Raw genomic sequence first — 72,089 nt, 5'->3', positions numbered from 1 at the left:
TCTTAAGGCTACTCAATATATTTTTTTCTATTTCTTTTTTTTAATTTGGTCTTTTTATAAGTACCAACAAACAATTATGATGAGAGCTCTCACATGTTTTTTCCCAATTTAGAAGTTTTTCCAATTTAATAGATCCATCATCTGGGCACATGGACGAGTAGGATTTTTTTTTTTTTAAGGATTGGCACCTGGGCTAACAACTGTTGCCAATCTTTTTTTTTTTCTGCTTTATCTCCCCAAACCCCCCCTGTACACAGTTGTATATCTTAGTTGCATGTCCTTCTAGTTGTGAGATGTGGGACGCCACCTCAACGTGGCCTGATGAGCGGTGCCATGTCCACGCCCAGGATCTGAACCCTGGGCCACCGCAGCGGAGTGTGTGAACTTAACCAGTTGACCACGGAGCTGGCCCTGAGTAGGATCTTAATAGCAACTCATACCAATAAGCTTAACCATGGATGCAAGAGACATCCACAAAAGAGATCCAGAAAATTTACTCCCAAAAATAGTGAAAGAAAACAAAGGCCGTCATTGCACAATAAGCAGCAAAGGTTGAGACAACAAAGGGCCTTTTATGAAAGCAATTGGGACCGCTTATGACAAACTTTTCTGAAAGCTGACAGAGCTGGACAAAAAGAGTGTGCCCCAGAACCCCAGTCTACTTGGCTGGGCACCAAGATGTTTGCTGGTACGTGCATCCTCTGGATGGCAGAGACCAGAGAGGTCACAAAGCCAAGCTCCCAAGACACAGAGCAAGACAAAAGGAGAAACCTCATCTAACATGCACATTAACAGGTTCAGCTAAGCCTTGGATCTCTCGGAGCCAAATTAGTACCTGGGAGGGAGGTGCTGTGGGTTTGGGGAATGTTGTTACTGAAACCAAACTGGATTTGCCTCCTGGTGAGTTAAGTCAGACTCTCCACCAGAAGTAAAGTTGTCTCGCAAAGTAAGGTATATTTGCAGCAAATATGAGACCATGATGAATCATTTCCAAAGTTATGGCATCCCTAAGCAAAGGGAAGCAGATACCTTTCATTTAGGATGGGGGATGAATATTCAAAAGGGAGAGGTGGGTATTCACTTGTGCAGGCTCAGCTGGAAAACATGCTTCCACATACACAGCAGGTTATGTACTAGGGCCTAAGCTCCTCCCCAAGAGACTTTAGCATTAAAAGTGAGGCAAAGGTCATAGGCATAGCTCTTGTAGTAAGACTTGGTCTGCTTCAGGGTGGTTGGTGATTTCATCCGCTTAACATAGAAAAAGGGAGAAGAACTATTTGGAAAAACAGTTCAATGCTTCTAAACCCAGCATTGGGTTCCTTGGGGAAACTAATCAGTGACAATGTGTGTGGTTTTACAGAGTACCTCGTCATTGCACGGATATTTTCTTGACATTGATGGGGGACCTGTGGCATCTATCTAGTTCCATGAGCCAGCTTATCCTTTCACGGGAGACTTCTTGAGGTGGCAAGCACCCTAATGGCTCTTAACTACTCTACCCATGCCCACCAAATTTGCAGCCTTTTTGGTTTCTAAGATTCCCTCAGCAATAGCTCTCACCTCATGTGCATATTCCCAGAAAACAGGCTTATAGACAAAATAAGGCGGAGACAAGGAAAAATAGTGACTATTTCTGGCAGGAAAAGGATCAATAGCCAATGAGTACTGAAACCAGATCCTAGAGTCACTGAGTCCAAGAAGCTAGCTTCACCAATATTTTCTCCTGCTAATCTAAATTTAGAAAAGGAAACAAACTCAAAACTCTTGTTTCCATTGGACCCTGCAGGCAGAGATCTGGGAGACAGACATGGTAAGAACTCATCTCCTGCCACTCTTGTCAGAGGTCCAGGATCTCTTGGCTGCAGTAGTCCAGGAGTGAGCAGCGACCAGCCAGTGAAATTTTTTCCTGTCCAAGTCTCCAAACTGTAGGAGAGGAAGACAATTCCTCTATACACTCTAGGTTCTTCTGTGTGGGCTACAAATTAAATCAACAGGAGACAGAATAACAGGAGAAAAATCAAACAAGTTTAATAGCATGTATACATGGGAGAAACCCAGGACAACTGGGTAACTCAGCCAGAATGGCTGGCTGTCACCTTAAATATCATCTTCAGCTAAAGACAAAGGAGGACATTGGGGTCGTGGGAGTCAGTTATAGGAGATTACTAGAAAAGCACAGTAAACAAGAGTAAAGTTATCATGCAGATTTAAGTCCTTGCCTTCTGCATTGATAAAAGTTTCTAGAGATAAGTTCATTAGCCTTCTTCGTGGTACAGAAAGGGAGATATCTTTACAAATGGAGATTTCCCTTACAAATCCAAGTGTCTCTTACAAGGGGTAACTTCTACTTGATTTTCAGAGCTTTTCCTATGTCTTCAGTTTTTAAAAAGAATAACAGGCCAAAAATAATCCTTATGCCAAAGAGAAACATTTTGGGGTGGTGAATTCTGATCCCCCATAGTGCGACACAGTAGGCAGAAACGGTTAACTCCAATCTAGGAACAGAGTGTTCCAAAAACTGAATTTCAGTTGACATCCTATAATAAATTAAATATCTTTCACTGTGTTTTGGAATGAGATTTGGTAGAAGTGATTTGGACACCAAGGTGATTCTAAAAAGCACTGCTCACATGTGCCTCTAAAGTTTTTTTTAAGCAGCTCTATTGTGTTTTCCATTCAGTTTCTGTTCTATCATTGGTTCCCTTTATAAGGTTTTCCACTTTCATTTATATTGATCACAATGTGCTTTCCACTTCCGTAAAAGTAGTTAATTCAGTTCTATATGAGGTTAAATGCAACTAACACATCATATCCTTCTGAAGATAGACTGACCTTGACATCAGATTGAACATGGTATACCAGAAAAGCTACAGAGATGCCACTGAATAAAAGATCCAATGTCCTATTTCTAGTCAATGCATTTTTTATGACATCCTAGCCTTCTCTCACACATGGCTAATAACATCGTCTGTGCCTTTGTTCCAATGTGGGTAGTTCTTGCTAAGAATTCTTGCAATGAACCTTGTTTTTTTCTTTTCTTTTTTATTTTAAAAAAATTAACCAGGGGGCTGGCTTGTAGCATAGTGTTTAAGTTTACGTGCTCCACTTTGGTGGCCCAAGTTTCGCAGGTTCGGTTCCTGGGCGCTAACCAGCACCATTCATCAGGCCACACTGTGGTGGCATCCCACATAAAATACAGGAAGTTTGGCATAGATTTTAGCTCAGCAACAATCTTCCTCAAGCAAAAAGAGTGAGCTTGACAACAGATGTTAGCTCAGGGACAGTCTTCCTCCCCAAAAAGAAAAAAAATGGTTCACAAGCTGCAGTTTGAAAAGTGTCAGTTTACAGAGTTATCACCAAGCAAATACTTGGGCACCCACCACTGGTGTAAGAAACAGAACCTATGAAGCCACCATGGGCGCCTCCCCAATCCCAGCCCCCAGTTGGAACCTCTATCTTGGTCTTGTGTTTACCATTCTCTTGAATCTCTCTAACGATTTTACAGTAAATGTATATATTCCCAAACCAAATAGTGTTTAGTTTTGCCTGTTTTTGATCTTCCTGTATGGTCAACTTGTACTGCATGGATTCTTCATGACTCAGATTTATGTAGGAAAGTTATCCTGCATGTGTGAGCCTGTCGTTCCTTCATTTTTATTGCTGAAGTCTTACATTTTATGATTATACCACAATTTTATTTTGCTATTGATACATATGTAGTTATTCTAGTTTTCACTGTGAACACTAGTGTACTTCTCTCCTGGGGCACATAGGCAAGAAATTCCCCAGAGCGTATGATCAGGAGTGGGATTGCTGGGTTATATCGGGTGTGTACTTTAACCATAATAGATAATGCTAGTTTGATTTCCACAGTGCTTGCTCCAATTTAAACTTTTACCAGGAATATGTAAGAGTTCGTGTTACTGAGTTGTTTGTTCTGAGACAAAAAGCCCAGCTCAAGGGAAGAAATTAAGAGTTGAAAGCCACTGCCTTGGCTGCAGAATCACCCGGGCATTTTTTTTCAGATTCTGTTAATAACTTCATTTACTTTTATTCCGTGTACGTTGCCATTATACTTTTAGCATATAGGTCCAAATAATGCTTCCTTTCAGCATAACCACATAAGTGTCATTTTATATGTTTGGATTCTTCCATAAGAAAAAGGAAGAAGGGAGGAGGGAAGGAGAGAGGGAGGCAAAGAAGGAGAAAAGACAAAAGAAAATAAAAGAGAGAACAGGAGAGGAATTGGAAACAGTGAGGAGGCAGAATATTGCCAAGTGCCAGGAAATACAGGAAAGCTAGACTAATAGAAACTTAAGAGAGAGTTATTAGTTATCTATTGCTGGGTAACAAACTACCCCAGAATTTAGTGGCTTAAAACAAGAATTGTCTATTAACTCAAAGAACTAATACAAGCACAAGCTAAACCCAGCAGATGCTGGTCGGAGAAGTTGGGTAAAGAGAAGGATTTTACAAGATGGAATATGTAACAGGTCGTTGGTATACAGATGAAAATGATTTTGTTAGTCCGAGTCCTCCAAGATGCAGACACCAAGATGGGATTAAACTCAGTAATATTTTATTAGAGGAAACACCCATCACAGGATATGGAGACAGAGCCAGAAAACACTGGAAGAGGCAGCAGACTGAGATAGAAGTCTGACCCCAAGGGATGGTCAGAAAAAGGGAAGGTCCATTACAGGTATCTTGGACCACCAGGCAACCTCAGTGAAGTTAAGCAAGGGTGTAGGGAGTCCTTAAGTCACATTCAGCCATCAGAGGAGCCCCACATCTCCCAGGAATGGCCTGCCTTAGTTTCCCTGCTGTGACCAGTCATTCTGTGAACAGCCCATGGGAAGCATGGTCTCTGCACAAATGCTGCCATGGATTTCAGAGCACAGGAGTGGGGGTGCTTGTGGCTTACCTGGGGGATGTGACCTAATATGACTCTTCATACTTGAGGGGTCTGGTCCCTTGGAATCCAAACCCTTCTCAGACTGGGTTGCTGCACATGTCCAGTCATAGTTATAGTGGAGCAAGGGGGAAATATGAGGTGCCTAAATCTATCACCCGGGTTCCACATGTAATCCTCCTGCCCCGATATGTGACACAGTCCCACCTGCTCCTGCAGATGAGGGTCAATTACTTCTCTCTTGAGGAGTGGTCTCCAGGCACATAAAGTCTAAACTTCCCTAGTGACAATCATAATATATAGTTCAATGGGACCTTTGTCATCTCCCCTTGTAAGAGTGCCCCCTTCTGGGAACCAGGACCTCCTACCCAACAGAGCTCAGAATTGTGAAGACAGGAAGTACAAAATCCCCCAGTAGATGATTGGAAGTGATGGTAAATGAGGCAACACTTGCTTCCACCCCTTGATCCTGGACCCACATTCTACTCCTGTTGAAAACACAGTCTCTGATTTAAAAAATACACCCTGTCCTAAAAGATGTAACCTCAACCCTTCAGAGCATTTCCTCAAAGCTGATGCATCAGATGTGCCTTCAGAAGTCTTGTCCAGAGTTCTGTGTGGCTGGCAGACCCTGGATGGTGCAGTGGATCCCATGGTCATGGCCCATCCTGCACCTCCTTCACTGTGAGGTAAGTCCCTCTGTTCGATACCGTGCTAGAGCAATTCCAAGCCTGTGGATCTGACATTTAAATAGCCCCTATAGTGGTGCTGGCTGAAGTTCTGAGGACAGGGAAGGTAGCCACATGTGGAATAGCTGTCTACCCTGTGGTGATGAACCTCTGGCCCTCCCAGGATGGAAGAAGCTTGCTCTAGTCAACTTGTCATTTCGTGGCTACTTGGTCACCTAAAGAAATAATGCTACATTAGGACCCAGTGTTGGTCTAATGCTGACAAGATGGACATTCAGAGGTGGCAGTAGCCAGAACAGCCTTGGTAAGTGGCAGTCAATGCTGCTGGACCCATATGGAGTCTCATCTCTGCCATCTTGGTCACTCCATTCATGTGCCAGTCCTGGGTTGACCAGTGATAGAGGCTGGCTAAGGTCCATTTATCTTCTTGGGTGTTCAGTGCCTCTTCAAGGGTAAATGTTTTCTAGTGGGTGTGAACATGTGATTCAGGCTTAACCACAGATTTATCATTTTCATCTTAGGATGCACTGCTTTGACCTGTCCAATTGATCACAGTGAATTATGCAGAACCCAGTGCACATGGTCATTTTTAATCACATGGGTGCTTGGTGTCCCATGGTCAAGGATTCTCTCTTAATAAGCCTCAGAAACTCACCTAAAGTTTCCTCCAAAATGGGGTATATTTCTCTGCTGTGGATGGCATGGCCTTCTTTCAGAATCCCAGAGGACAGGGGCCTGCCCGGTGGTGTAGCAGTTGAGCCCATGTGCTCCACTTCGGAGGCCCGGGGTTCGCCGGTTTGGATCCCAGGCGCGGAAATATTTACCACTTATCAAGCCATGCTGTGGCAGGTGTCCCACATATAAAAGGGAGGAAGATAGGCACAGATGTTAGCTCAGGGCCAATTTTCCTCAGCAAAAAGAGGAAGATTGGCAGTGGATGCTAGCTCAGGGATAATCTTCCTCAAAAAAATAAAGAAGGAATTCCAGGTGTTTGTATGTGAATCTCCCACTGGTATTTGCCTTTAGCATCACATGGCATCTTTTCCCACCACTGACATCTCCAACACCATTGAGTTTGATGGATAGTGTCTTATTGCAACATGGCCTGGATCTACTGCAGTGTCCTTTCATGTCCAAGCCCCACTCAGAGCTAGCATCCTTCTATGTCACCCAGAATGTGGTGAAAACAATGTACCTAGGGGTGGAGTGTGTTGTCAGAATCCAAAAAGGCCTGCCAGGCAGTGTGATTCCTTCTTTGCAGCCAGGGATGCAAGATGCACAGTTTATCTCTTACTTTGGAGGGGACATCCCTGCATGCCCCTAACCACTGGACCTCTAGAACCAAGTGAAGCGGCCACTCTCTGAATCTCCGTCAGGTTTATCTTCCACCCTCTGGAGTGCACGTGTTTTACCAAGGCCTCCAGCACACTCATCCATCCCAATCAACATGAGGTTGTCAATTAAATGAACTAATGTGATATTCTACTGGATGTCCAGGAGGTCCAGTTCTCTTAAGATTATATTACAGAGGGCAGGAGAGTTAAAAGTGGCCTGAGAGAGAAACTATAAATAAATGTTGCTTCTCACGTGTGCATGCTAAAAATCCCACCGCCACTTTTCTAACAGGAATAAAACAGAATGCACTCACCAAATCTACAGCCACGTACCATGTGCCTGAGGCCTTACTAACCTGCTCTGGCAGTGACATAACATCCAGCACAGCAGCTGCATCAGGACCACTACTTGGTTGAGTCTGAAGTAGCTCATGCATCCTTTAGACCACATCAGGCTCCTGCAGGGACAGATTGCTGAATTAACTGGAGATAATAGGCAACACCACCACGGCCCCTGCATCTGTCAGGTCTCTAATGGTGGTGCTAACTCCTACAATACCTGCAAAACCTCCACAATACCTGCCCATGGGACACAGTATCATTTCTCATTTGACAAAAATGGGGCCAGTTTCAGAGGTTTCCTTTGGCCTTCAGCACAAAGAGAGACCTTATTCCACAGACCAGGGACCCCGTGTGGAGGTTACTCCAACTGCCAAGCATATCAATGCCAGTTATGCACTCGTGGAAGGGGGATGATTGCCGGGTGGGTCCACAGACACAGGGGTCCCATTCTGAGCCACACTTTGTCCAGGACTCCATTTATTACCTGCCCTCTATAGGCCCCACTGTAATGGGGGACATTATTGATGCTGTGGGTATCAATGCAATTTCTGGGGCAATATATGATAAATATATGATAAAATAATAGTATCAGTGTTTCCAGAGCTTTGGCCACCCTGCAAGGAGATGAGTAGGAGAGATGGAGGACAGACAGTAGGAAGCTGAAATGGAGACCATGGAAGGGCTGGGTTATTGGCAATGACAAGGTCTAGGGTTGTGAGGGCGTGGGGGCCCAGGGAGAGCAGAGTAGAAGGTCATGGAGAAGAAGAGCTCAGGGAAGCGAGAGGCAGGGAGTGAGAGCGTCCTCTCTGCTGTGTGGTTTCTATCGCTGCCATAAAGATTCCCACAGACCTAGTGGCTTTAAACAACACCCATTTATTATCTCACGGTTATTCAGGTTATAAGTCCAACGTGTTCTCACTGGGCTGAGATCAAGGTGTTGACAGGTCCGTATTCTTTACTAGGGGCTCTGGCAGAACCCACCTCCAAGCTCATTCAGGTTGTTGTTAGAATTCAGTTTTTTGCAGATGTAGGGCTGAGGTCCCCACTTCCTTGCTGGCTTTCAGCTGGAGCCACTCTGAGTTCCTAGAGGATTCTCTCTGGTCCTCAAGCATGGCCCCCTACAACACACCAACCCTTCTCCTACCTGGAACCTCTCTGATTCTGCTCTGCCTCATCTCTTTTGCAGCATCTCTTGATTTCAGGATGAAAAAATTCTGTTTTTAATGATTCATGTTGCTTGCTTGAGCCCACCCAGATAATCCAAGATAACCTCCTTATTTTAAGGTCCTTAACCTTAATTTGTTGTTGTTAGTGCCAGTGAGTGGATCGAACTGCTAGTGACCCTGTACAGCAGAGAAGAACCCCGCCCGTCTTTTTGCGCCATCGTCTCACTTTCCGGTGCTATCTCAGAAAATGCTCTGCTGCTATTCATAGGGTTTTCATGGCTAATTTTTTCAAAAGTGGATGGCCAGTTCCTTCTTCCTAGTCTGTCTTAATCTGGAAGCTCTGCTGAAACCTGTCCAATACGGGTGACCCTGGTGGTATTTGAAATACTGGTGGCATAGCTTTCAGTGTCACAGCAACATGCAGCCGCCACAGTATAACAATAACGGATGGGTGGTGTGGGTCCATGACCTAGAAACAAGCCCAGGCACAGTGGTGAGAGCACCGAATCTTAACCACTAGACCACTAGGGCTGGCTTAACTTTACTTACATCACCAAAGTCCCTTTTGCCATGTAAAGGAACTTATTTGTAAATTCCAAGGATTAGGGCATGGACATCTTTAGGGACCACTGTTCGGCCTACCACTTCTTATGTTGAAATCACCAAGGATCAAGGCAATAGCTCTGCTGGAGACAGTGATAGTGATCTGGGAGCTAAAAGAATTGAGGAATGAGGGGCATGGCTGGGGGTCCATAGGGAATACATACAGTGAGGGAAGTGTGGACCCTAATGTGATGACAGCTCAGGGGATGTTAGAAAGGTGGGAGGAACAAAGGTCTGAGAGCTGCCAGACTCCAGAGGGAGCCATGTCCTCAGTGAGACCCAGGTTTCTGTCAGAGCTGCGACGTGAAGGGAACATTGTGAGAGGTCTTCAGAGATTTTGCTGATCATGGGCGGAGAACTGCAGGGGGCACAGTGGAAAGGTTTCAGGAGCTGGGGATGGGGTGTGAGAGCAGACAGAATAGGGGTGTGCAGAGCCTTGTGGAGGTGAGAGTGCAGGATATTTGGGGACCAGGGGTGAGTGAGACAAACAGGGTAAAGGACGTAATGAGATTAGTCCTGGCGGATTCAAGGCAGATAATGGTGGTGAGTCTGTGAGGGATGAAGGTGGGGAGGAGCAGGGGTTTGGGGTTCTCAAGTGGGCTCTGCAGATGGATACGAGGTGGTTCAGTGTGGCTGGGTCTTAGCTCTAGTCTGTGAACCATTTCTTGACCCCCTGATTATGGGATGGAGCGCCTGAAGAGGAGGAGGGGCCTAGAGGATATACACATGTTCACTCTTCACACTGAGGGAGGAGAGGGTGCTCACACCTGGTCTCAGGTCTGCCTGACCCCTGCTGTTGGAAGTGTGACTTCTGGGTCACCACATGTGACTCCTGGCACAAGGGCCCCTCTTCTGCTCTATTAAGGGGGAGAGAAAGCCTAGGGCAGCTGTGCTTGTAGTCTCAATAGTCCCAATATGCATATCCACACTATGGAATATTATGTAGACATTGAGATGTTGTTCCCAAATAAGAGATGATTTTATTCTCAAAACTGAGAAATAGGCAGCAGAAGAAAATGTTTCCACTTTCCAATTTCCTGGGGTGTTGGTTGTCATCAGGGGCTGGAGAGACAGGGTGCAGGGAGGAGATGGCACAGGCAACCCTGAGCTCTCGTCCTCTCCAAATGAAAGACCTTTGGAAGAAAATTAAGAGAATTTTATATTACTTTGACATTTTATAATATTAGGGAATTAGTTATTTTCCTCAGTGTAAAAGTAATATTGTTTGAAGAAAAGTTTATTCCTTAAGAGATGAATGCTGAACTATTTAGGGATGAGGGTCATGATATTGGCAAGTGATGTTCAAATGTTTCAGCAAAAGTTATAGCAATATTATTTATTACATAATAAAGAAAATATGGCAAAATAGTAAAACGATTAAATCTAGGGTAACCATTGTACTGTTCTTTCAAACTTGAAGTATCTTTGAAATTTTTGACAATAATTTAGAGAAAATGTTTAAAATAATAGTGTATAATGACATGGGAAATGTTCACAAAATAATATTGAATGAAAATTAGGGTTCAAGAGTATGTATGTGTCAGAATGTGTGTTTGTGTCTATGTGAGTGTGTTCTGTGTGAATATGTTTCAGTATCTGTGTGTTGGTGTGTGGCAGTGTGTGTGTATGTGTGAGTCATTCTGTGCGTGGAATATTCATTCATTCACTCAACAAATGTTTTAAAATCACCAACCAGGCACATCCAGGGCAGTGGAAACACAGCTGTGACCAATCAAAATCCCTCTCCTTGTCCTCATGAAGCTCATATTCTAGAGGAGGGACAGACGATAAACAATACATAAATACATGTCAAATGTGTGTTAGTGAACAGCATGCGAACAAAGACAAAGCAGGGCGGGGGTGGAGGGGAGGCTGAAGGTGCCACGTGCAGGGGTGGTGCAGGGAGGGCCTCTCAGTGAGGACGTTTGGAGAGAATGTCAGGGAGGAAAGAGCTGCCTGGGAGACACGTTTTCAGGCCAGGGAACAGCAATGAAGGCTCTGAGGTGTGGACACGCTGGGCGTGCTGGAGGGAGCACACAGTGGAGGGCCCCGCACAAGGCCACACCTGAGTGAACTGGACGTGAAGTGGGAAGGGTTAGAAGTGAAAGAGATTTTTAATGTAACATATTTTGAAAAGATCATTCAAGACATTCCAAAGGGTTTAAGTTGGGAAATTTTCCTCCCTCTCCAGGCCCCCCTCAGGTACCCTGACAGAGATGAGCATGTTACCAATTTCTCATGTTTCCTTCCTGAGAAAAACTTATACAAATGTTGTTATAGTTGCTACATCAAGGAGGAGTACTGAAAAGAAATAGAGAGTGGAAGAAAATGTTTCTTCTTTAGTTTCCCGGTGTTGTCATTAAGGGGCTGGGAGAGGGGTGGCAGGGAGGAGATGGGAACCTCAGAGCCGGCACAGGGCTCCTGAGCTCTCTTTTCCTTCAGTCCCTGTTCCACCCCTGACCTTGACACCTGTGGAGTCCAGGGCTGCTCAGAAGCTTCTTCCCCGCATTGATGCCCAGCCTCCAGGTCAGCCATGTCTGACCAACTTACAGCCCAGACCCTCCCAGGCAGGTCAGTCACAATCAGAAAGCAGAGCAGTGGTGCCCCCATGTGGCCACAGTGCTGAGGACAGAAGACACAGCTCCCCTTTCTCCTACTCAGCCAGAACCTCCCCAGGGTCTCCCTGAGCCCCCAGTAGCAGGAAAGGGGATGGCACACAAGAGGGTGGCCCTGTCCCGTGTCAGGTTCAGGGTGTGAAGTATTTCCCAAATTCACACTGACATAGATGCTCCTCCCCATTGAGTCACTGTAGACTCTGCCTCAGGGCACAGGGAGGTCTCCAGACCTTAACAGCTGGTTCCCAGGTCCCGAATGGACCCCACACACAAACTGGGTGCCCTCGGTCTCCTGGAATAGGACCTAGGACTCCTGAGTCCTTATCACTTGTTCCTGCTGCTGCCTTGGGACTGGACTCCGTCCAGTCAGTCTCAAAAAATGGGATGGGGAAGGGGGAGAGGAGCCCCCCGGGCGTTAGGCCCAGGAAGAAGGGGATAGGGCAGAAATAAAGACATCAGAGGGGTAGAGTTTACAAGGAGGAGAGGGGAAGAAGCCACGGGAGGGAGGGGCGTGGGAAGGGCTGGCCTAGGGGACACCTGGAGGATGTGTTTGGAGAGGGTTTTCTGGGTCCTGGGCCATAGAGAGCAAAAGACAGGGACTGCACCACTCTTGTAGGGACCAGGGTTTCCTGGGCTTTCCTGGCTCCCAAATCATGACCATGTCTGAGACCAGCTCAGAGCAGCCGGTTGTTACAGCCTTCAGGTGTCCTTCCCCTCCTACGACAACCAGAGCCTCTGCACCCGGCCAAAGGGCCCCTGAGGACCACATGTGGAAATGTAGTTGGGCTGGACATCCTTGAGGGCTACAAGGGCCTCAGCAATAGGACCCAGGCCACAAACTACCCATTTCCTGGTAGCAGTCCCTGCACCCTCTACAGCTCGCTGCCCAGGAACTCTAGGATCCCGTCCCTCTCCTCTCTGGTGACCCAAACACCTGGATCCTCAGACTGGACTCCTCCGGCCCCACTGTCTGCTACTCCAAACCCTGAACTTAGAAGCTCTGCAGCCCCAGCCCCAAATCTCATTTCTACCCTGATGACTAACACAGGACATTGCAGGTGCTGTAGAGTGAATGTGTTTCCCCTAAAGCTCATATGTTGAAACTTTCCCCAACGGTCATGGTATTTGGGGCCTTTGGAAGGTGATTAGATTATGAATGGAGCCCTCATGAGGGGGATTAGCGTCCTTATAAAAGAGACCCCACAGCACTCCCCAGCCTCTTCCACCATGTGAGGACACAGTGAGAAGATGGCCATCTATGAACCAAGAAAAGGGTTCTCACCAGACACCCAATCTGCTGGTCCCTTGATCGTTGTCTTCTCAGTTGTCAGAACTGTGAGAAACAAATTTCTGTTGTTTCTAAGCTACTCAATTTATGGTATTCTGTTACAGCAGCCTGAACAGATAGGGGTTCCACAAGCCAGGGGAGGGATCCCCAGAGCCCCACGTGCCGCAGCTGAGCCATAGCTGCGATCTGGGTAGCAGTCGCCCATGACCCCACAACCTAGACAGACCCCTTTCGATGTCCCGAGTCATCAGGGGCAATTGGTGGCCAGGCGTAGCCTGTTTGCTGTGGGTCCCAGGAGGGAGTGCTTCAAGTGGACAAGTCAGAAACCACAAAGCATCTTATGTCAGAACCTCAGAAGTCAAGCAGTATCACCTTCTCATGTGCTATTATCAAAGCTCATCACACATCAAAAAGGAGGGGACTAAGCCTCCACCTCTTAGGAGATGACGAGGTCACATTGCAAAAGAGTATGGGGGTGGGGGATATTCTTGAGTCCATCCCTGGAAAAAAGAAGCCTTCATACTATGTTAGAAAGTGATAAGAGATATAGAGAAAAAACAATGAAAGTCGGGGGCTGGCCCCGTGGCCGAGTGGTTAAGTTCGCCCGCTCCGCTGCAGGTGGCCCAGTGTTTCGTTGGTTCGAATCCTGGGCGCGGACATGGCACTGCTCATCAAACCATGCCGAGGCAGCATCCCACATGCCACAACTAGAAGGACCCACAACGAAGAATATACAACTATGTACCGGGGGGCTTTGGGGAGAAAAAGGAAAAAAATAAACTCTTAAAAAAAAAAAAATGAAAGTCGACAGTCAATGAAGGTGATGGGAGAGGTGGCACTTTTAAATAGGGTGTTCAGGACGGGCCTCACTGAAGCAACAGCTGAGCAGACTTGAAGCAGGTGAGGAACTGAGCCACGCAGATATTTGAAGGAAGAACATTCCTGCATCGCCTTCTGTGAGTACCTGGGGCTCTGCACGGAGCAGGCCCTACAACTGCAGTGGGAGTGGAAGTGCGCACACTGTGGAGAGACTCCTGGCACAGAAGTGGGCTTCCCCCCTCCCTGCCTGGGCTTTCAGAAGTCCTGGGGCTGGGGGAGGGAGGAGGCGCTGCTGTGGAGGAAGACTAGGAGAGGAGGGAGGAAGCTAAGGTGGGGCCCCACCCTCACTCCATCTCTCTACTGTCTCTCACCAGTGTCCTCCAAGGTCGTGGTGACTGACAAGGAAGATTCTGAGGGCCATCACACTGTGGAGGCTGAGCATGTGACTCTTTACCTGCCAACACCATGCTGACCTGGCTGCAGGAAGGGAAGGAACTGATTGTGGACTCAGGACTCAGGGGGACCCAACCTGGGTGGGACAAGACACACCAAGGCTGGGCAGCAGTGGAGGTCATCCCTGGAGAAGAGCCAAGATACAGGTACCTGATAGAGCACCTGGGACTGAAAGGCACCCTTGGTGTGACCTGGGGTGTTGTCAGAGACAGGCTTGAGAGTAGGGGTGAATCTCATCCAGACCCTGCCTGTGCTCTCTGTCCCTGTTCCCAAGGCCCTCCCTTTCCTCCAAATGGAGATGCCAGCTATGTGTTCAGTCCCCCTCTGATCACTCACATCTCACCCTCATGCAGAAGTCCTTCTCTCTCTAACCTCCTTCTTTCCTGCTGTTCCTTCTCCCACAGTCCCAGGCTCTGACCTCTCCCTCTCCTCCTCTGCCCTCCTGTGGCAGGAATGGCTCACTTCCACTAAGGGGCAGCTCTAGGGGAGAGGCTGGGCTCTAGGTGGGGCTGAAGGCAGGAAGGGCTCCTGGGCCAGGGGTGGGGGAGGAGGATGGGCACAGCCAGAGGAGAAGCTGAAGAGCTGGGGGAGGCAATGAAGGAACATGTTTCCAAATCATTTTTCTCTCATGGTCCAAGACATCCTTCCCCCAGGCCCAGGGACATGGAAACAGGAGCAGGAATGGGAAAATATTCCGCATGAAAGAAAAATACAAGAGATTTCTCCAGATGCTGTTTTTTTTCTCTTGCCTATTCTAGTCAATTTTGTAAGATCAAAGTTTTTCTTTTAGGAAAGTCTTCAAATATTAAGGAATTAAATTTTAATGTCTAAACCCTGCAGAGAGGAAAAACAGAAGCTTTAACAAAGAAAGGCATCTATGGAGAACTGGCCATAGTGCGTTGGGTCCTAAAGGCTGCACTGAACAAACTCGAATGTGGTGCTGAAGTGAGAGCCACCTATTTGCCTGTGTGAGCTTGGACGGCTCTAGAACCTCTGTGTCCTCTTTAGAAAGTGAAATGAGCACCCAGTGCCCAGATCTTAGTCTCTAAATATCATTCTCCAATAAAAGGAACTAGGGATCCTTAGACAAATAGCTGATTCTAGAGCTGAGACAGAAGCAATACAAGATGAGCCTGGAACATCTTGTAAAGCCAGAAGAGAAGTGCAACTCCACAAAATCGTGCATGTCAAAGGGTCACAGGAACCAACCTGAAAGAGCTCCCTAGGAACAAAGCTGGAACAATTTGAGCAGCAAAATAACAAGAGTCATGGATTATGACCCAAAATATAAAATAAATATTGAGTTCATATTGAAATATATAAATGATTGAAGATTTTTAAATGAGGGAGAAGGGACAAATCTTCCTTACAGAAGAATTCCAAGTAATGTCTCTCATGAACATAGATGCAAGAGGATCCCCCTGCCAGGAGGTGGAGCTTACCTTCTCTCCCCTTGAAAGTGGGCTGGACATGGCGACTCACTTTTCAAGAATAGAATATGGAGAGGGAAAAGTTACAGAAACTTGGCAGACGTAATTTAATCAGAGGTAAATGTCATGTTGACATCATGCTCCCCCTGACATGAGGTGATGAGAAGGGCAGTTCACTTCTATGGTATTCTTCCCCAAACCCATAACCCCAGTCTAATGATGAGAAAACATCAGACAAACCCAAACTGAGTGACAGTCTACAAATTATCTCCCCAATAATCTTCAAAACTTTCAAGGTCATGAAAACAGGTAAAGACTGAGAACTCAACAGATCTGGGGAGACCAAGGAGACATAATAACTTAACACATTAAGGTACCCTGGTTTGGACCCTGGAACAGAAAAAGGACATTAGTGGAAAAATTGGTGAAATCTAAATAAAGTCTACCCCCCACCTGTCAAGCCATGCTGTGGCAAGCGTCCCACATACAAAGCAGAGGATGCTGGGTGCAGATGTTAGCTCAGGACCAGTCTTCCTCAGCAAAAAAGAGGCGTATTGATGGCAAATGTCAGCTCAGAGCTAATCGTCCTCAAAAACAAACCAAAAACAAAAAACAGGAAAAAAAGGTGGCCGGCCTGACGGTGCAGTGGTTAAGTTGGCACATTCCCCTTCAGTGGCCCAGGGTTCACCAGTTCAGATGCCAGGTGAAGACCCACACACCACATGTCAAGCCATGCTCTGGCAGGTGTCCCACATATAAAGTAGTGGAACATGGGCACAGATGTTAGCTCAGGGCCAGTCTTCCTCAGCAAAAAGAGGAGAATTGGCTGCCAATGTTAGTTCAGGGCTAATCTTCCTCAAAACAAAATAAATGAAATAAATAAATAAATAAAGTCTATAATTTAGCTAACAGGATTGTACCAATTTCTTAGTTTCTTAGTCTTAACATAGTTTTGTTAGATGTTAACATTAGGGGAAGCTGAGCATAAGGTATATAAGAACTCTGTGTTCTAGCTTTGCAACTTTACTGCAAACTAATATTATTCAAAAAATAATTTTAAAAAGTAAAATAAAATAAATAACCCAAATACACCTATATCTATACAAGAAGTTGAATCAGTAATTAATAACAGTCCAAAACAGAAAACACTAGGCCCAAATAGGTTCCCTGGTGAATTCTACCAAACATTTAGTGAATAAATTATGCCAAATCTCTACAATCTCTTCCAGCAGACAGAGGCAAAGGGAATACTTCTTAACTCATTCTATGAGGCCAACATTACCCTAAGACCAAACCCAGACAAAGATATTACAAGAAAAGAAACCTACAGACTAATATCTCTCATGAACATAGATGCAAAAATTCCTCAAAAAAATATTAGCAAGTTGAGTTCACAATGCATGAAAAGAACTATATACCATAACCAAGTGGGATTTATCCCAAGTATACAAGTCTAGTTCAACATTTGAAAATCAATGAATATAATCCATCACATCAACAGCCTAATGAGGAAAAACGACAGGATCATATAAATAGATGCAGAAAAAGTATTTGACAAAATCCAACACTCATTCATGATAAAAACTCTTAGGAAGCTAGGAATAGAGGGAAACTTCTCAACTTGATAAAGAGTATCTACAAAAAACCCACAGCTAACAACATACTTGATAGTGAGAAGTAAGAGGCTTCCCTGCTGAGATCAGGAACAAGGCAAGGATATGTCCTCTCACTACTCATTCTCACTATCATACTGGAAGTCCTGGCTAACACAATAATACAAAAAAAAACAAAAACAAAAACAAGATATAAAGTTGGGAAGGAAGAAATAAAACTTTGTCAGCAGATGACATGGTTGTCTATACAGAAAATCCAAAGAATCAACAACTACAATGAAAAACTCCTGGAACTAACAACTAACAAGAAATTGTAGCAAGGTTAATATACAAAAGTCAATCACTTGTCTATATACTAGCAATGAACAAGTGGAAGTTGAAATTAAAAACACAATACCGTTTACATTAGAATTCCCCAAAATTGAAATACTTTGGTATAAATCTAACAAAATGTGTACAATATTTATATGAGGAAAATTACAAAACTCTGATGAAAGAACTCAAAGAAGTAAATAAATGGAGAGATATTCCATGTTCATGGATAGGAAGACTCAATATCGTCCAGATGTCAGTCCTTCACAGTTTGATCTATAGATTCAATGTAATACCAATCAAAATCCCAACAACTTATTTTGCGGATATTGAAAACTGATTCTAAAGTTACATGGAGAGGCAAAAGAGCCAGCACACCATAGGAGAACAAAATCAGAGGACTGAAACACCCTGACTTCAAGACTTACTATAAATCTACAGCAATCAACACAATGTGGTATTGGCAGAAGAATACATATGTAGATAAATGGAACAGAACAGAGAACCGAGAAACAGACCCACAAAAATACAGCTAACTGATTTTTGACAAGGAAGCAAAGGCCATACAATGGAGAAACAATAGTCTTTTCAACAAATGGTGCTTGAACAACTGGACATCCACATGGAAAAAAAGGGAAATGAGAAACTCTCTTGAAAGGTTACCATGAAGTTCACCTGTGACAGGAAAAAAAGTGTCTAGAAGGGTCTTTGACACTTAGTAAGCCCTCACATTAATATAACAAATAGACTTCAATATTCCTAAATGTCCATCTCCACAAAAGTTTTACATGAAGGGTGTAATGATTCATGTCAGTTATCCCCGTCCTGCCAATCCCCTAGGTATGATGCAATATTGAAAGTGCCATCAGCACACTAGCTTCAGGGAGCTCTGCATCCCCTCGACTTTGTGGATGATGCTTTCCATAATCCTCTGCTTGTCCCTGGCTGAACACAGGCCCCTCCTGCAGTGACCAGGCCAGAACTCTTATTTGATTAAGATTCTATTAGACGTAAATAAAGCTTTTTAACATAAAGAAAAAAAGACTTTATTAGATACTCAGGAATGAAATAAATATACACGGTAACATCAAACTAGGTCATCAGTTTACATATATTTATCTTCATTCCTTCATTTCCATGATTGTGAGACCCACACCTTATCCAATAGATTTGAATTTACCCAAATACCAGCCCCTTCTTTAGTTCTCTTACATGAGCAAAGCCAAAATCCACAGACTCTATTTTAACTTATGGCTTAGAACTACTACTATGAATTATTGGAGGTTAGTCCATTTTAGAGTTCATACCTGACGTCAAAACTCAGATGGTTGAAATGTTGAGTTTTCAGGAAGGATACTTTGCTCTTAATATATCATTTAGATGGTCTTTCAGAAGTTCCATTTGCTTTATTTTCTTAATATCTGCTAATCTCACTTTTAATTTATAAATGTGGTTGGTTTACCTTCAATGTTAGCTGCTTGTGGGTCGTTTAACCCTATGCTGGATGGTTTCACTTATCTTTAACAGTAGTTTACATAAGTAGTTTAACAACTCATATGTTCCAGTAATTAAGACTTCAAGCCATGCACACATTGCAATTCAAATATGAATCATGCATAACCTTATCACTAAAAGACATGAGGGAAAGCTTCTCTTTCCCAAAACCTTACAGAGATTCTTGGTTCTTTTTCCACTGAAAAGTAGGAACATGTCAGCTAATGAGGAAAATCCTTGGCCTTATCTAAAAGTGCTTCAACCTCCCAAGTTTAAGAACCACTGACCTCTAGGAAGCTCTCGCTCCCTACACCATGGCAGAGGCCATCTTTCCTCTGAATTCAGTATGATGTCCCAAAGATTGCAAGCTTGGTTAGCAGCTGTCCACTCCCCAGCAATCTTGCCTTCTGAGGCATGGCTTTCTGTCTGAAGACCTACCTTTTCCCAAATGATCAAAACTGGAACCATCCACTCCCTCTGAAAGATCTCTGCCCACAGGTGGGTGGTTGTTCCCTCCGGCAACAACAGGAGAACATTGCAGAACACACTGCAGGAAGCTCAACATGTATGCTCAGGCTCACATGCACACAGTGTGTACATAGGACTTTTGTCCTAATACAGATTTGAATGGAGGGCTCACTGGTTCAACAAAGCTTGAAACCTGTACCAATGTTATGCTTTCTCAGGAGCCCAGAGTACAAGTGATACAACAGTGCCCGGACCTACCAAAGAAGGCAAACCTTGCAGTGCATATCAGGGACAAGAAAAAAGAGTTATCCTGGGCCAGTAAGAAGAAAAAGGAGAAATCAATACTTCAGCCAGGTCAATGGGTATGATCTTTCAAGTCAGGTAGACTTGAAACTGAGTCCTCCAGGCTTTTCCACCAACCAGCTGTGGAGCTTGGGCACATCTCGCCAGAGCAGGCCCCAACAGATACTCGCTGAATGAAACCCTATGAGAAAATGGCAGCATAGTTGGACTCTGAACTCACCTCTGCCCAAGGGTACAACAAATTTACAGGTACTCTAGGAACAATTACCCCTGAGAGAGAACTAAAATAGGATAAAAAGAACACCCACAACAAGGGAAAGCCCTGCCTGATGTGGAAGAGGCAGAAATTCCTTTCTGGAGAGAAATAAAGCTATCTTCACAAGCTGTGACACCTCATGGATGGCCTGGAGCAATCCTAAGGTACACAGCCTTCCCTGGAGGAGTGGGGGACCTGAGCAGCAGACTGTTACCGCTATAAGCATCCTTTGGACTCAGTACAACTGAGACACATGTCATAATATCTGGCTTTGCTGGCTATTAACTACAGTAGGGAATACCCCCAGAAAAGCTGTCAGACATAAGGGAAAAAAGCCAGCTCTTAAAGGGCCCATGCACAAATTCACCCATTTCAGAAAGCAATCTAAAATCACAAGAAAGAAAGGTACACAGTCCTTTGGTGAAAAAACACTCACTTGATGGTCTCTCGGTGCATTTCAGTGAGAGGTGAGACCTCTCCCGGGACTGAGACATTGGCAGCAGCCATTATTGTGAGCTACTATAGGCATACTGACACAGACACTGACAGATACCATTGGAGCTCTTCCCTTGGCCTGTTAGCCCTGGGTCTCCACAACGCACTAGAGCACTGATTTAATCTAGCTCAGCCAGGGCAAGCAGCTTGCCTTAGGGACCAACCCCACCTGACAGCAAGCCCTCAGGCAACTTGTGGGCCTGCATAGGTGGCATGTGTGGATCCTCTGTAGCCAGGAAAATGGGTCTGCCTCTGCTGGGCAGGGTGTGCATGAGGAGAGTGTGGAGGTGAACGGTGTTGGTGGAGTGTGTGGGGCCTCCGCAGTGGGGTGACAGGGTCCATTTCAGATGGTTGGGATGTGCACACAGGTCAGGACTATGTTGACAGTGTGTGTGACCCTGTGGGCCGTGGAGCACGTCAGTTGCAGCAGACTTGTGCTTCTCAAACAGCCACGTAGGGGATCAGCCCCATCTTCAAAAGCCTAAAGCAGCTGGGTACTCCCATGCCTGTGGGAAGCCCCATTCAGCTACAATGCTGAGATAGCTGACAAGAGTCTTGCAGGCCAGAGCCCTACAGCAACTGTAAGCCCCTGAGCCAAACAACCAGCCACACTGGGGACCTACTCACCTAACAGAAAAACTGAAACAGTAATGTGCTATTAGACCTTGCAGCCAAGTGTGCTGGGGCTCCCCATGTCCAATAAAATGACTGAAGTGTCCATAGCAGCCACATGCAGCTGAGCATTACAACCAGCCAGCCAGGGGGACAGCCTACCCTCCCCAGGCACCTGCAGCAACAACAACCCTGCCACAACAGAAGGACACACATAGCCCACACAGGGGTCACTCCTGGAACATTTGGAACTGGTGATGAGGCGGAAGCACACTGCTGGGCCTCATAAGGCATCTCTTACATAAGGCCACCTCTCCCAAATCGGTAGATGTAGTTGACCCACGTAATACATAGATTTAATCGCAGATAAAGAGGCAAAATGAGGAGGCAAAGAAATACATCCCAAGTAAAGGAACAGGATAAAACCCCAGAAAAAGAACTAAATGAAACAGAAATAAACAATCCACCTGATAAAGAGTTCAAACAAAATGTCATGAGGATGCTCACTGATCTTGGGAGGAGAATGGATGAACTCAGTGAGAACATCAACAAAGAACTGGAAAATACAAAAAAGAACCAATCAGAAACGAGGAATACAATACTGGAAATGAAAAGTTCACTAGAGGGACTCAATAGGAGAGTAGATGATACAGAAGAACGGATCAGTGAGCCAGATGAATGACTACAGGAGATCACTCAAGCTGAACAGAAGAAAGAAAAATGAATTACAAAGAATGAGGACAGTCTAAGGGATCTCTGGGACAACATCAATTGCACTAACATTCCTTTTTTTTTTTTTTTAAGATTGGCCCTGAGCTAACATCTGTTGCCAGTCTTTTTTTTTTCTTCTTCACCCCAAAGTCCCCCTGAGTACATAGTTGTATATTGTAGTTGTAGTCCTTTTGGTTCTGCTATATGTGACGTTGCCTTAGCATGGCCTGATGAGCAGTGCCAGGTCTGAGCCCAGGATTTGAACCAGGGAAACCCTAAGCTGTCAAAGCAGAGAACATGAACTTAACCACTCAGCCACAGGGCCTGCCTCTGCACTAACATTCTTACTATAGGTGTCCCGGAAAGAGAAGGGAAAGACAAAGGGGCAGAGAATCTATTTGAAGAAATAATAGCTGAAAGCTTTCCTAACCTAAGGAAGGAAACAGACATCCACGTACAGGAAGCACAGAGAGCACCAAACAAGATAAACCCAAAGAGACCCACATCAAGATACATTATAATTAAGATTCCAAAATTAAAGATAAAGAGAGAATCCTTAAGGCTGCAAGAGAAAGACAAGTGACATGCAAAGGAAACTTCATAAGGCTATCAGCTGACTTCTCAGCAGAAACCTTACAGGCTAGAAGGAAGTGGCATGATATATTTAAAGTGCTGAAAGGAAAAAAACCTACAGCCAAGCATACTCTACCTGGCAAGGCTATCATTCAGAATGGAAGGAGAGATAAAGACTTTCCCAGACAAGCAAAAATTAAAGGAGTTTATCACCAAGAAACCAGTCTTACAAGAAATGCTAAAGGGACTTATTTAAGTGGGAAAGAAAACCACCACAAATAGGAATAAGAAAATTATCAAGAAAACAAGGCAATAAAATCATTGGTAAAGGCAAAAAATACAGTAAAGGTAGCAGATCAACCACCTATGAAGAGAATATGAAGGTCAAAAGACAAAAGTACTAAAATTACCTATTTCCATGATAAGAGGGTAATGGATACACACATTGAAAAAGAAGTTGGACGTGATATAAAAACACAAAATGTGGGAGGAGAGGAGTAAAACAGCTTTTAGCAAGAAGTAAAACTAAAGAGACCATCAACTTAATATAGATTGCTATATATGTAACTAATTATATATGAACCTCATGGTAATCACAAACCAGAAACCTATAATAAATACACAAAAAATTAAGAGAAAGGAACCCAAACATAATACTAAAGAAAGTCATCGAACCACAAGCAAAGAGAGCAAGAGAAGAAGAAAATAACAAAGAACTATTAAAACACCCAGAAAAAAAGTAACAAAATGACAATAAGTACATACTTATCAATAGCTACTTTAAATGGGAGTGACATCAGCATAATGGCAGAGTGCACTTGCCCGGGACTCTCTCCCCTCCAACATACAACAAAAAGTGGCAGCCATACTCCATCAGAAGATATCCTGACAACACAGAGACCTCAGAGAGACACACAGCCACATGATGGAGGGCAGAGAGGGTTGAGCCCCTCTAAGAGAAGCTGGAATCGTGTAAGAGAAAACTGCGCTGCCTCCCCTAAAGACTGCTATCACTGCTACAGGAGGATCTGTGAGGGAAGGAGTGGGGGAGGGGTCGTGCATCCACAGGATCACCAAGGAATCCCTAGGGCCCTTGCAGCCTAAAGGGAAGCCCTCTAATGGGGCAAGAGCTTTCGTGCAGGGTGACCTCATCAACCCAAGACCTCAAGAGACCAAATAGCAAGAGCTGATCCACAAATAGCAGACTGCACACTGCAGAAAATGCCCCTGCCTCCCCCTCACCCTACCCACACCACGCCATCTGGGCTGAAGGTGGAGGACTCATAATATGTGGCTCTCGACCCCCACCCAGTGGTGATAGGCTGTAACTGCAACCGAATAACAGAGTGTGAAAGAGCTGACCTTCCAACATCAGACACTACATCAAATTTCCAGACTACGGGGTAATCAACAAGCACCCAGAACTCAGTCCTGAGGACACAGAAATATGTAAGCTAAATGACAATGAATTCAAAATAGCTATCATCCAAAAACTCAACGAAGTAAAAGAGAATATAGACAAACAATTCAACAAGTTCAGGAGCTACTTCACAAAAGAGATTGAAACTATAAAGAAGAATCAACCAGAAATAGTAGAGATGAGGGGCTGGCCCAGTGGCCGAGTGGTTAAGTTCACGCACTCCACTGCAGGCAGCCCAGTGTTTCATTGGTTCGAATCCTGGGCGCAGACATGGCACTGCTCATCAAACCACGCTGAGGCAGCATCCCACATGCCACAAGTAGAAGGATCCACAATGAAGAATATACAACTATGTACCAGGGGGCTTTGGGGAGAAAAAGGAAAAAAAATAAAATCTTAAAAAAAAAAGAAATATTAGAGATGAAAAACACAATGGAAGAGATAAAACAAAATACATATTCCCTTAATGCTCAAGTGTACATCATAGAGGAGCAAATCAACATAATCAAAGATAGACGAGTTGAAATGCTCCAGACAGAGGAGGAGAAAGAAACGAGACTAAAAAGAAATGAAGAAAATCTCCCAGAAATATCCGACTCAATGAGGAAATGCAACATAAGAATTATAGGTATCCAAGAAGGTGAAGAGAAGGAGAATGGAGCAGAAAGCATGTTCAAAGAAATAATAGCAGAGAACTTCCCAAATCTAGGGAAAGAGAGGGAAATATGTGTGGAAGAAGCTTCCAGATCTCCTAGATTTGTCAATGTAAAAAGACCTACTGCAAGGCATATAGTAGTAAAACTGGCAAAAATGAATAACAAAGAAAGACTGCTCAGGGCAGCAAGGCAGAAGAAAATAACCTACAAAGAAACCCCTATCAGGCTTTCAGACTTTTCTCTGCAGAAACCTTACAACCTAGGAGAGAATGGAATGACATATTCAAAACTTTAAGAGACAAGAATCTTCAGCCAAGAATACTCTATCCAGCAAAAATATCCTTCAGATATGAGGGAGAAATTAAATCTTTCCCAGACAAACAAAAGCTAAGGGACGTTGTTGCCATGAGACTCCCCCCTACAAGAAATCCTCAAGAAGGCCCTCATACCTGAAAAAAGAAGAAAATGGAGAAAGGGGCCACAAAACACACAGTAAGGAGATAAATAGGTAGACAGAATCAGAATAGGATAGCAAATATTCAACTGTAGCATTAGGCTAAAGAAGGAAAACACCAAAAACAAAGACAATTTTGTGACTTTAACCACAAACTCACAACACAAGTTGGAATAAGATATGAGAAAAACAACTTAGGAGGGGAGGAGGAAAGGGACTGAATTGGCTTAGATTAAGGAAATAAGAGGCCATCAGAAAATGGACTATCTTATACAAGAGATCCTGAATATAAACTTCAGGGTAGCCACTAAACTTAAAAGCAGAACAGAGACACAAAAAATAAATAAGGAAAAAACAAAGAAAAACATCATTAAAAAATTGCATAATTCAATGGGTAGACCAAAACACACGGGACGAGAAACAAGGGAAATGCAGGAAAACCATAAAACAAGTGATATAATGACAGCATTAAGCCCTCATACTTCAATAATCACCCTAAAGATAAATGGATTGAACTCTCCAATAAAAAGACACAGAGCAGCAAGATAGATTAAAGAACAAGATCCAACAATTTGCTGCCTCCAGGAAACACATCTCAGCTCCAATGACAAACGCAGGCTCAGAGTGAAGGGGTGGAAGACAATACTCCAAGCTAATGGCAAACAAAAGAAAGCAGGTGTCACAACACTTATAGCAGACAAAGTAGACTTCAAGATAAGGCAGGTAAAGAGAGACAAAGAGGGACAGTATATAATGATCAAAGGGACACTACACCAAGAAGACATAACTCTTATAAATATCTATGCACCCAACACAGGAGCACCAACATTCATAAAGCAACTATTAACAAACTTAAAAGAAGATATTAAAAATAACACAATAATAGTAGGGGACCTCAGCACCCCACTCACATCAATGCATAGATCATCCAGACAGAAAATCAACAAGGAAACAGTGGAATTAAACAAAAAGCTAAACCATCTGGACTTAACAGACATATATAGAACACTCCATTCAAAAACAGCAGAATACATATTCTTCTCAAGTATGCATGGAACATTCTCAAAGATAGACCATATGTTGGGAAACAAGGCAAGCCTCTAAAAATTTTTAAAAATTGAAATAATAACAAGCATCTTTTCCAATCATAATGCTATAAAGTTAGAAATTAACTGCAAGAAAAGAATTGAGAAAGAGACAAAGAAGTGGAGACTAAACAGCATGCTACTGAACAAGCAATGAATCATTGAAGAAATTAAAGGAGAAATCAAAAAATTCCGGGAGACCAATGAAAATGATAACATATCATACCAACTCATATGGGATACAGCAAAAGCTGTATTGAGTGAAATTCACTACAATACAGGCACATCTTAACAAACGAGAAAAATCCCAAATAAGCAATCTCAAGTTACACCTAACTGATAAGAAAAATAAGAACAAACAAAGCCCAAAGTCAGTAGAAGGAGAGAAATAATAAAAATCAGAGCAGAAATAAACGCTATTGAAACAAAAAAGGTAGGAGAAAGGATCAATGAAACAAAGAGCTGATTCAGAAGATAAATAAAATTGACCAACCCCTAGCCAGATGTACAAAGAAAAAAAGAGAGAAAGCTCAAATAAACAAAATCAGAAATGAAAGAGGAGAAATAACAACAGACTCCACAGAAATACAACAGATTATAAGAGAAGACTACAAAAAACTATATGCCAACAAAATGGATAACTGAGAGGAAATGGATAAATTCTTAGACTCTTACAACCTCCCAAAGCTGAGTCAAGAAGAAACAGACAATCTGAATAGACCAATCACAAGGAAAGAGATTGAAACAGCAATCAAAAGCATCCCAAAGAATAAAACCCCAGGACCAGATGGCTTTCTTGGGGAATTTTACCAAACTTTCAGAGAGGATTTAATACCTATCCTTCTCAAGCTATTCCAAACAAATATGGAGATGGAACACTTCCTAACACATTCTATGAGGCCAACATCACTCTGATACCAAAGCCTGACAAGGACAGCACAAAAAAGGAGAACTACAGGCCAATATCGCTGATGAACATAGATGTACAAATCCTCAACAAAATTTTTGCAACCCAAATACAGCAATACATCAAAAAGATCATACATCATGATCAAGTGGGATTCATACCAGGGACACAGGGATGGTTCAACATCCACAAATCAATCTATGTTGATACAACACATCAACAAACTGAGGAATAAAAACCACATGATCATCTCAATAGATGCAGAGAAAGAATTTGACAAGATCCAACAGCCATTTATGATAAAAACTCTGAACAAAATGTGGATGGAAGGAAACTACCTCAACATAATAAAGACCATATATGACAAACCCACAGCCCACATCATGAGTACTAGTTACATAGGACATTAAGTTTGTGAAAAGTCACGAGCTATGAACTTTTCTGTATGTGTAGTACCATAAAAAGTTTACCAAGAAATAATAATAATAATAAAGTTCAAAAATCATAAGTAAAAAAAGTAGAAACAGTTTATACAGGATCATTCTACTTGGGGAAGGCAGGGAGGCTACTCGCATGAGCAGGGAGCCTCTATCCTCCTAGGACTGACTTTGGAACTGCATGAGGAGCTGCTGGATTCTATCATCACTTGAACAGTGTCTATAAACAGCTGTCATGACCTGCAAAGAGCTGCTTCATTTATGGACAGCAGTTCCAAGGCGAAGGGACAACATCGTGTTTGGAAGGCCACTGCTCTGATCAAGGAAGGTAAAAACAGATCAGTTTGATGAGCTGAGTTGCATGTGGTTTTCCTGGCAATGATGGAAGAATTGAAAAATGATGAAATGGTTTAGTATGGTTTAGTTTTTCCAACTCATGGGCAGTGGCCAACAGCTAGGCCATATAGTCAGGCAGAGGGCAGTGGAAACCTGGTCTGTAGAAGGAATGCCCATAGTGGGCACAGATCTGTGGGAACTTGAGGGGTGCCTTAAAGTAGAACACATCGATGCCCATCACAAGAACCCCCTTCCAGGTTTGGAAGGCCTTGGAATTGATGAGTGGATAACCTGGTGTCCTCCTTCAGGTGGCTACCTGGGCCCATGGAATAAGTGAACATTGGGGGGCTGCAGCAATGCAGAGATGGCCTGCGTCTAGACAGTTTCCTCTTGCATCCTCTGAGGCACAAGATACCAAAAAGAACTGTTCTTTCTAGGAACCTGAGACTACAGACAGCTATCTGGCAGATTCCCTGATGGCAAGGCCTTGAACATAGCTGGCAAATCAGACCAATGCTGGTCACCCAGGGGGGCTACAAATGGGTCTTGACAGGAGTAGATGTTGACTCTGGATTGAGCTTTACTTACCCAGTGGTAGATGCAAATGCTCAGAGTCCTAGAAAAGAACCAGAACAGAAGATATTGCACAAATTTGCACTGCGGAGTCACATTCTTCAGGCCAAAGAACATACTTTACAGCCCATACAGTCCAACAATGTGCAGAGGGATAACCTCCTCAGAGCAATAGTGTGATAGAGAATTGGAATGTGCTATTGAAACTCTCTCTGGTTGTCTAAAATGGGGTGGGGGTGGGGTTGTTCACAGGCATGAAGGGCTGGCTTACACATCTTCACAAATGTGTGCTCACACTCAACATGAGTGGGACTACAGGATTGTCTCCACTAGAGAGTTTCCTCTCTTTTTTCTGGAGGATTTGGGGAGGGGGGTGGGGTAGAATGCTGGTATGACTAGAAAATTCTTCCCAAGCGGGGAGGAAGTTGGCATGACTACATTTCACCCCAACTTCCTCTCTTCCTACCTGACGCAGTGGTCTCAGGACAGAGGTGCAACTACAAGTGCCAGAAACAGGAATGATTCTTAAGTAAGAAACTGTGACTAATTTTTAAACTTTTATGTCAGTATTCCTAAGGGTTGTGCCTTCACCCCATCTGATCGTGAATACAGCTATACTGCCTCCTGATCAGCCCACTAGCTCTATGCGTATGTGCCCCTCCCCTCTATGAAAGGGAGTAGGCTGAGCGGGAGGGACTGCTAGATTATATGCTGCCTGCAGTCTAGACCAGCACAGCGGTCAAATCTAACGTCCCTTCCAAAGGTGGAAGTTTGGTATAAACGGACATAAGGAGAAATAGTAGCTGAGGGTAAAGGAATGAATAAATGGGTTATGTAATGAGGGAAATCCAATATTACATTAACATCTCAGAAGTCTGAGCAAGAGATGACATTGTCTCTTGGCTCAATTATCCAGAAGCCTGAAAGGGTGAAGCCACATATTGCTGAGACCATTTCTGCTTCTGGAACCTGACAAGATCAAATGGAAGCCTGCAAACCTGAGCAACTTCACCCTGGGAGACATTCTCATCCAACAGGATGATGGACTGGACTAATTGTTAATGACTGAATGTAATGTGCCAGCATCTTTTAACTGTTATGATCCCTTGCTATAAGGGATCTGCGGTCAAAGACGAGAGGGTTGCCTGTGGTACAATAAAAAATATCTAGTCTTTCTCCCTGGTTCCTGGCATAGAGCTCCTAAAACACTTGGATCCTCCTGAGTGATGAGTGACTTTGGTGTGTGAATGAGATGGCTGAAGACTCCTAGACAGCTTCAGGATGGGGGCTGGTCACCAGAGCCCACTGATGAGGGCTGAGCAACAACATTGCTGTGGGGCTTCTTACAAAACAGTCAGGCCTCTCCCAGACCCACCATCTCAGAGTACTAGGCACAAGACCAAAGAATTGCTTATTTAACAAGCCCCACTCGTGAGGTTGATGCCCAGCCACGAGGCAGTCCTGGTCTACATTCTTGCTACTAAATGTGTGATCTGAAGACCAGCAGCATCAGCACCAACCTTGTTATAAAATCAGATTGTTATGCTCTATTCCAGTCTCTCTGAATCTTAGCAAGATATACAGGGGATTCCTGTGCACAGAAAAGTTGGGACTCTGGTCTCCATGCTTCTAGATGCAGTGTCAGAACTGTGCAGTCCACCTTGGGTGTGGGGTCTGATGAGATCCAGTAGCACTGGGGGGTCCAGGGTTCAGTCCTTGTTCCTTTCTCTTCTAGACCCATCACTCCCTTGGTGACCTCATCCGTTCTCAAGGCTTTGAATATTATTTATAGTGTCACATCCCAAAACTGTGTCTCTAGCCAGATATTTCTCCAAATCTCTAGACTCATCTGTCCAACTGCCGATCCGCTATCTGACTTGCTTTTCTAAAAGAAATCTCAGCTCCAACATCTCTTAAACCAAATTACTATAAATATGCGCCTTCTAGTCTTCCCCACCTCTGCTGACAGCAACATCATCTTCCTACTTGCACAGTCCAAAATTCTGGGTGTCCTTCTTGATTCCTCTTTCTCATTCCCAAATTAATCCATTAGGAAATTTACTGCAAAGTCCATGTTCAGAATGTATCCAGAATCCAGTCACTTCCCACTCTTTACACCACTCACACCAGTGAAAGCCATGGCCACCTCCAGCCTGGAATCCTGCCCTGGTTCCTGCTGCTTCCCTAGGGCCTCTCTCGCCCTTTGCCTCCCAGTTCTGCTCTCAGCACAGCAGCCACAGCGATCCTTTCAAAGTCATCCCACGTTCCTCTCCTGCCCTAAACTCTCTTTTAACTCCCCATCTCACTCAGAACAAAGGTGCAAACTCTTCTAACATCCTCCAGGCCTACACGGTGCTGGCCACACCTCTATCTCATCTCAATTGCTCTCTTCTCCAGCCACACCAGCCACCTTGCTCTTCCCAGAACACACAGACACACTCCTGCCCTACTGCATTTGCACTGGAGGCTCCCCTGCTTGGGAAGAACTTCCCCCAGACATCCTTGTGGATAATTCCTCAAGTCCTTCACATCTTTCCTCCAAGGTCACCTTCTCAGTGAGGCCTACAGTGACCAAACAAAAAAACTTATCTTCCCCACCCTCAGGATTGCCTTCCCCACTGCATTTTTTCCATAGCACTTACCACCTTCTATCATAAACACTGTCCTATTTACCAAGCTTATGGCATTAGTCTGTCTCTTCCCCCTATAACATAGGCTCCACAAGGCCAGCAACTTCTGTCTGTTTTGACTTCAATGATGTTTCCCAGATGCAAAAATATTGTATCATACATCTAGCACACAACTAATATCAGGTGAATGAATGATCAGTGTCTGGAAGGTTCTCAGGGCTTCCTTTTATTTCTTCTCTCAAATTTTAGGAATCTTCTCCTTTACTTAACCCATCAATCTCTCATGGCAAGAATGTGAAAAAACAAATTCATATCCAGATGCTTATTTTTAATAAGGAAGTAAGAAGTTACAGCTCAGCACAATGAAGTTATGACAGGGATGGAGACGGCCCAGCCCCACCTCTGCGGGAACAGGAAAGTCGATCAGGCAAGAGAACGCAGGGCAGTGTGGGGAGGGGTTGGTGGGAGACCAGTCTCCCCACCACTTCACATTATGCTAATAGGAACGCAGACACATTCAGATGCCATTTGCAGAAAAGAGGTCAAAGATTCCTGAAGTCATAATGGGGGGTGGGACGGGCAGAAATCTTGTATCACTCAGTCCCCCACAAGGCAGCTGTCTCATGCTATAGAAGAAAATAATCACCAACAAATTTAAGTCAGTTGCTATAATTGGTGACACTGTGAAAAGCCCACTGCATGCTCAAAATGTCCCAACCAAAGAATCCCCATAAGCCAGTCCTGTCCCCTCTGCCCCAACACCTCCCCAGTGCAGGTCTCCAGGGCCTCACCTGCCGTAAGACACATCAGAGTTCGGGACACTGTCACTGCCTGCGGCAGAACAAAACAGGACGCGGTCAGAGCCCACAGGAGACGAGACTAAAGAAAGACTGTGAGGTGGGTGAGTTCCCCCCATAGGATCCCATCTACACTACTATAAGGGTCTCAGGGATCACTCCCCTACTCCATCCTTACTTGAAGCCTGAGCGTAGCTCCCTCCTTTTCCACCTGTGGGAAGGAAACATCCTGTGAGAAGCCAGGGAACAGTCAGGCCCATGAGATCCTAAAGGAACTCCCAAGTCCTGTACCCGAGAGAAGTTTCCAGAACTGTGATAACAAACCCAGGGCAGGATCAGGAAACATGAGGAAAGTACACACGTGGGGACTGAACCAACCACCCTCCTGGAGGTCTGTCCTCAGCAGGGAGCTCCCCTCAGTCCTGTGACTGCTGGGAATCAGGTCTCCATCTCCCGATCCATCAAGGGGATAACTTTGTCCTCCATTTTCACATGTGCTTTACTAAAGAGACTAAGTGTTAGCAAATAGAACCCCAGACTAAGAAAGCACATGTGCCTGTGGATGAGACTTGCCATTAACAGGCAGCATAAACTTCTACCTGAGCTTGAAACCCCCCAGTGGGACAAGAAATCTCAGACCACACCCCTTCCCTACCTGAGCGCTTCTTCCTCCAGATCACGGCTCCAAGCACCACAGTTACAGTGACCATGAAGAGACCCAGGCCAGCAATGATGCCCACAGTGAGGATGGTGTACTACGAGGCGGCTCTGGGAAGGGAAGGGAGGGTGAGGGCCCTGCCCCCAGGCCTCAGCCCTGACCCTGCTGAAGGTCTCCAGAGGGGCTCCCGATTTCCCTGAGAAGAGGCTCTGAGCCCACGCCTCCCTCCTTACCCCATCTCAGGGTCACGGGCTCAGGCAGCCCCTCGTGCTGCACATGGCACGTGTATCTCTGTTCCTCTCCAGAAGGCACCACCACAGCTGCCCACTTCTGGAAGGTCCCGTCCCCTGCAGGCCTGGTCTCCACAAGCTCCGTGTCCTGGGTCAGGTCCTCCCCATCACGCTGCCAGGTCAGAGTGATCTCCGCAGGGTAGAAGCCCAGGGCCCAGCACCTCAGGGTGACCTCATGGTCAGAGATGGGATGGTGGGTCACATGTGCCTTTGGCGGGTCTGAGGAAAAGAATCAGAAAATTCAGGAACTCTACATCTGTCTTGGGCCACTGAAGCAGCGCTCATGTGACCATCCTGAGAATGGACAGGACAACCGGAAAAGAGAATACAAAACCCAGACACTAGCCCGGACACAGACATCCGGACTAATCGCTATTCTTTGGATATTTCTAGAATCAGGATGAGACAGCCCACGGTAGGAGGCAGGTCTCTGAGGGGGATAAAAGGGATTTCTGGTCCTCACTTGGGTGGACGCGGAGTCAGTCAGAAAAGATGGAGTCAGGCCTCAAGCACACTGGGTGTGGGGCAGAGAACTAGGCCCAAGAGAGAAAACCTCCATGGTTCCTGCAGCCGCTGCCAGAGTCAAAGGGAACAGCTCACCAGTCATTTCAGGGATGGCATCCCACTCCATCCCCGGAGAGAGTGCATCCCTTAACTGACCCTGAAAGGCAGACCTCCTGGACGAGTCACTCTCTGGTACTAGACCTGAAAACCCAGGCGAACTCAGTCTCCCCACCCACAGGCTGGGTATATTCAGGTGTCTACCCCATTTTCCTCCTCTCCTTGTAGGAGGCCCCCAGCCCGAGCCCAGATCAGGAGTCCCCGCGGCCCCGCGTGCCTGCGCGCTGCAGCGTCTCCTTCCCGTTCTCCAGGTATCTGAGGAGCCACTCCACGCACGTGCCCTCCAGGTAGTTCCTGAAGTCCTCCGCCACTCCGGCCGCCTCCCACTTGCGCCCGGTGATCCGAGCCGCCGTGTCCGCCGCGGTCCAGGAGCGCAGGTCCTCGTTCAGGGCGATGTAATCGGCGCCGTCGTAGGCGTACTGACTGTACCCGCGGAGGAGGCGCCCGTCCGGCCCCACGTCGCAGCCATACATGTCCTGGAGGGTGTGAGACCCTGACCCCGCCCCGAGGTCAGCCCAGACCACTCGGCCCCGTCCCCCCGCAGAGATTAAACTTAAATTGAAAATGGAACCGCGGAAAAGTCCCCGCCGGCTCTTCCCGGGTCGGGGGTCGGGCGGGTGCCGCAGCCTCAGGGTGAATCTCGGACCCGGAGACTCGGGGGGACCCCGGCCCGTCCGTGGGGATGGGGGGTGGGGACCTGGACCCGGGCTCGCGTCGCTCACCGGCCTCGCTCTGGTTGTAGTAGCCGCGCAGGATGTTCAGGTTCACTCGGAAAGTCTGTGCGTTGTCCTTGGCGGTCCGCGTCTCCCGCTCCCAATACTCCGGCCCCTCCTGCTCCACCCACGGCGCCCGCGGCTCCATCCTCGGACTCGCGGCGTCGCTGTCGAACCGCACGAACTGCGTGTCGTCCACGTAGCCGACGGCGATGAAGCGGGGCTCCCCGCGGCCGGGCCGGGACACGGCGGTGTAGAAATAACTCATGGAGTGGGAGCCTGGGGGCGGGGAGGGGCTCAGACCCGGCCGACCCTCCTCCCGGCGCGGGTCCCCGGGTCCCAGGGTGATGGGGCCTGGAGGGGCGTCGGGGCGAGGGGCCCGGGAGACGGAAAAGGGGCGACGGGAGACCCGAGTGGGTGAGAAGAGGCGGCGGGAGACTGGAGAGGGAAGGAGAGGTGTCAGGACGTGGCAGGGACGAGGTAGGGGAGGGAGTCTGAGCCGGGGCGGTGGAGACGCGCTTCCCCAGGGATCCTGCGCCCCGCCAGCCGGGTCCCCTCGCATTGGCAGTTTCCTCCCGACCCCGCACTCACCCGCCCAGGTCTCCGTCAGGGCCAGAGCCCCTGACAGGAGCAGCAGGAGGGCTCGAGTTGCCGTGACCGTCATCCTCGGGGTCTGGGAGAACCTGAGTCCTGGCTGATCCGAGCAGACTTTATAACCGGGAAACGCAGAGACGCTGATTGGCTTCTGTAGACACCGGACACGCAATGGGAGTGAGAACTGGGACCGCGTCTTGAGTCTCCAGGCAGGAGGAGCTGACACAGGTTGTGAGAGGGAGAAGTGACACTCAGGGAGACGCGGACTCCCCAGCACTGACCTGCAGACTCCGCCCTCGGACCTGAGACCAGGAGAGCCACGTCCAGGGACCTGGGACTTTGCCGTGACCCCTCTCCTCCTGCACCGAGAGCTGTCACACCGTCTCCCTGAGTCCTGCCTGGCCCGGGGGCTGTCTGAGGAAACCAGAGAGACCCCCAGGCTGGGCTCAGCCCCTTCTCCTCCTCTTACTGGCATCCCTCTCCCTGAAATGGACTCCCCGCCTCCCACCCCTGACCTCTTCCCCTGGACTCTTCTAAAAGAAAACTCAGCCCCAGGGAACTTGATGCCAGAGAGATCGCTCGCCGGGAATGGAGGTGGAGGGACAGGGGTTTTCTCTGTAAACCTGGAGAAGATGTGCCTGAAAACACCAGACAGAGGTTCTCATGGAGACCAGGTTCCTTCTTGTTCACTAACTACAATCGGTAACACAATCTTGAAAACCTCTGAACATCGGGAATCTAATCTATAAAAGAATCTAATCCATAATCGTAAAAGTGTCTAAACGACACTTTGATCAGACTCACACAGGTCCTGAGTTTTACTTTTCCAGACAGTGTATCTGTGACTCCGGGTTGTTGTATTTTAAAACCCATAAATAAATGAAAAAATAGGATATATTGCAATATATGAGGAAGCCATTTGGTTTAAAACTAATTCAGCCTGACCTTGTTTTTCCAAAAGGGCCTGACATGGCCTGTGGAGCATGCATTGTACATCTGCTTTAAACATTTACTATGTCCCAAAGGCAAGAATGACGCCCTTAAAGATAGGAATGTAGCTTCCCCCCATATTGTCATTTCCTTAAGGATGAGCATCTCTTTCTGGAAACTAGAGATTAATTACTGACCTGCTATGCTCACCTTGCGACCACTGACTGGCTGCCCACCAACCTGCTTGCCCACAAAGCATCTTGTGACTGCTGTGAAAGGGACATTCCTATCATATGTGATGTATGCTCTTTGTTCCAAGACAGTATTTAAACACTCTGTACACCCCACTTCTCTGGTGCTCTTCCTTCCTTGCAGAAGGAAGGCCATGGACTATTGTCAGCAAACCTGACTCATAATAGACTCACCCAAATTTTCATTTGTAGATTGATTATAGATTATTTACCTGAAAAAATGATCTTCATTCCATAGTCCTGAGTGTGTCTGTGTGAGTCCCTGACAAATCTTCAGTACAAAGAAGTACATGGAAGCACAGTTTGATACTGTGGATTGATCACCTCAAAGTCACAGGTTTTCAATGCAGTTAAAATGCCTTTCTCCAGTGCTCCTATATTGCCTGTTTTTATGAGTTGTTCACACCTAAGCAATGTGCATATTTTATGGAGTCACGTTATTTTTTAAACTGATTAATATAAAGAATCAATTAGTTTTTAGGCAGCCCCACAGAGTGAATTAAATACCAAATGCAAAGAATATCCTGCTAGGCTTGTAGATATATGTATTAAAGTTCCATGAAACAATATGTTTAAATCTGAGGACTCCACTGCTTTAGAATTCCTTCCCTCTGCTTCTTCTCCCCACCCCTGCTCCTCCAGCCCTTCTCTCTGTCCTCTCACCCCTCAGGCCCTCTTCTCCCCTTAGTCTCCACCACCCTCTCACTCCTGAATTGTGGCACCAGCCCCACCCTCTCACCTGCCACCCATGGGCTATTCTCCCCACAGGGGTCAGTGATCCTGCTAATTGAGTCAGGATGTGTCATTTCTTCACTAAAACACCCCAATGGCTCCGTCTCACTCTTGGGAAGCCTCTAGAATGTAAAGCACATGAGCACAGGGGCTTTGGGCTGTTTAAGTCAAAGCTGTATGCCCAGTATATACAGCCGTTCCTGGTATGTAGTAGGCATCAAATTAGATGTTGTTGATGAAGGAATGAAATTTGATTTTTTTTATTTAATTTCATTATGTAGAAACCATAAAATGAAAACACAAAAAAAGTTAGGAGTGATTTTATAACATTCAACTAGCAAGCATATCACTTCATAAATCTGTTCTCGTGAAAAAAATGCTGGATGCTTATCCGTTACACAATGAGCCCGCGGATTAGTTTTCTGTTACTGCATAACGAATTACCACGACTTAGTGACTCAAAACAACACGCATTCATTTGCTTGCATTTCCTTAGTCAGAAATCCAGGCATGGTCTCTATGGGTTCTCTGTTCAGGGTTTCACAAAGCTGCATTCTCATCTTGAGCTCAGGGTCCTCTTCTAAGCTTATACAGAGGTTGTGAGCAGAATTGGGTTTCTTGTAGTTGTAGGCCTGAGGACCCTCTTTCCTTGACAACCGTCCGTGAGGAGCCTGGGGAGGGCTGCTCCCAACACCAAGTGTCCACCAGCATTCTTTGCCATGTGGCCTCCATTTTCAAAGGCCACAATGGAGAAATTCCCTCACATTGAATCCCCCTCACGCTTTGAATCTCTTTGCTCAGAAGAACCCAGTCCTTTTAAGGGCTGACCTGATTAGGACAGTCCCACCCAGGAGAATCCCCCTGTCTTAAGGTCAACTGATTTGAGACCTTAGTTACATCTGCAAACTCCCTTCCCAGCAGCACCTACATTAGTCTTTGAATAACTGAGGGGAAGGTGAATAACCGGGGGTGGGAAGGGGGGCTGTGGACCGTCACAGAATCTGCCTAGCATGGCCTGGTTTTTCCTTTGTGTTTAATTGGGTCATGGCTAGAAACGGAATTTCAAATAAATAGATTGTTGTGAGTGGTATTAAATGCATCCTATTAGCCATGGAAATTCTTCTTAAATCTTAAAACCAAATGACATGTTTAATATCCTATACAGTAGACCCCTTTATCTGTGGGGATATGTTCCAAGATCCCCCAGTGGATGCCTGAACCAATGGATGGTACTGAATCCTATATGTACTGTGCTTTTTCCTCTACATACTCTTGCACTTTGGGGCCATTATGAAGTAAAATAAGAGTTACTTGAACATAAGCTCTCTGATACCTGGAAGCTGATCTGATAACCAAGGTGGCTACTAAGTGACTAATGGGCGGGTACCATATACAGTGTGGATACACTGGACAAAGGGATAATTCACCTCCCTGGTGGGACAGAGCAGGATGGCACCAGATTTCATCATGCTACTGAGAATAGCACTCAATTTAAAATTTATGAATTGTTGATTTCTGGAATTTTCCATTTAATATTTTCATACTGCAGTTGACCATGGGTAATTAAAACCACAGAAAGTGAAACCATGGATAAGGGAAGACTACTGTAATTAATTTACAACAAACAAAAATTAAAGTGCAATAATTTACTCTCTCTTTGGATACTGTATTAATTATATAACCACAGCATAACAGATTACCCAAAACTTAGCACAAAACGACAAACGTGTATTATCTCCCAGAGTTTCCCAGGGTCAGGAATCCAGGTTTACCTGAGTGCTCCTGGCACATAGCCTCTCTCAAGGTTGCAGTCAAGTTGTCACCCAGGGCTGCATCAACTGATGGCTTGACTGGGGCTGGAGGATGCGCAGGAAACATATGGCTGTTGCAAGAGGCCTCAGTTCCTAGCCATGTGGACTTTTCCATAAGGTGGCTAATGATTAGGTAGCTGGTTTCTCCCAAAGCAAGTGATCCAAGAGAGAAGATCAGCTGTCCGTAGATGTGCGGTTTTATTTCTGGGCTTTCAGTTCTGTTCCATTGATCTGCGTGCCTGTTTTTGAACCAGTTCCATGCTGTTTTGATTATTACTATGGCTTTGAAGTACATTTTGAAGTCAGGGATTGTGATATCTCCAGCTTTGTTCTTTTTTCTCAGGATCACTTTAGCAATTCGGGGTCTTTGGTTGCCGCATTTGAATTTTAGGATTCTTTGTTCTATTTCCATGAAGAACGTCATTGGGATTCTGATTGGGACTGCACTGAATCTGTAGATTGCTTTGGGTAGTATGGACCTTTTAACTATGTTTATTCTTCCAATCCATGTACATGGAATCTCTTTCCACCTCTTTATGTCATCATCTATTTCTTTCAATAATGTCTTATAGTTTGCATTGTATAAGTCCTTCACCTCCTTGGTTAAATTTATTCCTAGATTCTTTATTCTTTTTGTTGAGATTGTAAATGGAATTGTATTCTTGAGTTCTCTTTCTGTAAGTTCATTATTAGAGTATAGAAAAGCAACTGATTTTTGTAAGTTGATTCTGTACCCTCCAACTTTACTGTAGTTGTTAATTATTTCTAATAGTTTTCCAATGGATTTTTTGGGGGGTTTTCTATATATAAGATCATGAAGTCTGCAAACAGCAAGAGTTTCACTTCTTCACTCCCTATTTGGATTTCTTTTATTCCTTTCTCTTGCCTAATTGCTCTGGCCAAAACCTCCAGTACTATGTTGAATAAGAGTGGTGATAGTGGGCATCCTTGTCTTGTTCTGCTCTCAGAGGGATGGCGTTCAGTTTTTCCCCATTGAGTAAGATGTTGGCTGTGGGTTTGTCCTATATGGCCTTTATTATGTTGAGGTAATTTCATTTTATCCCCATTTTGTTAAGAGTGTTTATCATAAATGGCTGTTGGATCCTGTCAAATGCTTTCTCTGTATCTATTGAGATGATCATGTGGTTTTTATTCCTCATTTTGTTCATGTGGTGTATCACATTGATTGTTTTCTGGATATAGAAGCATGCTTGTGTCCCCAGTATAAATCCCACTTGATCATGATGTATGATCTTCTTGATGTACTGCTGTATTCAGGTTGCTGTTTTTGTTTTTCTTTAGAAGTTTCAAATTTAGTTTAGTAAGAAAGTCAAAAATATTGGCTAAAATACCAATTTTATTACCCAACATCATCTTCAAAAATAGTTGCCTAGGGGCCATCCCAGTGGTGTAGTGGTTAAGTTCATATGCTCTGCTTCAGCAGTGCAGGGTTCACGGGTTCAGATCCTGGGTGCAGACCTACGCACCACTCATCAAGCCATGCTATGGCAGTATCCCACATACCAAATAGGGTAAGATTGGCACAGATGTTAGCTCAGGGACAATCTTCCTCAAGCGAAAGGAGGAAGATTGGGAACAGATTTTAGCTCAGGGCCAATCTTCTTCACCCAAAAGAGAGAAAAAGTTGCCTAATGAAATTACTTTTCAGGTAGAAAAACATGAATCTCATACTTCAATTCATATACTTAGCCTAGCATTATGACAGCAATTTTGGTGGGATGCAGTAGGCAGAAATGATTAACTCTGATCTGGAACAGTTTTCCAAAAATGGCTATACTGACATCCGATAATAAATTTAACATCTTTCCTTATGTTTTAGAATGAGATACGGTAGAAGTGATTTGGACACCAACGTGATTCTAAAAAGCACTGTTAATGTGTGCCTCTAATATTTTTTTTAAGTAGCTCTATTGTGTTTTCCATTCAAATTTCTATTCTATCACTGGTTATCCCTTTATAAGGTTCTCCAGTTTCATTTATATTGATCAGCAATGTACATTTTTACTCTTTTAAAAGTAGTTAGTTCAGTTCTGTGTAAGGTTAAATATAAGTAACACATCAAATCCTTCACAAGATAGAATTACCTTGCACATCAGATTGAACATTGTATACCAGGAAATCCTAGAGATGCCAGTGAGAGAAATATCCAATGACCTATTCTTAGAAAATGCTGTTTTTTGTGGTACACAGGCCCTCACTCTCTCACATTTCTCATAACATTGGCTGTGGCTTTATTCCAATGTGGATATTTCTTGCTAAGAATTCTTGCAATGAACTTTGATATTTTCTTTTCCCTTTTATTTTTAAAAATTAACCAGGAATGGTTCACAAGCTGTAGCTTGAAAAATGCAAGCTTACAGAGTTATGATCAAGTAAATTCCTGGGCACCCAACACCAGTGTAACAGAACCTATGAAGCCATTGTGGGTGCATCCTCAGTTGCATCCCCCAGATGGAACCTCTATCCTGGTCTTATGTTTACTATTCCTTGAGTCTCTCTAAATATTTTACAATAAATGTATATACTCCCAAACCACACATTATTTAGTTTTGCCTGTTTTTTAAATTCTTTTTTTAAATTTTTTTAATTGCAGTAACATTGGATTATAACATTATATAGCTTTCAGATGTACATCGTAATATATTTCAAATTCTGTGTAGATTGCATTATGGTCACCACCCAAAAACTAGTTATGGTCCATCCCATCACAGGTAAGCCTAATCACCCCTTTTGCCCTCCCCCCCCTTCCCCTATGGTAACCACCAATCCAATCTCCATTGCTATGTCTTTGTTTGTCATTGTTTTTATCTTCTACTTGTGAGTGAGATCATATGGTATTTGACTTTCTCCCTCTGACTTATTTCACTCAGCATAATACCCTCAAGTATCGTCCATGTTGTCACAAATGGCCAGATTTCATCATTTCTTACAGCTGAGTAGTATTCCATGTGTATAAATACCACATCTTCTTTGTCCATTTGTCCCTTGGTGGGCACCTAGGTTGCCTCCAAGGCTTGGCTATTGTGCATAATGCTGCAATGAGCATAGGGGTGCATGTGTCTTTATGCCTTTGCGTTTTCAGGTTCTTTGGATAAATACTCAGCAGTGGGATAGCTGGATCACGTGGTAGATCTATTCTTAGTTTTCTGAGGATACTCCATACTGCTTTCCATAGTGGCTGCACCAGTTTGCACTGCCACCAGCAGTGTACAAGGATTCCCTTCTCTCCACATCCTCTCCAACATTTGTTTCCTGTCTTGTTAATTATAGCCACTCTGACCAGATTGAGGTGATACCTCATTGTAGTTTTGATTTGCATTTCTCTGATAGCTAATGATGTTGAGTATCTTTTCATATGCCTGTTGGCCATTTGTATATCTTCTTTGGAGAAATCTCTGTTCAGATCTTTTGCCCATTTTCTAATTGGGTTGTTGGGTTTTTTGTTGTTGAGCTGTACGAGTTCTTTGTATATTTTGGATATTAACCCCTTATCTGATATAAAGTTTGCAAATATCTTCTCCCAATTGTTAGGTTGGCTTCTCGTTTTGTTGATGGTTTCCTTTGCTGTGCAGAAGATTTTTAGTTTGATGTAGTCCCATTTGTTCATTTTTTTCTTTTGTTTCCCCTGCCTGGTCAGACATGGTACTTGAAAATATGCTGCTATGACTGATGTCAAAGAGTGTACTGCCTATGTCTTCTTCTAGAAGTTTCATGGTTTCAGGTCTTACATTCAAGTCTTTAATCCATTTTGAGTTGATTTTTGTGTATGGTGTAAGGGAATGGTCTACTTTCCTTCTTTTGCATGTGGCTGTCCAGTGTTCCCAACACCATTTATTGAAGAGACACTCCTTTGTCCATCGTATGTTCTTGGCTCCCTTGTCGAATATTAGCTGTTCATAAATGTGTGAATTTATTTCTGGGCTCTTAATTCTGTTCCATTGATCTGTGTGTGTGTGTTTTTGCCAGCACCATGCTGTTTTGGTTACTATGGGTTTGTAGAATATTTTTAAATCAGGGAGTGTGATACCTCCAGCTTTGTTCTTTTTTCTCAGGAATCCTTTGGCTATTCAGGGTCTTTTGTTGTTCCATTTAAAGTTTAGGATTCTTCTATTTCTGTGAAAAATGTAGTTAGAACTTTGATAGGGATTGCGTTGAATCTATAGATTGCTTTAGGAAGTATGGACATTTTAGCGATGTTAATTCTTCCAATCCAAGAGCATGGAATATCTTTCCATTTCTTTGTGTCTTCTTCGATTTCTTTCAACAATGTTTTATAGTTTTTGGTGTACAGATCTTTCACCTCTTTGGTGAAGTTTACTCCTAGGTATTTTATTCTTTTTGTTGCAATTGCAAATAGGATTGTATTCTTAATTTCTCTTTCTGCTACTGTGTTGTTAGTGTATAGAAATGCAACTGATTTTCGTCTGTTGATTTTGTATCCCGCAATTTGACTGTATTTGTTTATTGTTTCTAAAAGTTTTATAGTGGATTCTTTAGGGTTTTCTATATATAAAATCATGTCGTCTGCAAAGAGTGATAGTTTCACTTCTTCTTTTCCAATATGGATCCCTTTTATTTCTTTTTCTTGCCTGATTTCTCTGGCTAGGACTTCCAATACTATGTCAAATAAGAGTGGTGACAAGTGGGCATCCTTGTTCTTAGAGAGAGAGATTTCAGTTTTTCTCCGTTGAGAATGATATTTGCTGTGGGTTTGTCGTATATGGCCTTTATTATGTTGAGGTATTTTCCTTCTACATCCATTTTATTTAGAGTTTTTATTATAAATGGATGCTGTATCTTGTCAAATGCTTTCTCTGCATCTATTGAAATGATCATGTGATTTTTATTCTTCATTTTGTTAATGTGGTGTATCACGTTGGTAGATTTGTGGATGTTGAACCATCCCTGCATCCCTGGAATGAAACCCACTTGATCATGATGTATGATCTTTTTAATGTATTATTGTACTTGATTTGCTAGTATTTTGTTGAGGATTTTTGCATCGATATTCATCAGTGATATTGGCCTGTAATTTTCTTTTTGTGTGTTGTCCCTGTGCAGTTTTGGTATCAGGATAATGTTGGCTTCATAGAATGAGTTAGGAAGCCTCCCCTCCTCTTCAATTTTTTGGAAGAGTTTGAGAAGTATAGGTATTAGGTCTTCTTTGAATGTTTGGTAGAATTCACCATGGAAGCCATCTGGTCCTGGACTTTTATTTTTTGGGAGGTTTTTGATTGCTGTTTCAATCTCCTTACTGGCGATTGGTCTATTCAAATTCTCTGCTGCTTCTTGGTCCAGTTTTGGAAGGTTGTATGTTTCTAAGAATTTATCCGTTTCTTGTAGACTACCCAATTTGTTGGCAAATAGTTTTTCACAGTATTCTCTTATTATCTTTTGTATTTCTAAGGTGTCTGTTTTAATCTCTCCTCTTTCATTTCTGATTTTATTTATTTGAGCCTTCTCTCTTTTTTTCTTGGTGAGTCTAGCTAAGGGTTTGTCAATTTTGTTTATCTTTTCAAAGAACCAGCTCTTGGTTTCATTAATTTTTTCTATTGTTTTTTTAGTCTCTGTTTCGTTTATTTCTGCTCTGATTTTTATTATTTCCTTCCTTCTGCTGATTTTGGGCTTTGTTTGTTGTTCTTTTTCCAGTACCTTTAGATGCACTTTTAGATTGTCTATTTGGGATTTTTCTTCTTTGTTGAGGTAGGCCTGAATTGCTATAAACTTCCCTCTTAGAACCGCTTTTGCTGTATCCCACAGATTTTGGCATGTCATATATTCATTTTCATTTGTCTCCAGGAATTTTTTGATTTCTCCTTTGATTTCTTCATTGACCCAATCATTGTTCAGTAGCATTTTGTTTAATCTCCACATTTTTGTGGCTTTTCTGGTTTTCTTCCTGTAGTTGATTTCCAGTTTCATACTTTTGTGGTCAGAAAAGACGCATGGTATTGTTTCGATCTTCTTAAATTTATTGAGACTTGTGTTGTGGCCTAATATGTGATCAGTCTTGGAGAATGTTCCATGTGCATTTGAAAAGAATGTGAATTCTGTGGTTTTGGGGAATGTTCTGTATATGTCTACTAAGTCCATCTGGTCTAATGTGTCATTTAAGGCCAGTGTTTCCTTATTGATCTTCTGTTTGGATGATCTATCCAGTGGTGTAAGTGGAGTGTTAAAGTCTCCTACTATTATTGTGTTACTGTCTATTTCTCCTTTTATGTCTGTTAATAATTGCTTTATATATTTAGGTGCTCCTATGTTGGGTGCATAGATATTTACAAGGTGTTATATCTTCTTGTTGGATTGTTGCCCTTATCATTATGTAGTGCCTGTCTTTGTCTCTTGTTACAGTTTTTCTTTTAAAGTCTATTTTGTCTGACATAAGTATTGCTACCCCTGCTTTCTTTTCTTTGCCATTTGCATGGAATATCTTTTACCATCCTTTCACTTTCAGTTTGTGAGTGTCTTAGGTCTGAAGTGTGTCTCTTGTATGCAGCATATACATGGATCTTTTTTTATCCAGTTGCCACCATATGGCATTTGATTGGAGCATTTAGTCCATTGACGCTTAAAGTAGCTATTGATAAATATGTATTTATTGCCGTTTTTTTACCTTTTTTTCTGGGTGTTTTAGTATTTCTTCTCTGTTGCTTTCTTTTTCTCTTGCTCTCTTCCCTTGTGGTTTGATGGCTTTCTTTAGTAATATATTTGATTTCTTTTGTCTTACTTTTTTGCTTACTTATTATAGGTTGCTGATTTGTGCTTACCATGAGGATCCTATTTAATATTCTATGTATATAACAGTCTATATCGAGTTGATAGATTCTTTAGCTTGACCTCTTTCTAAAAGCTCTACTTTTTCACTCCCCTCCTCCCACATTTTATGTTTATGAAATCATATATAGTCTCTTGTTTAGTGTGTGACTATCCATTACCCTCTTACCATTGAAATAGATGATTTTAGTACATTTGTCTTTTAACCTTCATATTATCTTCACAGGTAGTTGATCTGCTACCTTTACTATATTTTTACCATTACATTTGGTTTTATTGCCTAGGTTTTTTGGGCAGTTTTTTTGATAATGTTTTTTATCTCTATTTGTGGTCATCAGTTTCCCACTTAAATAAGTCCCTTCAGCATTTCTTGTAGAACTGGTTTCTTGGTGATAAACTCCTTTAATTTTTGCTTGTCTGGGAAGCTCTTTATCTCTCCTTCCATTCTGAATGACAACCTTGACGGATAGAGTATTCTTGACTGTAGGTTTTTTCCTTTTAGCACTTTAAATATGTCATGCTGTTCTCTTCTCGCTGGTAGGGTCTTGGCTGAGAAGTCCATTGATAGCCTCATGGGCTTTCCTCTGTATGTCACTTGTGGCCTTTCTCTTGCTGCTTTTAGGATTCTCTCTTTATCTTTAATTTTGGACATTTTAATTATAATGTGCCTTGGTGTGGGCCTCTGTGGGCTTATCTTGTTTGGAGCTCTCTGTGCTTCCTCTACTTGGATGTCTGTTTCCTTCCTCAGGTTAGGAAAATCTTCATCTATTGCTTCTTCAAATAAATTTTCTGCCCCTTTGTCTCTCTCTTCTCCTTCTGGGACACCTATAATCCAAATGTTAGCATGCTTCATATTGTTCCAGAGTTCCCTTAGACTGTTCTCATTCTGTCTGATTCATTTTTCTTTTTTCTGTTCAGCTTGGGTGATTTCCTCCAGACTTTCGTCTAGCTTGCTGACCCATTCTTGTGCATCCTCTACTGTGCTATTGAGTCCCTCTAGTGAATTTCTCATTTCCAGTATTGTATTCTTCATTTCTGATTGGTTCTTTTTTATATTTTCCAGTTCTTTGCTGATGAGTTCACTGTAGTCATCCAGTCTTCTCCCAATATCTGTGAGCATCCTTATGATATTTTGTTTGAACTCTTTGTTGAGTAGGTTGCTTATTTCTGTTTCATTTAGTCCTTTTTCTGGGGTTTTGTCCTGTTCCCTTGCTTGGAAAGTATTCCTTTGTCTCCTCATTATGCCTCTTTCTCTGTGCTTCTCTCTTTTTTTCTTTTAATTTTATTTTTTCCTTTTTCTCCCCAAAGCCCTCTGGTACATAGTTGTATATTCTTCGTTGTGGGTCCTTCTAGTTGTGGTATGTGGGATGCTGCCTCAGCGTGGTTTGATGAGCAGTGCCATGTCCATGCCCAGGATTCGAACCAACAAAACACTGGGCCGCCTGCAGCAGAGCACATGAACTTAACCACTTGGCCATGGGGCCAGCCCCTCTCTGTGCTTATTTCTACATATTAGGTGAGTCGGCTATGTCTTCTGATCTTGGAGAAGTGGCCTTACATATGAAATGCCTTATGAGGCCCAGCAGCATGCTTCCCTCTCATCACCAGTCCAAATGATCCAGGAGTGACCCCTTTGTGGGTTACTTATGTCTTTCTGCTGAGGCAGTGTTGCTCTTACTGCAGGTATCCAGGGAGTCTCGTCTTTCCTTCCCTTGCAAGCTATTCGTAAATCTGGTTTGGGGAGCCTCAGCACTGTTGCCTACAAAGTCTATCAGCACACTCCTATTGCAATTTTCATCTTAACTGGGTTGGTACCCAGTGTAGCTGGTTGCTAGGCTCAGGGGCTTATGGTTGCAATAGGCCTTAGGCCTACAAGGCTGGTGTCAGTTCTCTTAGGAGTGCAGCTGAGTGGGGCTGGCCCTAGGCATGGGAGCACTCAATTGTTTCAGGCTTTGGAAGGTGGGGCTGATCCTTTTTATGGCTATTTGTGAAGGACAGGTCTTCTGCTGCTGATAAGCATCACACCCCACAGGTCACACACCATCAACACAGTCCTGGTCTGTGCACTTCCCAACCCTCTGGAGCATACCCCAATGCCACACTGCAGAGGCCCCCGCCTCTCCACCAATGCCCCCCACGGTTCACCTGGTCCTCACATAGGCCCTGCCCCACAGAGGTGGACACACTCGCCTGCCTGTAGAGGATCAAGGCACCCACTCAATGCAGGCCGAAAAGTAGCATGAGGGCTTGCTGTTGGATGGGGTCATTCCCTAGGGCAGGCTGCCTACCCTGGCTGAAATGGATTAAATCTGTGCTCTAGTGGGTGTGACAAACCCCTGGGCTAACAGGCCAAGGGAAGAACATCCATGGTGCCCACGGGTGTCTGTGTCAGCACACCTGGACCAGGTCAGAACAATGGCCCTCACCAATGTCTCAGTCTCCAGAGAGGTCCCTCCTCTCACCAAGATGCCCCCAGAGCCCACCAGGTGAATCTTGTTTCACCAAAGGACTGTCAGCCTTCTCTCTGGTGATTTTAGCTGCTGCAATGAGTGAGTTTGTGCATGGGCCCTTTAAGACCTGGGTCTTTTCAGCTTTCGGCCAATAGCTTTTCTGGGGGTATCCTCGCTGCAGTTAATAGCCAGTGAAGCCAGACAGTAAGACCCTCATCTCAATTGGGCTGAGTCTGAAGGATGCTTATAGCAGTATCGGCCCCCGCTCCAGACCTCACTCCTCCAAAGAGGGCTGCGTACCTTAGGGTATTTCCCACCTGGCCAGCTGAGAAGCTCTGCTGCTCCCAAAGATGGTGTTTTTCCTCTCCAGCAGGAATTTCTGCCTCTTCTGCCTTAGTCAGGACTATCACTTGCTGTGAGGGTTCTTTTTTTTTTTTTTTTTGAGGAAGATTAGCCCTGAGCTAACAGCTGTCAATCCTCCTCTTTTTGCTGAGGAAGACTGGCCCTGAGCTAACATCCATGCCCATCTTCCTCTACATTATATATGGGACGCCTACCACAACATGGCTTGCCAAGCAGTGCCATGTACACACCCAGGATCCGAAGCAGCGAACCCAGGGCTGCCAAAGCCAACTGCACACACTTAACCACTGCTCCACTGGGCCAGCCCCATGGGGGTTCTTTTTATCCAGTTTTCAGTTTTCTACCCAGGGTAATTTTTCCAAAAAATAGTTGTAACCTGGTTGTGTTCATGGGAGGAGATGAGTTCAGAGTCTGCTTACACCGCCATCTTGACAAGATCCAGTTTGCCTGTTTTTGAACTTCTTATACAGTGAACTTGTACTGCATGGGTTCTTCATGCTCAGCTTTATGTAGGAGAGTTCCCTCTCATGTGTGAGCCTGTCATTCATTTATTTTTACTGCTGAAGTCTTACATTTTATAATTATACCACAATTTTTCCATTTTCCTGTTCATGCATATGTGGTTATTCCAGTTTTTGCCATAAATATTAGTGTACATGTCTCCTGGTGCACATAGGCAAGAAATTCCCCAGAGTGTATGATCAGAAGCAGGATTGCTGGATTATATGGAGTGTGTACTTTAACCATACTAGATAATGCTAATTTGATTTCCAAAGTACTTGGACCAATTTAGATTTCTACCAGGAATGTGTAAGTGTTCATGTTGCCAATGTAATTGTTCTGACAATAAAAAGCTCAGTTGAATGGAAGTAATTAGTAGTTGAAAGCCACTGCCTTGGCTGCAGAATCAACCAGGCATTTTTTTTTAGATTCTATTAATAACTTTATTCGCTTTTACTCAATATACGTTGGCATTATACTTTCAGCATATAGGTCCAGATAATGCTTCCCTTAAATGTAACCACAAAGTGTCATTTTATATGCTCAAGTTCTTATATAATTAAAAGGAAAAAAGGAGGCCAGCCCCAGTGGCCTACTGGTTAAGTTTTGCATGCTCCACTTCAGTGACCTGAATTAGGTTCCCAGGTGTGGACCTACACCACTCGTCTGTCAATGGCCATTTGACGGTGGCTCACATACAAAAATGAGGAAGATTGGCAGCAGATGTTAGTCCAGGGGAATCTTCCTCAGCAAAAACAAAACAAAACAAAACAAAAAAGGAAAAAGGGAGGAAGGTGGGAGAGAGAGAAGTAAGGAAGGAGAAAAGAAAAAGAAAATAAGAGAGAGAACAGGAGATAGTTGGAAACAGTGAGAAGAGAGGATATTTCCAAGTTCAAGGAAATATAAGAGATGTAGATGAACAGAAACTTAAGAGAGAGTTGTTAGTTATCTATTGCTGGATAACAAGTCACCCCAGAGTTTAGTGGCTTAAAACAACAACATCTACTACCTCAAAGAGGTAATACAAGGACAAGCAAAATGGAGCAGATGCTGGTGGGAGAACTTGGGTAAAGAGAAGGATTTCACAAGAGAGACTAAGTAATAGGTCGTTGGTATACAAATGAAATGATTTTGTTAGTCCAAGCCCTCCAAGAAGCAGAGGCCAACATGGCATTAAACTCAGCAGTATTTTATTAGTGGAAACACCCACCAGAGGATATGGAGAGGGAGCCAGAAAACACTGGGAAAGGCAGCAGACAAATATGCAAGTCTGACCCCCAGTGATGGTCAGAAGAAAAGGTTTGTTGTGGGTATCTTGGACCACCAGGCAATCTAACTGAAGTTGAGCAAGGCCATAGGGAGTCCTGAACCCACATTTGGCCTTTGGAAGAGCTCCATATCTCCCAGAAATGGCCTATCTTAGTGTCCCTGCTGTGAGTAGTCATTCTGGGAACAGCCCATGGGAAGCAGGTCTCTGCACAAATGTTGCCATGGATTTCAGAGCACAGGAGTGGGGGTCCTTGTGGCTTACCTGGAGGATGTGACCTAATATGACCCTTCCTATGTGAGGGGTCTGGGCCTTTGGAACTCAAACCCTTCTCAGACTAGGTTGCTACATGGGTCCAGTCACAGTGGAGCAAGGAGGAATCAAGAGGCACCCAAGCCTATCACCCATGTTACACGTGTATTCCTCCTGCCCCCATGTGTGACACAGCCCCACCCCCTCCTGCAGATCAGGATCAATTACTCCTCCCTTGAGTAATGGTCTCCAGGCACATAGAGTCCAACTTCCCTCGTGACAATCATAATATCCCTCCCACCCTGCAGAGACCAGAACTGTGGAGACAGGAAGTACAAAATCCCCCAGTGGATGATCGGAAGTGGTGGTAAGTATGGACACACCTGCCTCCACTCCTCCGTTCCTGTACCCACCTACTCTTCAAATTGAGAAGACGACACCATATAGAGTTTTCTGATTCAAGAAATGTAAACCCATCTCTTCAGGGCATTTCCTCAAAGCTGGTGCATCAGATGCACCTTCAGAAGGCCTGTCCAGCATTCTGTGTGGCCGGCAGCCCCTGGATGGTGTAGCTTGTGATATTGATGCTGGCCCTGATATCAGTTCCCCTACATTAAACCCAGCATATATGGGGTTAAAACTAAAGCACTCTTATCCTGCTTACTCCCTGGATCCCTGGCTCCAGAATCCACTATCTGCCATGGAGACAAATAGCCAAGGTCACCCACCTGGATTCCTTATCATCTTCTCCTCCTCCCTGCAAACAGCATCCCAAGGCTGAATGCAGGCTGGTGGGAAAGCTCCGACCAGCAAGGCCACTGATGCCCCCTGCCTCTCTACAAGCAGCCACATTCCTCACAAACCTTTAAAACCCCTCACCTTTCCTCTTTCTAGGAGATGAGATGAAACAAGACAAATTTGGGGGCTCAGTCTCATCTCCTGGCTGATGTCATCCAAAATAAAAAGCCTTTCCTTGCCATAAGCCTGGCATTCCAGTTTTTATTTCACCCCTCATGTGTGGCAGGTAAGGAAGCTATGTTTGTAGGCGGTAATGATATGACCAGTGGATTCCCTGGTCATAGCCCATCCTGCACCTCTTTCATTGTGAGGTAAGTCCCTCTATTGGATACTGTGCTACAACAATTTCAAGCCTGTGGATCCAACATTTCGATAGGCCCCATAGTTCTGCTGGCTGAAGTTCTGAGGACAGGGAAAGAAAAGCCACACATGGAATAGGTGTCTATCCCTGTGGAGATGAACTTCTGGCCCTCCCAGGATGGAAGGGGCTTGCTCTAGTCAACTTGTCACTTGGTGGCTAGTTGGTCACCTAAAGAAATAGTGCTATATTAGGGCCCAATATTGGTTTAATGCTGACATGATGGACATTCAGAGGTGGCAGTAGCTGGAACAGCCTTGGTAAGTGGGAGTCACTGCTGCTGGACCCATATGGAGTCTCATCTCTGCCATCTTGGTCACTCCATTCATGTGCCCATCCTGGCAGTCCTGGATTGATCAATGATAGAGGCTGGATAAGGTTAATTTATCTTCTTGGCTGTTCAGTGCCTCTTCAGAAGTGGATGTTTTCTGGTGGGTGTGAACATATGATTCTGGCTTAACCATAGATATATCATTTCCATCTTACGATGGGCTTTTGTGGACCTGCCCAATTGATGACTTAGAGAATTATGCAGAACCCAGCGCATATGATCATTTTTAATCACAAGGCTGCTTGGTGTCCCATAGTCAAGTTTTGTCTTCTCAGCGCTCAATAACACACCTAAAGTTGCTTCTAAAAGAGGGTATATTTCTCTGCTGCAGATGGCATGGCCTTCCTTCAGAATCCCAGGAGGCAGCATATGATTCTCCCACTGGTATTTGACTTTAGCTCCACATGGCATCTTTCCCACCACTGACACCTCCAACACCATTGGATCTGATGAATGGTGGCTGCTTTCACCATGGCCTGGATCTACTGCAGTGCCTTTAATGTCCAAGCTCCACTCAAAGCTGGCATCCTTCTATGACACCCAGAGTATGAGCCAAATAATGTACCTAGGGGTGGAATGTTACCTAGGCTGTTGTTGTTAGAACCCAAAAAGGCATACCAGGTAGTGTGCTTCCTTCTTTGCAGTGAGGGATGCAAGATCAACAGTTTGTCGTTTACTTTGGAAGCGACATCCCTCCATGCCCCTAACCACTGGACCTCTAGAACCAAACTGAGGTGGCCACTCCCTGAGTCTTTGTCAAGTTTATCTTCCACCCTCTGGAGTGCACGTGTTTGACCAAGGCCTCCAGCATACTCATCCATCCCAATCAACATGAGGTTGTCAATGAAATGAACTCATGTGATATTCTACAGAATGTCCAGGAGGTTCAGAACTCTTAAGACTATGTTATAGGGTCAACCTCAGTGGCCTAGTGGTTAAGTTTGGTGTGCTCCACCTCAGTGGCCCAGGTTCAGTTTCTGGGCACAGAACTACACCACTCATCTGTCAGTGGCCATGCTGTGGTGGTGGTTCACATGAAAAAAAAAAACAGAAAGAAAGAAAGAGGAAGATTGGCAACAGATGTTAGCTCAGGGTAAATCTTCCTCTGTAAAAAAAAAAAAAAAATGGACTATATTGTAGAGGGCAGGAGAGTTAAAGGAAACCTGAGGCAAACTAGAAATAAATGTTGTTCCTTCCATGTGCATGCTAATCATTCCACCTCCACTTTTCTAACTGAAATAAAGTAGGATCCACTCACCAAATCTACAGCCACATACCATGTGCCTGAGGCCTTACTAACCTGCTCTAGCAGTGACATCACATCCAGCAGAGCAGCTGCATCAGGACCACTACTTGGTTGAGTCTGAAGTAGCTCATGCATTCTTTAGACCACATCAGGTTCCTGCAGGGACAGATTGCTGAATTAACTGGAGATAATAGGCAACACCACCATGGCCCCTGCATCTGTCAGGTCTCTAATGGTGGTGCTAACTCCTACAATACCTGCAAAACCTCCACAATACCTGCCCTGGGACACATCATCATTTCTAATTTGGCCAAGACGGGACCAGTTTCAAAGGTTTCCTTGGTCTTCAGCACAGAGACCCCTTACTCCACAGACCAGGGACCAAATGTGGAGGTTACTCCAACTGCCAAGCATATGAATGCCAACTACACACTCGTGGAAACGGGATGATTGCTGGGTGGGTCTACAGAGACAGGGGTCCCATTCTGAGCCACACTTTCTCCAGGATTCCATTTATTACCTGGCCTCTGTAGGTCCCCACTGTAATGTGGGACATGATCAATGCAATTTCTGGGGCAATATATGATAAATAAAAGATAAAATAATAGTATCAGTGTTTCCAGAGCTTAGGCCACCCTGCAAGGAGATGAGTAGGAAAGATGGAGGTCAGACAGTGGGAAGCTGAAATGGAGACCCTGGAAGGGCTGGGTTATTGGCAATGACAAGGTCTAGGGGTACAAGGGAGTGGGGGCTCAGAGAGAGCAAAGTAGAAGGTCATGGAAGAGAGGATTTCAGGGAACTGAGAGGCCAGGGAGTGAGAGCATCCTCTCTGCTGTGTGGTTTCTATCGCTGCCATAAAGATTCCCACAGACCTAGTGGCTTTAAACAACACCCATTTATTATCTCACTGTTATGTAGGTTACAAGTCCAACATGTTCTCACTGGGCTAAGATCAAGTTGTTGGCAGGTCTGTGTTCCTTACTGGGGGCTCTGGAAGAACCCACTTCCAAGCTCATTCAGGTTGTTGTCTCAATTCAGATCCTTGCAGATGTAAGTCTGAGGTCCCCATTTCCTTACTGCCAGGAGCCACCCTTAGCTCCTATAGAATTTTCTGTGGTCCTCAAACATAGCCCCCTACAGCACACCAAGTCCTTCTCCCACTAGGAACCTCTCTGACTTTCCCTCTGCTACATCTCTCTGCAACATCTCTTGATTTCAGCCAGAAAAAAATTTCTGCTTTTAAGGGTTCATGTCATTTGCTTGGGCCCAGCCAGTTAATCCAGGCTAATCCCCCTATTTTAAGGTCCTTACCCTTAATTTGTTGTTGTTAGTACCATGAAGTCAATTCCAAGTCCTAGCAACCCTGTGGACAGCAGAGCGGAACCCTGCCTAGATTTTTGGCTCCATCCTCTCACCTTCTGGCACTATATCAGACAATGTTCCACTGCTATTCACAGGGTTTTCAGGACCAATTTTTCAGAAGTGGGTGGCGGGTCCTTCTTCCTAGTCTGTCTTAGTCTGGGAGCTCTGCTGAAACCTGTCCACCATAGGTAACCCTGCTTGTATTTGAAATACCAGTAATATAGCTTTCAGCATCACAGCAACACGCAGCCACCACAGTATGACAACCGACAGACAGGTGATAGGGTTTCTTGACCATGAAATGAACCCAGGCCACAGCGGTGCCAAATCTTAACCACTAGACCACCACGGTTGCCTTAACCTTAGTTGCATCACCAAAGTCCCTTTTGCTGTGTGAGGCAACCTACACATAGGTTCCAAGTATACAGGCATGGATAACTTTGGGGACCACTATTTAGCCCACCACATCAGCTTATGTTGGAATCACCAAGGATCAAGGAGATAGCACTGCTGGAGAGAGTGATGGTGGGACAAGAGCTAAAAGACTTGAGGAATGAGGGGAATGGCCTGAGGGTCCATAGGGAAAACCTACAATGTGGGAAGTGGGGGCTCTAATCTGATGACAGAAGACTCACACCTGAAGATGTCTGGGAAAGAGGAAGGAACAAAGGTCTGAGCGCAGCAGCGAGGAACAAAGACCTACCCACCTCCACGGCCAGGGATATAAGGTCCATGGAGAGGAAACACCCTGTGGGAGAGAACTCCATAGGGAGCTGTGTCCTCAGGGAGACCCAGGTTTCTGTCAGAGCTGTGAGGTGAAGGGAAAATCTTGAGGGAGGACTTTGGAAATTTTGCTGGTCATGGGCTGAGAATTCCAAGAGTCACAGTGGAAAGGTTTCAGGAGCTGGGGAGGGGTGTGAGAGGAGACAGAATAGGGCTCTGCAGAGCCTTGTGGAGGTGAAAGGGCAGGATATTTGGGGACCTAGTGACTGTCACATAACAGGGAAAAGGACATAATGAGATTAATCCTGGTGGATTCAAGGCAGATAATGGTGATGAGTCTGTGAGAGGTCAAGGTGGGGAGAAGCAGGGGCGTGGGGCTCTCATTTGGGCTCTGTCAATGGAGATGAGGTTTGGGGTGACTGGATCTTAGTTCTAGTCTGTGGACCATTTCTTGACCCCCTGATTACAGGATGGAGTGGCTGAAGGAGAAGAGGGGTCTAGAGGATGTGCATGTGTTCACTCTTCACCCTGAGGGAAGGGAGTGTGCTCACACGTGGTCTCGAGTCTGCTTTGACACTTGCTGTTAGAGGTGTGACTTCTGGGGAACCACATGTGACACCTGGCACAAGGGCCCCTCTTCTGTCCTACTAGGGGGGACAGAAAGCCTAGGGCAGCTGTGCTCCTAGTCCCAAAATTCCCAATGTGTGTATCCACACTATGGAATATTATGTAGACACTGAAATGTTGTTCCCAAATAAGAGATGATTTTATTCACAAAACTGAGAAGTAGGAAGCAGAAGAAAATCTTTCCACTTTTCACTTTTCTGGAGTGTCGTCATCGAGGGGCTGGAGAGAGGGGGTACAGGGAGGAGAAGGAAACCTCAGAGAAGGCACAGGTGACACTGAGCTCTCCTCTTCTCCAAAGAAAAGACATGTGGAGGAAAATTAGGAGAATTTATATTACTTTGACATTTTATAACACTAGGAAATTAGTTATTTTCTTCAGTGTAATAATAATATTGTTTGAAGAAAAATTTATTCTTCAAGAGATGAATATTGAACTATTTAGGGATGAGGGTCATCATGTTGGAAAGTGACTTTCAAGTATTTCAGCAAAAATTATAGGAATATTATTTATTGCATAAGGAAGAAAATGTGTCAAAACATTAAGATGATTAAGTCTAGGGTGATCATTGTACTATTCCACAAAACTTGAGGTATGTTTGAAATTTTTCCCAATAATTTGGAGAAATTTAAAAGAATAATGCATAATGGCATGGGAAATGTTCACAACATAATTTTGAATGAAAATTAGGCTTCAAGAGTATGTATGTGTGAGAACGTGTGTCTATGTGTGTACGTGAGTGTGTTCTGTGTGAATATGTATCAGTATCTGTGTGTTGCTGTGCGGTAGTGTGTGTCTGTGAGTGTGTCAGTCTAAATGTGCATTCATTTATTCATCCACTCAACAGATGCTTTAAAATCAACAACCAGGCACTTTCAGGGCAGTGGAAATACAGCCGTGAATAGTCAAAATCCCTCACTTGAACCAGCCCTGATGGCCTAGCAGTTAAGGTTCAGCCCGCTCTGCTTTCGTGGCCCAGGTTTGGTTCCCAGGCACAGAACCACACCACTCGTCTGTCAGTAGCCATGCTGTGGCGGCAGCTCACACAGAAAAACTTACAACTATGTACCTGAGTTTGGTGGGGGTGGGGAGGAGAAGAAAAAAGGAAGAAGATTGGCAAAAGATTGTTAGCTTAGGGAGAATCTTCCCCTGCAAAAAAAAAAAATCCCTATGGTCCTCATGAAGCTTATATTCTAGAGGAGAGACAGACAATAAACAATTAAATAACTGCATGTAAAAACGTGTGTTAGTGAACAGGGTGTGAGCAAAGGCAAAGCAGGGCAGGGGGGAGGGAGGCTGAAGGTGCCACGTGCAGGGGTGGTGCAGGGAGGGCCTCTCAGTGAGGACGTTTGGAGAGAATGTCAGGGAGGGAAGAGCTGCCTGGGAGACATGTTTTCAGGCCGGGGAACAGCAGTGAAGGCTCTGAGGTGTGAATACCCTATGCTGGAGGAAGCTCACAGTGGAGGACCCAGCACAAGGCCACATCTGAGTGAACTGGACGTGAAGTGGAAAGGGTCTTACAAATGAAAGAGATTTTTTAAGTATCATATTTTGAAAAGATCATTCAAGACATTCCAAAGAGTTTACGGTGGGAAATTTCCCTCCCTTCCCAGGCCCCCCTCAGGTGCCCTGCCAGAGATGAGCATGTTGCCAGTTTCTCAGTATCCTTCCTGAGAAAAATTTATATAAATGTTGTTATTGATGCTACATCAAGGAGGAGTGCTGAAAAGAAATAGAGAGTAGAAGAAAATGTTTCTTTTCAGTTTTCCCAGGGGGTTTGTAATCCAGGGGTGGCAGGGAGGAGATGGGAACCTCAGAGCCGGCACAGGGCTCCTGAGCTCTCTTCTCCTTCATTCCCTGTCCATCTCTGACCTTGACACCTGTGGAGTCCAGGGCTGCTCAGAAGCTTCTTCCCACCATTGAAGCCCAGGCTCCAGGTCAGCCATGTCTGACCAGCTTGCATTCCAGACCCTCACAGACAGGTCAGTCACAATCTGAAAACAAAGTGGTGGCACCCCCATGAGGCCACAGGGCTGAGGACAGAAGACCCAGCTCCCCTTTCTCCTGCTCAGCTAGGACCGTCCCAGGGTCTCCCTAGGCCCCCAGTAGCAGGACAGAGTTCTGCATACAAGGGGTGTCCCTGTCCCGTGTCAGGTTCAGGGTGTGAAGTATTTCCCAAATTCACACTGACACAGATGTTTCCTCCCCATTGAGTCACTGTAGGCTCTGCCTCAGGGCACAGGGAGGTCTCCAGGCCATAACAGCTGGTTCCCAGGTCCAGAACGGACCCCCAAAACAAACTAGGTGCCCTCAGTCTCCCAGGATGGGACCTAGGACTCCTGAGTCCTTAGCACTTATCCCCACTACTGCCTCTGAGGCTGGACTCACTCCAGTCAGTCTCAGAACATGGCATGGGGGGTGGTGGGGAGAGGAGCCCATGGGGCACTAGATCTAAGAAGAAGAGGATGCTCCTGGGAAGTGAAGATAGGGCAGAAATAAGGACTTCAGAGGGGTAGAAGTTACCAGGAGGAGAGGAGAAGCAGCCAAAGAAGGGAGGGGCGTGGGAAGGGCTGGCCTAGGGGACACCTGTGGGGTTGCGTTTGGACAGGGTTTTCTGGGTACTGGACCATAGAGAGCAAAGGGCAGGCGCTACGCCACTCCTGTAGGGCGGAGGGTGTCCTGGGTCCTAATTCTTGTGCTAGAAGATCACGGCCATGTCTGAGCCCAGCCCAGAGCAGCCGGTTGTTACAGCCTTCGGTTGTCCCTTCCTCCCCTATGACAACCACAGCCTCTGTGCCAGGCCAAGGGGCTCCTGAGGACCACGTGTGGAACATGTAGCGGGGATGGACATGATCGTGGGCTACAAGGACCTCAGCAATAGGACCCAGGCAACCAACTGCCCATTTCCCACGAGCAGTCCCTGCATCCTCCACAGATGGCAGCCTGAGGACTCTGGGATCCTGTCTCTTTCCTCTCTGGGGACACAAGCACCCAGATCCTCAGACTGGACTCCTCTAGCCCTGCTCTCTGCTAACCCCAACCCCTGAACTTAGGAGCTCTGCAACCCCAGCCCCAAATCTCATTTTTACCCTGACGACTAACCCAGGACTTTGGGGGTGCTTTAGACTGAATGTTTGTGCTCCCTCCAAAATTTATATATTGAAACTTAATTCCTGATGTCTTGGTATTTGGAGCTTGGGCCTTTGGAAACTGATTGGATCATGAATGGAGCCTTCATGAATGGCATTAGTGTCCTTATAAAAGAGACCGAACAGTGCTCCCCAGTCCCTTCTACCATGTGAGGACACAGTGAACCAGGAAAAGGGTTCTCACCAGACATCCAATGCTGGCACCTTGACCTTGGTCTTCTAAGCCTCCAGAACTATGAGAAAGAAATTTCTAATTTTTTTTTTTTTTTTTTGGCCACCCAGTTTACGATATTCTGTTATAGCAACCCAAATGGACATGGGGTCCACAAGCCAGGGGAGGGATCCTCAGACCCCTACATGCTGCAGCTGAGCCACGGCTGCCATCTGGGCAGCAGTTGCTCATGACCCCACAACCTAGACAGATCCTTTCTCTGGCCCAAGAGACATCAGGGGCAGTTGGTGGCCAGGTGCTGCCTGTCTGCTGTGCTTGTGTGGTGAGACCATGAATTTGGGGCAGTGCTGAGCATTGCGCTTGTCGAGGGGTTCCAGAAACCAAGACCAATTGGTGGGTTCCAAACATACACACATAACAGGAGATCCCTGTTATGGGCTGAGTTGTGTCCCCCAAAATTTGTATGTCAAAGCCCTAACCCCAAATGTGATTGTATTTAGAGATAAGCCTTTAGGGAGAGAATAAAGGTTAAATGAGGTCACAAGAGTGGGGCCCTGTCTGACAGGACTGGTGGTTATGAGAAACAGACACCAGAGATCTCTCTCTGCACACAGACAAAAGGCCAGGTGAGGACACAGCAAGAAGACAGCCATCCACAAGCCAGGAGGGAGCCCTCATCAGAAACCAAGTTTCCTGGCACTTTGATCTTGGATTTCTAGCCTCCAGAACTGTGAGAAAATAAAGTTCTGCTGTTTAAGCTACCCAGTCTGTGGCATTTTGTTACGGCAGCCAGAGCAGAGGAAGACAACCTCCAAACCAACACCATAAACTCTCCCTTTCAGTCTCAGACTCAGCTCTAAGGAACGTGGGCCCAGCATTTACTCATTCACTCGCAAATATGTAGTGAGCGCCTCTGTACCAGGCATTGTTCCAGGCCTGGGGATCATTTAATCAGAACAGACAAAACACCTGCTCTCCTGATGCTGACAGTCTGACAGGACAGACAGACAATAAACGAAAACATCATAATAGTAATACATTATATGGGATGTGTTCCCGTTATCTATTGCTGGGTAACAAACAATCCTAAAATACACAAATAACCTTTTTGTTATCTCTCATTCTGTGGGTTGACAGGGCTGAGTCGGGCAGCTCTTCTGCTCCATGTGACATGGGTTGGGACCGCAGTCATCTGGAGGCCCAACTGATCCAGAACATTCAAGAGGGCTCCATGATGGGGCTGCAGGTGACGCTGGCTGTTGACTGGGAGCTCACTGGGGCTGTTAACAGGGAGACCTAGGTTCTCCTCCACCCGCTTCTCCATGTGGCTTAGCTGCTCTCAGCTCAGCACCTGGGGTCCAGGAGGGAGTGTACCAAGTAGACAAGTCAAAAACTACAAAGCATCTTATGTCAGAAACTCAGAAATCCAGCAGTGTCAGCTTCCCATGTTCTAATCACCAAAACTTGTCACACATCAAGGGCAGGGGAATTAGGCCCCACCTCTAGACAGGAGATGACGAGGTCACACTGCAAAAGAGCATGTGGGGGGGATATTGTCGAGGCCATCCTTGGGAAAAGAAGACTTCATGGTACGTTAGAAAGTGATAGGAGACATAGAGGAAAAAAATAATGCCAAGCCAACAGTCAATGCAAGGTGATGGGAGAGGTGGCACTTTTAAAGGGTGCGGTCAGGACAGGCCTCATTGAGATGACACTTGTGCAGACTTGAAGCAGGTGAAGAACTGAGCCACGCAGATATTTGAAGGAAGAACTTCCTGGATCGCCGTCTGGAAGTACCCAGGGCTCTGCACGGAGCAGGCCCTACAACTGCAGTGGGAGTGGAAGTGCGCACACTGTGGAGAGACTCCTGGCACAGAAGTGGGCTTCCCCCTCCCTGCCTGGGCTTTCAGAAGTCCTGGGGCTGGGGGATGGAGGAGGTGCTGCTGTGGAGGAAGACTAGGAGAAGAGGGAGGAACCGAAGGTGGGGCCCAACCTCACTCCATCTCTCTACTGTCTCTCTCCAGTGTCCTCCAAGGTCGTGGTGACTGACAAGGAAGATTCTGAGGGCCATCACACTGTGAGAGGCTGAGCATGTGACTCTTTCCCAGCCAACACCATGCTGACCTGGCTGCAGGAAGGGAAGGAGCTGATTGTGGACTCAGGACTCAGGGGGACCTGACAGTGGGGAGACAAAACACATAAAGACTGGGCACTGGTGGAGTCTTTGCTGGAGAGGAGCCAGGAAACACCTGTCTGGTGGATGACCTGGGCCTGAAGGGCTCCCTCGGTGTGACATGGGGTAAGATGTTGTCAGAGGACAGGGGTGAGGATGGGGGTGAATCTCATCCAGACCCTGTCCATGCTCTCTGCCCCTGTACCCAAGGCCCTTCCCACCCTCCTAAATAGAGATGCAGGCGATGTTCTCAGTCACCCTGTGATAATTCACATCTCACTGTCATTTGGAAGTCCTTCTCACTCTAACCTCCTTCATTCTTGCTGCACCTTCTCCCACAGCCCCAGACCTTGAGCTCTCTCTCTTCTCTTCTGCCCTCATGTGATAGGAATTGCTCACTTCCTACTGAGGAGTGGGCTCTAGCTGAGATGTGGGCTGCAGGTAATGTTGGAGGAAAAAAAGGTTCCCGGGCCAGGGATAGAGGAGAGAGGATGGGCACAGCCAGAGGAGAAGCTGAGGGTTAGGAGAGATGATGAAAGAGGTTTCCACATCATTTTTCTCTCATAGTCCAAGGGAGCCATCCTTCCCCCAGGCCCAGGGACATGGAAAGAGCCGCAGTAAGAGGAAAATATTCCACGTGATAGAAAAATGCAAGAGATTTCTCCATGTGCTATCCTTTCCTCTTGCCTATTCTGATCAATTTTGCAAGTGAAATTTACTGAAGAAACTTGGAATTTTTCTTTCACGAAAGTTTCCAAATAATAGGGAATTAAACTATTTATGGTTAAGCCGTGGAGACTGAAAAAACAGAAGCTTTAACAAAGAGAGGCATGTATGGAGAACTGGCCATAGTGCGTTGGGTCCTAAAGGCTGCACTGAACAAACTCGAACGTGGTGCTAAGTGAGAGCCACCTATTTGCCTGTGTGAGCTTGGATGGCTCTTAGAACCTCTGTGTCCTCTTTAGAAAGTGAAATGAACACCCAGTGCCCAGATCTTAGTCTCTAAATATCATTCTCCAATAAAAGGAACCAGGGATCCTTAGACAAATAGCTGATCCTAGAGCTGAGACAGAAGCAAAACAAGATGAGCCTGAAACATCTTGTAAAGCCAGAAGAGAAGTGCAACTCCCCCCAAAATGGTGGACATCAAAGGGACACAGGAGCAAACCTGAAAGAGCTCTTTACGAACAAACCTTGAACAATTTGAGCAGCATAATAACAGTAGTATTGGACTATAACTCAAAATATAAAATAAATATTGAGTTCATGCTGAAATATATAAATGATGGAAAATTTTTCAATGGGAAAAAGGGAGAAATCTTCCTTATAGAAGAATTCCAAGTAATGTCTCTCATGAACAAAGATGCAAGAGAATCCCCCTGCCAGGAAGAGAACTTTAATTTCCCTCCCCTTGAAAGTGGGCTGGACTTGATGACTTGCTTCCAAGGAACAGAATATGGAGAGGGAATAATTATAGACACTTGGCAGATATAACCTTAATCAGTGGTAAAGGTCATGTTAACATCATGCACTCCCTGACATGATGTAACGAGAAGGGCACTTCACTTCTATGGTATTCTTCCCCCAACCCATAACCCCAATCTAATGATGAGAAAACATTAGACAAACCCAAACTGAGTGACTTTCTGAAAATTATCTGTCCAATACTCTTCAGAATTTCCAAGGTTATGAAAACAGGTAATGACTTAGAAAATCAACAGATCAGAGGAGACTAAGGAGACATAACAACTTAATGCATATTACGGTATCCTGGATTGGATTCTGGAACAGAAAAAGGGCATTACTGGAAAAATAGGTGAAATTCAAATAAAGTCTATAGTTTAGCTAATATATTGGACCGATTTCTTAGTTTCTTAGTCTTAACATGGTTTTGTTAGACATTAACATTAAGGGAAGCTGGAGGAAGGGCATATGAGAACTCTATGTTGTAGCTTTACAACTCTTCTGCAAACTATTATTATTCAAAACATAATTTTAAAAAGTGAAACAAAATAAATAATCCAAGTAGACCTGCATCTATAATAGAAATTGAATCAATAATTAATAACATTCCAAAACAGAAAACAGCAGGCCCAGATAGGTTCCCTGGTGAATTCTACCAAACATTTAGGGAATAATTATACCAAATCTCTACAATCTCTTCCAGAAGATAGATGCAGAGGGAAACCTCCTAACTCAATCTATGAGGCCAACAATACCCTAATACCAAAACCAGACAAAGACATTACAGGAAAAGAAAACTACACATAAATGGCTCTCATGAACATAGATGCAAAAATCCTCAACAAAACATTAGCAAATTGAACTCACAATGTATAAAAAGAGCTATATAGCATAACCAAGTGGGATTTATCCCAAGTATACAAGGCTAGGTCAACATTTGAAAATCAATGAATGAAATCCATCACATCAACAGGCTAAAAAGAAAAACTCACATGATCATATCAATACATGCAGAAAAGGTATTTGACAAAATCCAACACCCATTCATGATAAAAACTCTCAGCAAACTAGGAAAAGAGGTGAACTTACTCATCCTGATAAAGAATATGTACAAAAAACCCACAGCTAACGACATACTTGATGGTGAGAAATGAGATGCTTTCCTGCTAAGATCAGCAACAAGGCAAGGATATCCCTGCTCACCACTTCTTTTCAACATCATACTGGAGGTACTAGATAGCACAATAAGACTGAGAGAAAAAAAGATATACAGGTGAGGAAGGAAGAAATAAAACTTTGTTGGAAGATGACATGCTTGTTTATGTAGAAAATCCAAAGAATCAACACAACAATGACAAAAACTCCTGGAACTAACAGCTAACAAGCAATTAGAGCAAGGTTGCAGGATACAAGGTTAATATACAAAAGTCAATCACTTTCCTATATACCAGCAGTGAACAAATGAAAATGGAAATTAAAAACACAATATCGTTTACATTAGCACCCCAAAAACAAGAAATACTTAGGTATAAATCTAACAATTTATGTACAAGATCTATATGAGGAAAATTACAAAACTCTGATGAAAGAAATCAAGAACTAAATAACTGGAGAGATATTCCATGTTCATGGATAGGAAGACTCAATATTGTCAAGATATCAGTCCTTCCCAACTTGACCTATAGATTTGGTGCAATCCCATTCAGAAACCCAGTAAGTTATTTTGTGGATATTGACAAACTGATTCTAAAGTTTATATGGAGAGGCAAAAGAGCCAGAATAGCCAGCACACCATAGGACAACAAAGTCAGAGGACTGAAACAGCCTGACTTCAAGACTTACTACAAAGCTACAGTAATCAACACAGTGCGGTGTTGGCAAAAGAGTAGACATGTAGGTCAATGGAACAGAATAGAGAACCCAGAAATAGACACACATAAATATACCTAACTGATTTTTGACAAGGAAGCAAAGGCCATACGATGGAGAAACAATAATCTTTTCAACAAATGGTGCTGGAACAACTGGACATCCACATGGGAAAAAAAGGGAAATGAGAAACTTTCTTGAAAGGTTACCATGAAGGTCACTGATGACAGGAACAAAAAGTACCCAGCAGGGTCTCTGACACTTAACAAGCTCTCACATTAATGTAATGGGTGGACTTCAATATTCCTAAGTCCCCATCTCCACAAGAGTTTCACACGAAGGGTACAATGATTCGTGTCAGTGACCCTAGTCCTGCCAATCCCCTAGGTAGGATGCGATATTGAAGGTGCCATTAGCGCACTAGCCTCAGGGAGCTCTGCAGCCCCTTGACTTTGTGGATGATGCTTCCCATAATCCTCTGCTTGTCCCTGGCTGAACACAGGCCCCTCCTGCAGAGCCCAGGCCAGAACTCTAGTTTGATTAAGACTCTATTAGGCATAAATAAAGCCTTTTAACAGAAAGAAAAAAAGACTCTATTAGACACTCAGGAATAAATATACACAGTGACATCAAACCAGGTAATCGGTTTACATATATCTATCTTCATTCCTTCATTTCCATGACTGTGAGATCTACAGCTCATCCAAGAGATTTGAATTTACCCAAATACCAGCCCTTTCTTTAGTTCTCCGAGATGGACGAAGCCAAATCCAGACTTTATTTTAACTTATGGCTTAGGACTACCTATTGTGAATTATTGGAGATTAGTTCATTTTGGAGTTCATAACCTAAAGTAGAAACTCAAATGGTTGAAATGTCTAGTTCTCAGCAAGGATGCTTTATTCTTAATACATCATTTAGATGGTCTTTCGGAACTTTCATTTGTTTTCTTAATAGCTACCAATCTTGCTTTTAATTTATAAATGTGGTTGGTTTACCTTCAATGCTGGTTGCTTGTGGGTTGTTTAACCCTATGCTGGATGGTTTCATTTATCTTTAACAACAGTAGTTTACATAAGTAGTTTAACAACTCTCATGTTCCAATCATTAAGACTTTAAGCTGTGCACACATTGCAATTCAAATATGAATCATGCTTAACCGTATCACTAAAAGACATGAGGGAAAGCTTCCGGCCCCCAAAATCTTACAGGGATTCTTGGTTCTTTTCCACTGAAGAATAGGAACATGTCAGCTAATGAGGCTTCTCCTTCACCTCATCTAGAGGTGCTCCAGCCCCCCAAGTTTGAGAACCACTGACCTCTAGGAAGTCCTGCTCCTTGGTTCATGGACCCCCACGCCATGGCAGAGACCATCTCTCCTCTGAATTCAGTGTGATGTCCCAAAGATAGTGAGCTGGTTAGCAGCTGTCCACTCCCTGGCAATCTTGCCTTCTGAAGCATGTCTTTCTGTCTGAAGACCTACTTTTTTCCCAGATGATCAAAACTGGGAACATCCACTCCCTTCTGAGCCACCTCTGCCCACAGGGGTGTGGTTGTTCCCTCCAGCCACAACAGGACAACATTGCGAAACACACTGCAGGAAGCCCAACATGTATCACAAGGGTCACACACACAGAGTGTGTGAACAGGGCTTCTGTTCTAGTGCAGAACTTGAAGGGAGGGCTCGCTAGTTCCACAAAGCTTGAAACCTGTACCCGTGTCATGCTCTGTCAGGACCCAAGGGTACAAGTGAGACAACGGTGCCCAGACCTGCCAGAGAAAGCAAGGCTTGCAGTACACATCAGGGACAAGAGAAAAAAAGTCATCCTGCGACAGCAAGAAGAAAAAAGAGGAAATCAATACATAGCCACGTCAATGTATGTGAGCTTTCAAGTCAAGCAGATCTGGGCCTGAATCTGCCAGTCTTTTCCACCAACCAGCTGTGGAGCACTGAGCACATCTGGCCCAGAGCAGGCCCCAACAGATACTTGCTCAATGAAACCCTCTGAGCCGGTTTCCTCATCTGCAAACCAGTAACATCATTCTTACCTTGCAGAATTAAGAGGAATAAGTGAGAAAACAGAGAGTGCTAAGAAAAACAGACACAAGACGCATGGTAGGCCAGGCACCAGTGTTCTAAAGCAAGTTTTGCCTAAACTGGCAGGAACACTGTCACACCAGGCACAGGACAAGTTCCTGGACTCTGTCTGGGGCCAGGTTGGGAGGGATGTGAGGGCAGCAGAGCAGAGCGGGGCAGGGGCAGGGCCAGGCACTGAAGTGAGGCCAAGGCCCAGAGGAAGCCAGTCTCTGGTGGCTGTTGCGTGCCTCAGACAGCTCCCTGCCTCACTCACCGTGGGTCTCCCTCTGTCCTGGCTCTCCCAGTGCTGCTGTCCCCTCCTCCTGCCTTCCTGGCCACGGGCACCCCTGGGCTATGAGAGGTGCTGCTATCAGAGTCCCAAGTGAAGCACAAAAAACAGACCAGTGCCACAGGCAGTGGCAAGATGAGGTCACATCCCAGGCTAAGTGGCACCAAGGCTGAGAGTGTAAAGTGTGAGGGGGGATCCCCTCAATCTCATCCTGCACCGAAGGCCTGCAGATACCTCCTCCCCACCCCAGGAGCTTGTTGCCTACTTCCAACTCTCAGTTCCCCAGCACCTTCCCCACCCCGACCCCACTCCAGGCCTCAGGGCTCCCTCTCCCCACACGCTTCCCTCCCTCCACAGTCCATGAAGAGTTCCCATATAAGAGGTCATTGTTTCTTAGAGGGGAGGGACAACAAGTCTTCTCTTTCTCGTAACACCATATCCTTGTCTAAGGCCAGTCATAGCCCCTGGGCCAGTGATCTCTGTCCCCCAGAAGCCTATATCTAAGACAGGAAGCTACCTTGGCTGCACAGCACAGATGACCTTAAATAGGGTCTAAAAATAGGAGAGGCATAATTCCTGACATCCAGTGAGCCTCAGCCCCCTACCCTGCCTGATTCTTGCCCCCCCCCCCCATACCCCCCTCATCCAGAGTCCCCAGCCCGACCCCACAGCTAAACTGGCCCAAGCTGAGGAGTTGCTGGAGCAGCAGCTGGAGCTGTCCCAGGCCCTACTGGAAGGGCAACAAGGGGTCTGGGAAGCCCACGCCCTGGTGCTCAAGACCCAGAAGCGGAAGGAACAGAGGAGGAGACACAGAGAGAGCCTGGGAGGAGACGCCTAAGCTTTCCTCCAGTTCCCACTTCATCCTCCAACAATGGAAATATTACGCACCAGCCCCCTGAGCTCCTCAATCAGAAACATCCCAGCCTCTCCCAGGCCACTAAGAAAAATGGAAGACACCTCCACAAAGGGCCAGAAATTGGAAAGCAGTGGGGAGCCATGGTCTCTGCAGTCTTTTTAGTCACATCCCCCACTTTGACCCCTCCCACTGACCTCTGCCCCACAGCAGGGCACACAGTCCTTACAGGAATACACCCTGTATCATACCCTAAAACAACCTCACTCCAAATCCAATAAAGGGACGGAGCGTTTACAGACATGACAGACGCATGTGTTTTTTAGTTTTGTTAAAAAAAACTGTTCTGACAAATCAGAAAACAGGGTTTTAAGAGTAGTGGTGATATAAAAGAGAGAAACCATGGGGTAGGGGGTGGGAGTTGTCAGGGGTAGGTGGCAGTAGTGTCTCCTTCACCTCCACACCTCGTGTCATCTCCTGAGAAAGGACAGCTGTCACATTCCAGAATGGGTGGGTAAGTCCTCTACCGCGTCTGTTCAACTGAAGAAGAAACAGGGCACAGTTAGGATAAGACATGGAAAAGAAAAAGCCAGGTTGGCAGAGACACACGCACCCATAAATGCGGATGTTTTTGTGGTGTGTGGATTCAGAGAATAGACTTGAGGGAAGGGAAAAAAATAATTTGACAAGAGAAGAAAGAGACCCATATAGAGGTTAACTAAACATCCCAACAGGGCGTCAAGATCAAGGGGGCATGAACTTGCCAAGCATCCATTATGCAGCAGAGGCTTTATGTACATAATAGGATTCATAACAAACACACTAAAGAACAACAGGAATCTAAAGAGTTGGGGAAGCCAGTTTCACGAGATCAATACTCACTGTAGAAGGAGATGTCTATCTCATCAGGCAGCTCACTAATATTGACCTCAAAGCGATCCTGCACATTATTGAGGATCTTGGCATCATTCTCATCTGACACAAATGTGATGGCCAAGCCCTTGGTGCCAAACTGGCCTAGTCTGGCCACCTGGAATGAGATAGAGGGTAGAAATGGAGACTCCAAATAGGGAAGACACCCAAAAGGAGGGATGAAGATGTAAGGTATGAAAAGATACAGAAAATAAGGGGGTGGGAGAGGACACCGGGGTGTCCTTCTGGGTGTGGGGCTCTCCCAATGCAGGTAGGTGTCAGAACCCTCATGCATGTCATAGTTAAAGGCAATGTTCACCCGCTCAATGTCCATGCCTCGGTCAAACAGGTGGGTTGCCAAAGAATTCGTCATTGAAAATCTTTAAACTGCTGATACCGAGAAAACCTTCCTGAGAAAGGAAATTGAAAAATGTTGAGATTCCCTTCTCTCAATGGCCTCTTTTCCTCCCGAAGACGCAAAACATCTTCCCCATCTCTGACTCACCTCTCTTCCTGGGGCATCCCTCGGTGGATGGCAATGGCTGGGAAGTTCTGCTCCACCAGGAGCTGGGCCAGGGCAATGCAACACCGCACAGACTTCACAAAGATCACCACCTGTGTGTGTGTGTGTGTGTGTGTGTGTGTGTGTGTGAGTGAGAAGGGGGAAGTGGGTTCATGGGTGTGTGTGAGATATTATGTGCAAGAGAGGAGTTTTCAGTGATTACACTCTTCTAAAGGAATTCCTCTTAGTCTCTCTTAGTCACTTAGTTCTTCTTCTGCTCTAAACATAACTTAGCTTCTCTCTCAGCTCTGATTTTTCCTGACCAGACATGTTACAGAGAAGGTGCAGAGAACAGTAACCAAAACTACCAGCCATGTTATGAGACATGGATGAGGCCACCTCATGAAGAAGTGGTAAAAAGTTAGAAATAAGTTCTAGAAAAACCGTGACCAGTATTCCTGCACATCAAAACATCAAACAGGGGCCAGCCCAGTGGCGCAGCGGTTAAGTTCGCACATTCCACTTCTTGGCGGCCCGGGGTTCGCCGGTTCGGATTCCAGGAGCGGACATGGCACCGCTTGGCACGCCATGCTGTGGTAGGTGTCCCACATACAAAGTAGAGGAAGATGGGCACAGATGTTAGCTCAGGGCCAGGCTTCCTCAGCAAAAAAGAGGAGAACTGGCAGTAGTTAGCTCAGGGATAATCTTCCTCAAAAAAAAAAAAAAAAAATCAAACATAAGCAACACATCCTAATTCTAGAAAGCAGTTTTTAGTGATAATAAACCACAGAACAGGTACAGTGATGAAACGCTTCTCCTCAGTGAGTAACAAGAAGAAACAAACAAATTTAAGAACCTAACAGTTCCAAGATATTTTGGGACATTTACAAACTTATTTAAACCCTTCAAGGGTTTTATATTTTGAGGTTTATTTATTGAGGTTTTTGTTTATTGAGTACCTGTCTGACCCAGCCATGGAACAGAAAAGAATTTTCCACCTTGCTTATACTCAACCCCAAAAAAGACATTTATATTCTCATTTAGAAGAATTCCATTTACGAAAACTTCTCCAACTTTCTCTCTCAAATCATATATGTGATTTCCTCAATAAAAGCGAACTTAATACAAGTTCCTTCTACAGTTGGAGAAGTGCTCCTTCCCCTACTGTATTTTGAACCACTGACCTGGTTGAACTCGAGGACATCCAGAAGGTCAAAGAGCTTCCGGTTCTTCTCGTTGTCCTTCAGTTTCACATAGTACTGCTGCAGCCCATGCAGCATCAGCTTCATCTCATCTTCCACAAAGATCTTCATTATACATTTGGGCAAATTTGCAGAAGTTTCAGTTCCATCCCACTGTGGGGGGTGGGGGAGGAAGAGGGTGGGAAATGAGAGGAAGGCAGAGTGGGGGTTGAACCTGGGCGGGGGTGGAAGAAGTTAATCTCCAATACACCCTATGGGGGGAGATGGGAAGAAGAGAGAAGATGGAAAACCACACCCCACCCCCCAAAATACCCACATTTTAATGTAGTCTCTTCCACATTAGACCTAACTTCCTTCTTATCGGTTGAGTTTCAGGATTGCCCAGCTGAAAACTGTCACGGGAAGGGAACTTTGCAGGGAGGAAAAGGAGCAGTGAAATCACCCAATGGCAAGATGTAGCAAATATGCCTGAACTCTAAATGCATCAGGCTCTGCTGCTACAGGTGTGAATAAGGACAACACCACCCCTTCCCTCATGCCCCTTATCCTCCCCCACTGTCTCTCCTTCAGTCTATAGGCTGACTCACTAGCTTCCGAAGAGGACAGTGCAGATGTGCTGTCTCTTAAACAAAACCTGAGCCGAGCCTATTATTCCTTTAACAATACAGCAGCTCTGCTCATCTCAAGTCTCCAGCTGCACCTGTGAACCATCCTCCCTGACTGTGAACTGGGAGGGGCTGGTTTGTCTGGGTTTGAGGTCATGAACCGAGAAATCTGACTCCCAGTGATGCGGAATCGACACTTCTCCAAATTTGCCCAAATGTATAATGAAGATCAACCACACTTCCTTATAAGTCCCGTGACGATAAAATATCTATCAAAATTACAATCTGATTTCTGATTATTTATCCTACTGATATATCTTCATGTCTAGAAACTATATATGTAGAAGATTATTCATTGCAGCATTATTTTAATAGCAAAACATGAAATAACTCGTGTTAATAAATGGGGAGCTGGTTAAATCCATCCACACAGTAGAACACCATAAAGCTGTAAAAAAAGTAAAAGGGGAAATTCTTCATGTATTGACAAAGAAGATCTCCAAATTAAATTGTTAACATAAAATAATCAAGTTGCAGAGCTCTGCATACTATGCTATATTTTGTTGAAAAGGGGAGCAGGAATTTATGTACACTTAGGTGTGTGCACACACACATAGGCCCGTACATACGTATGGACACATATGCCTAGGAAGACGTTCAAGGACCTAGTAACAATAGTTCTCTAAGGGAAGAACAGTAGGAAGTTTGAGAATGGGGGACACTTGTGAAAATAATTTTTCACACTTGAAACTATTATCTAATAAAAATGAAATAAAATAATAATATAACAGCAACAGAAAGCACTCGCACTGTAAGACAAGACTGCCCAGCTCTGGTATAACAACATTCAAGGGGAGCATGTTGGGGTTGCTCCCTCTCTCCTATGACAGGTGCTGCTCTGCCCCGGGGTGCAGATGGCACTCAGGGACTGTGCACATGTCACCTGTGGGGAAGATGATTTGCATTCTACTTCCCAATCTTTAAGTGAATACCATTATGTTATTCTAACTTCCCCAATCAAAAATCCACTTATCAACAATTTAAAAGATATTTTCTAGAGCTATTATTTGCCCTCTTCTCAATATTGTCTACTGATTGGTTCTACGTGGAGTTTATCCTTCTTGTTCTTATTTAGACTTTTTCACTTCTAAGGCGATTCAATAACTCTCTGTGCACAGCTTGCTCCAATCCAAACGTGCTCTGACAAGGCAGGGCTGAGTGAGCTGCTAAATGACGACAAGCACTTTGTCAGCCTCTTACCACATTCGTTATGTCCCACCCCCATTTGTGGAGTGTAGGCAGTTTATGCTGTGACATGATCAATATTAGCAAGAGAGAGTTCTTTATTGTGTTCCAGATGCTCCA

The 72,089-nt window shown here is 44.8% G+C and overlaps 2 protein-coding genes across 3 annotated transcripts; both read right to left on the bottom strand.

Annotated features, from left to right (window-relative positions):
• Nucleotides 1–31,299: 31,299 nt before the first annotated feature.
• On the bottom strand, nucleotides 31,300–34,817 carry LOC124226057 (class I histocompatibility antigen, Gogo-B*0101 alpha chain-like). Of its 2 annotated transcripts, none has more exons than XR_006885192.1 (8): nucleotides 34,657–34,817; nucleotides 34,075–34,344; nucleotides 33,570–33,845; nucleotides 32,675–32,950; nucleotides 32,439–32,551; nucleotides 31,962–31,994; nucleotides 31,778–31,817; nucleotides 31,300–31,612 (listed from the first exon to the last, which is right to left on the bottom strand). XR_006885192.1 is itself a non-coding variant. In XM_046638858.1 (8 exons), exons 1-8 carry the CDS (start codon nucleotides 34,727–34,729, stop codon nucleotides 31,504–31,506), a joined length of 1,191 nt encoding a protein of 396 aa, XP_046494814.1. In that variant the 5' UTR covers nucleotides 34,730–34,817; the 3' UTR covers nucleotides 31,300–31,503. The 2 variants fall into 2 exon arrangements, 1 of the variants encoding a protein (XP_046494814.1); XM_046638858.1 differs by having other exon boundaries at nucleotides 32,439–32,538; nucleotides 32,661–32,950.
• Nucleotides 34,818–67,871: 33,054 nt separating this feature from the next.
• On the bottom strand, nucleotides 67,872–70,630 carry LOC124226058 (spliceosome RNA helicase DDX39B-like). The gene is given in 6 exon segments (XM_046638859.1): nucleotides 67,872–68,043; nucleotides 68,386–68,537; nucleotides 68,682–68,775; nucleotides 68,778–68,821; nucleotides 68,921–69,030; nucleotides 70,102–70,630. Coding segments are annotated over 6 exon segments (546 nt in total). The 5' UTR covers nucleotides 70,231–70,630; the 3' UTR covers nucleotides 67,872–68,026.
• Between the last annotated feature and the right edge of the window lie 1,459 nt (nucleotides 70,631–72,089).

The sequence above is a fragment of the Equus quagga genome, chromosome 15 (assembly GCF_021613505.1).
Source record: "Equus quagga isolate Etosha38 chromosome 15, UCLA_HA_Equagga_1.0, whole genome shotgun sequence".
Lineage (NCBI taxonomy): Eukaryota > Metazoa > Chordata > Mammalia > Perissodactyla > Equidae > Equus > Equus quagga.
Note: the sequence above shows the minus strand (reverse complement) of the source record. Positions and strands in the feature narration are given on the sequence as shown.

What these genes read in the sequence shown, in the direction of transcription:
- LOC124226057 (XM_046638858.1), bottom strand. Translation starts at nt 34,729, where the DNA reads ATGACGGTCACGGCAACTCGAGCCCTCCTGCTGCTCCTGTCAGGGGCT. An exon ending in CCTGACGGAGACCTGGGCGG is followed by an intron (nt 34,345 to 34,656) that starts GTGAGTGCGGGG and finishes CCCCGCCCCCAG; the next exon opens with GCTCCCACTCCATGAGTTAT. An exon ending in TCTGATGTGTCTTACGGCAG is followed by an intron (nt 31,613 to 31,777) that starts GTGAGGCCCTGG and finishes TTTCTTCTATAG; the next exon opens with CATGAGACAGCTGCCTTGTG.